The 72089-nt window shown below is 38.2% G+C and overlaps 3 protein-coding genes across 3 annotated transcripts; 2 read left to right on the top strand and 1 right to left on the bottom strand.

The window, feature by feature from the left end:
* The first annotated feature begins 13280 nt into the window (after positions 1-13280).
* On the top strand, positions 13281-14240 carry LOC122482521 (olfactory receptor 151). Its single transcript, XM_043578843.1, has one exon. It carries the CDS (start codon positions 13281-13283, stop codon positions 14238-14240), a length of 960 nt encoding a protein of 319 aa, XP_043434778.1.
* A 24586-nt stretch (positions 14241-38826) lies between these two features.
* Positions 38827-40022, bottom strand: LOC122482522 (olfactory receptor 8B12-like). Its single transcript, XM_043578844.1, has one exon. It carries the CDS (start codon positions 39982-39984, stop codon positions 39052-39054), a length of 933 nt encoding a protein of 310 aa, XP_043434779.1. The 5' UTR covers positions 39985-40022; the 3' UTR covers positions 38827-39051.
* Positions 40023-54479: 14457 nt separating this feature from the next.
* Positions 54480-55439, top strand: LOC122482523 (olfactory receptor 151-like). The gene has a single exon (XM_043578845.1). The coding sequence runs from the start codon at positions 54480-54482 to the stop codon at positions 55437-55439; it is 960 nt and encodes a 319-aa protein (XP_043434780.1).
* The last annotated feature ends 16650 nt before the right edge of the window (positions 55440-72089 follow it).

Below are 72089 nucleotides of genomic sequence, written 5' to 3' on the forward strand. Positions count from 1 at the left end.
TTCAATGCTCTCTTAAGGTCCCTTCCTGGGTACCCAATAGGATTTTTTTTTCTGGATATTTCAAGAGACTGTCCTGTGGTCATCTCTGAGCTCATCGACTACATAACCATATGTCCCTTCCTCCAAAAGTAGATGTTCTCTCAACCTCTTCATTACTTATCTGAGTATAACCAATGGTGAGAAAGTAGAGAATAGAATTGATAACGTTATTCTAAGTCCTGGTTGCTCTAAGACAGTCCCAGTTTATGTCTCTTATCCACCCCCCCAAATTATTAGTAATGTTCTCTGTCACTCTGAAATATATCCCAGTTAAATGAGAAGTTTTCAGAGCATAAACTTTGGAATCTGGTGGACTTCAGCATAAATCGTAGTTCTGCATCCAAGTAGCTGTGTGAGCTTGGAAATTCAACCTTCCTTAAGTTTCTAATTTTTAATCTTAAAATGAGGAAAAGAACCACAACTCAAAGTGTTATTTTCATGAGTGAAAGATGTACCTTCTGGCACAAAGAAGATACAAAAATCTGCTTATTATTATTATTATTATTATTATTATTATTTAAATGATACATATGTATATTATTTTTAGAGTTTCAGTACATAAATAAAATTTGTTATTTACTATGGTAATAGTAATAACTATATCCTTGGATGAAGGTAATTTCAGAATGGGCTAGAACAGAAAGAAACCAGCAGCAGGGAATCAACTTTAAAACTTTTACATAAGCTGTATAAACAGCAAAAGATAAACAGTGCCACATATTATGATATTATGGTGAAGCACCAAACAGGATTTCACATCTCAATGGTTTGAGAAAGAACAACAGAGAAGAGGCACACATCAAATGTGGTTAAATTTCCAATCCCTGCCCATGATAGAAATGGGAAAATAAGGAGGTGGAAGAGTAAAGAGCTGGATTTTAGACAAGATCATCAAATGCTGGCAGGACTTCCAAACAACGACCAGAAAGAAGAAGAAAATTGAAAATCAGAGATTTAACATAAGAGATTAAGATAAAAATTGAATAGAGGAAACATAGGAACACTGCTTCAGGGAGTACTGTTTAAAGACAGAATAGTTAAGGGCAAAGTGTGAACCTGGTGAAAATGCCAATAAATAAGGGGAGAAGGACACTGACCAACAGAAATGTCAAAAAAACAGCAAGCATAGCAATTAAGAGCAAGAAATGGAGAAAACAAACCTAGAATTAAACCCCAAGTGTATTCCTTATTTCCTGGATGAACTTGAGTACTTACCTAACCTAATTAATACTCAGTGTCTTGATCTAAAAATCATAATGATAATACCAAACTTGCAGATATTTGTGAAGATTGAATTATACTCCCATGAATATTCATTTAGTAAACATTAGTTGCCTTTATAAAATGTCACAGAGGTCAAGGTAGAGAAAATTTTAAGAGTAAGGGATAAATAATGTTACCAAGGGTGCAAGGAAAAAAGAAGTGAAAAACAATCTCGAATTAAGTCATTGTCTTGCAAGTCTATTCATTATTTTTCCATGTTACTCTGACTGTGCTTAGTCTAATACAGCCTTACACTATTCATTATTTCAAGATTATATTCCCAAAACCCCAACTAGATTAAAAGCTTCTTCAAGGAAAATCCTTAATCCTATAGCTTTTGGGTACACTAACACACTCATGATCTATCAGAGTGATGAATACATTACAGATGCTTTTCAAAAACTTGCTGAATGTAATGGGCTTGCATGTTAAGATAGTGCAATGAAAATCCAAATGGCAAACCCATAATTTCAGGGATAGTTTTTTACTATCTGAAATAATTGGTCAGAGATTCTGATAAGCAGACATTTTATCCCTACCAAAAAAAAGTCATTTAAACCACACATAGTTAGGTTTACTAAAAATAAGCTTGAAGCCTTTAATATGTTGATAACGCTGTCTACACAATAATGCCAGAAGATTTCTGCCTGTCAAGGCCATGGTGTTTGTAGAAGAAACTTCCCCCTTTCCTACAGACACTGGGAAAGGAAAGTTTGCTAAGTGGCCGAAGTTGCTGCAAAGACTAGTCTTGAGAGGTACCAAGCAACTTAAAACTCTCCAAAACAGAGTTCTTTTTCTTAAGGGGCTTAAATCCAGGAAATGTTGTGCTACTTAATAAAGTTGTATTAAATAATACACAAATACTGTAAAATCTATCATTTACAAGGAGTGTAAAGGGTACAAAAGAAATCAACGTGCTAGAAAGTACAATATAGGCAGAGTTAATAAGGATAAATCCAAAATAACCTTCAAGTGTAATTTTGTGGAAATAAGAAATGTAATTTGATGGGTAGAAACAGAGAGATTATTCTAAGGTAACAGAGCCTTCCTAATTTACTAATACTTATTAAATTACATTAAATTAAATGTCTTACATGTGCAAAAAAATCAAGCAATGTAAAGTAAGTAATATACCAAAGTTCTTGGGACACTGGGTTGGCTCAGTCGGTTAAGCATCTGACTTCAGCTCAGGTCATGATCTCATGGTTTTGTCAGTGCAGAGCCTGCTTCAGATCCTCTGTCCTCCTCTCTCTGCACCCCCTTCTCAAAAATAAACATTTAAAAAATATATATACCAAAGTTCTCTTGTTGCATGGACTCCTCTGTAATCTTGCAACATTAACAAGACTGTCTGCATTTTTGTTTTTATTTGAGAGAGAGAGAGAGAGAGAGAGAGAGAGCGCGCTGGAGTTGGGGAGAGGGGATGAGGGAGAGAGAGGCAGATTCCTAAGCAGGCTCACATGGGGCTCGAGCCCACAACCTGTCATGACCTGAGCCGAAATCAAGAGTCGGATGCTCCACTTACTGAGCCACCCAGGCACCCCAAGACTGTCTGCAATTTCTAAAGACCTCTCTGGAAAGGAAAGCCACATACTCATTCAGTGATGTGCCCCAATATTTTACAAACTTTTCTTTCAGGAATTTCATTCTGCTAGCTAGCTGAAATCAAGAGGCAATGTGGTATCCTGGGAGAAAGCCCTAGCTAGGCTTAGAAGTCTAAAGATCTGGCTCTGGTCATACACTCTTGGACAAGTCACTAAATTGTCTTTTCCTGGAAATGTCTCCTCTATAAAAGGACTAGATGAAACCAAATGTTGTTAAATTCAATGAATACTTTTTGAATCTTATTTTACTTAGCACAATGGCAGCTAATGTCTTGAAATATTCATTTTCCTTTCTGTAATGGAAAAACTCAGTGTTTTCCTTCCCATGCAGGGAAAAACCCAGTTCTTCCCTACTGTGTGTTTTTCTCCTATGAGTCTCCTTTACTATTCACACAGAACACTTCACTTCTGACATTTCTGGTCACCAAATGTGTGTGGGGGGTGGTGGTGGTTTCCCCATAAGAACAGGCAAGTCTCCACAACACCAGCTGGGTGCCCCACAATTTTAACTCAATTCTGACACTATCTACCGGGAGATAGTGTCAAATCCCACAGGTTAGCGGCTCTGTCCCACAAGAACTGCTCCAGACCCTGCCCCGACCCCCCCCCCCCCAACACACATTCTTCAGATGCCAGTCACAAGCCCAGGTTATCACCTATACTTCTGAGCAACTGACTATAGATCAGAGGATCCAAAGATCCTCTTTGATTAATTTGCCACAGTGGCTCACAGAGCTCAGGGAAACACTGACTTAGTTTACGTGTTTATTAAAGGACACAGATGAACATCCAGATGGAAGAGATTCAGGGCAAGGTGTGTGGGAAGGGCCCCCAAGCTTCCATGCTCTGTTCAGGCACAGCGCTCTTTTACTACCTCGTGTTTACTACCCTAAAACCTCTCCAAACCCTGTACTTTGGGGGGACCTTCTGGAGGTTCCATCACATGTTTGATCATTATATCCATTTTCAGCCCTTTTCCCTTCTCAAGAGAATGGAGGACAGGGCTGAAGATTCCAAGTTTCTAATCATAGCTTAGTCTTTCCGGTGACCAGCCCACATCCAGGAACTATTCAGGAGCCCACCCAGAGATACCTCATTGGAACAAAGGACACTCCTATCACAGAGGAAATTACAAGGGTGTCAGGAGTTCTGTGCCAGGAACTGGGGGCAGAGAGCAGTATATATATTTTCTATTATATCACACTTCCCTTTTGAAACACATCACCTGTCTAATTTTCCTTCAACTTCTGGCCACTTCTCAGTTTTCCTTCTAGAGCTAAATACTGATATTCCACACAGTTCTATCCTCAATCTCCTCTTGGCATTCTATTTATGCTCTCCAAAAGACCTTGTCCACTCCCATGACTGAAATCACCCTCTGCTGTTGACTTCCAAATTTGTATTTCTATTCATATCTGAACACCCAACAGACACCAAAAATTCAACACATTCAAAAGTTATATCACTACCTTTCCTCAAAAACTTTCTCTTCCTATATTCCCTATCTTAATAAATGACACTTTTGGGCTTTTGGGCACCCAGTTAAAAAAAATGACCCAACTAACTCATAAAGGAAAAAGAAATCATACTGTCGTCAAACATTGCTTTACAGAAGAAAATAGAGTAATAGATTTCAGATATTCAAAAAATTAAAATGTGAACCATGGATGGTTTAATGTATAGCCAAACTAACTTCAAATATAAAAGCTGTAGACACATTGCCATTAACTGATAAAAACTTAGGGATCTTGTTGCCATGAGCTCTTCCTAAGAAATCTGGTAGACAAAAAGGTCTAAATAACCAAAATATTGGACAGACATCAGTAGCATTTAATATTTATTTGCTTGTACATCTAAAAATAGTGGTTTCCAGGAGCTGAAGGGTGAGGGAAATGAGGAGACATTGGTCAAAGAGCCAATTATAAGATGAATAAGTTCTGGGGATCTAATGTACAGCATGGTGGCTATTGTTAATAATAATATATTGTATATGTGAAATCCACTAAGAGAATAAATCTTAACTGTTATCACCACTAAAACAAAAGTGGTAACTATGTGAGGTAATGGATATGTGAATCAGCTTGATTGTAGTGATCACAATATAAACATATATCAACTTATATTGTACACCTAAAATATATTGTACAACATAAATATGTATAATTACTTGTCAATCATACTTCAGTAAATTTGGGGAAAAAATAAAATATAATAATCAAAATAAGTTTAATTATTTTTAAAAAATGAAACCTTCTGTTTCAATTTATAAAAAAAAAAGTTAACTAAAATTAAAGAGGTTTCTTTTTTAGCATATCCAGTGAATTTGGTTTTGGAGAAATGTTCAGTGTAGAAAGATGTGAAATAAAGCCTTTTATAATAAAAATGTAAATACAGTTCATGGTACACAATGACAAAAAACTAGTGATAAATACTGACCATGTTGGTGGTGACAGGGACAAAAGTGATGATGTTAGTGAAGATGAGGATAATATTGATGGTAATGATCAGTGTGGTCATGGTGATAACGATGATGATGATGATGAAACTAAAAATGTTCCAGTGCTGACAGTTGGCACCAAGCTTCCCAGGCTGCAGGATAAGTCCCTCAACAGAAGAAAAATTAACACACGTGGGAGATGTCATTCATAGTACAAAGTGTAAACCCAAAGACTAATTGCCTTCAATGAGGACCAAGTCTCTGGAGCGGCCATATCCCAGGAGAGGTTCTGCCTATATAAAAATATACCCAACACTCCCCAACTCAGTGACCCATTTTTATGAATATGTTGGCCCCTTTGACTGGAAATAGATTTAAATCTGGTGCCTTTCTGTTTTCTGATACTTCTTAATTGCTGAAAACAAAGTACCACCTAAGATTTCCACCCAACAGTGTTGCAGTTTTCATCAAGCCAGGTATTCAATTATTTTTTTTAATTTTTTTTACATGTATTTATTTCTGAGAGACAGAGACAGAACACAAGTGAGGGAGGGCAGAGAGAGAATGAGACACATAATCCAAAGCAGGCTCCACGCTCTGAGCTGTCAGCACCAAGCCCGATGTGGAGCTCATCTGTGAGATCATGACCTGAGCCGAAGTCAGACACTTAACCGACTCAGCCACCCAGGCACCCCAAGGCATTCAATTATAATTTTAAAGCAATTATGTAAGATGTGAACAAAATATCTTCCATTAATTTGCATTTGTAATGCAGAGCTTTTTATATATATATACTATTTCCAATCATATATCCCCCTTCTCAAAGTGCTTTTTCCCCACTTGTAAAGGAAATAGAGTTGTCTAGGTAATTCTCAGTGTTGTCATTAGCAACAAGTCTGCGCTTCTGATAAAACTGGTCACCTGATAAAACTACTGGTAAGATTTTAACATCAAGAAATTCGTGGATCATGTATATGTTAGCTAGAAGATAACAGGAATAAAACTTAGATTTCTGTTGCCCACAGTTTTCTATATAATTGGAAGGTGTTCTCATCAAGAGGCAAAAACAAACACTGCCTCATAGCAACATTCTGTTTTATACCCAACTTTGATTCCTGGTATTGATATATTTAAAGTGGATTTTCTGTTTCTTATCATTTTAGGAGAGTCATATTCGATGGATGGGGATATGTTAGATAGCTTAGCTATGTTAGCTATATTGTCATTATCTAAGTGAAATTTATCTCTTTTTAAAAAATTAAAACACAGTTCAAAATTCTTGCTGTTATTAGTGACAAAGAAGTTATCTCACTGCCAGTAATTTAAAATATAAAGTTTATGATAATGCAGACTTCCTTATCTTCAATATCACAACAAGCACAATATTATTACTATTGCTGATCAAGTGGGTTAAAGTCTTTTAATGTTCTATGAGAAAACAGGTTATAAAACAACATATACTCTACTTGCTAGAAGGGATGCTACCTGATTCATGAACCATTTAATAAAGCCAATTAGATCTTTTAAAAAATGTATGGTATGCTAACTTTGAGTTTAAAAATGCATGTATATTTATACCTATGTATATAAATGCGTACATGCATAAAAAAGATCTGGTAGAATACGCATTACAATTTTAGATTCTTGGTAGTTGGAATATAATTATTTTTGCCTGTCTGTATGTTTACTTTCTTATAATGCAAATATATTTTGTAATTTAAAAAGAGATTCTGGTAATATAGCAATAATATCCCTTCTTGGCCTTAATGTATTAAATTAAGTTTACTTAAATATAAAAGTAAAGTGAAGTGCCACAGAAAGACAGCATGGCATGGTGGAGGACAACAGACGGATGGTCACAAATCCTGGGTTCTAGACCAGTTCTACTTTCTACCATTGTATAACCTTGGGTAAATTGTGCAACTTCTTGAGTATCAGTTTCCTAGAGCAGGGATTGGCAAACGTTTCCAGAAAGGACCAGATAGTATAGATATTAGGCGGTGCAGTGCACAGGATCTCTGTTGCCACTACTCTGCTGTGCCACTTGAACAGGAAGACAGCATCAACAAGGCATAGAGGAATGGGCGTGGCTTTGTTCCAATGAAACTTTCCAACAAATACAGTCAGTGGGCTGGATCTGGCTGAACTTGCGGACCCCTGTCCTGGCAAACAGATAATATAATGTAGCATCCCTCTTTTCTTTTCCTGTGTTCTCCTCATACTAAGAAATGAAGAGTGAACCCCAATACTGTGAGGCCAAAATATTGCCTAGAGCCATAGCTTCACAGACTTATAAGACGACAAAGCAGAGGAGAAGGAAAAGCACAGATTTAGAGATAGCAGAATGCATTTTTAATTTCAAGTCACCACTAGTAAGTTCTGTGAACTTTGAGGAAGTCTTAAAATCTCAGCCCTTCAGTTCCCTATTACTAAAGTGGGAATAATAATTCCTCTTCTAAATACATTCCCAATCCTCCTAAGGATTTTTAGGAATAGTATCTGAGACTAGTCTCTGAAAGAAATGTGTACACAATAAAAGGTTTACAACAATGTCAGTAACTATTTGAGGAGGAAATTAAATTAGCAAGGATATAATTTTTTTTCAGCTTAGAAATGCATGTCAGAGATAAAATGTCTATAAATATCATACCCTATATACATTCTGGGTCATGCCACTTGGATAGCACCTTCATTATTTGTGTATTTCATCTTTATGAGGACAATAGGGCCATGGTTTGATATTATAATCTGATGCTTTAATGAATACTAAGAGATATTAACCACCTATTATAGGCAATGCTACAATGCTAGGGACTGTGCACTGTGAGGCACATATTATTATTATTCCCAGTCTACAGACAAGAATGCTTACAAGTAACACGGTTACATAACTTGCTTAAGATCACATGGTCAAAGTCAGAGTTGGAATTTAACCCAGTCCTGTTTGACTTCTGAGTCTACACCTTTAACTACCACATTAAATGTCAAATATAACATTTTAACATTCAGGGCACCTGGGTGGCTCAGTCTGTTGAGCTTAAGACTCTTGATTTCGGACTCTGGTCATGATCCCTGGGTCGTGGGATGGAGCCCCACGTTGAGCCCCGCATCAGGCTCTGTGCAGAGCATGGAGCCTGCTTGAGATTCTCTCTCTCTCTCTCTCTCTCTCTCTCTCTCTCTCTCTCTCTCCCCCATCTCTCTTCCCCCCAGCAACATGCTCTCTCTCTTTCTCTCCCTCTCTACCCCTCTCCACCATTCACGCTTTCTCTTTCTCTCAAAATAATATATATATGAGCACAGTTGTGCTTCTTGACATAAAAATATGATCTGTCTTAAGACCACCAATAAAAATATGTAAGAGAACACAGTACCTTAATCAGTTTTTATCTTTAAAAATAATGCACGCTACTCAAAGGTCAATAATAAAAACTAACACTTATTGCCCCAAGCATCCCTGAGCCCAGCTCTGCTGTCCAGAGGAAACAGCTTTCAAATCTTGTATCTGTTTCCTTGGGTATTTACCTGTGTGTTTGTTTATTATGCTTGCAGTTCTCTTTGAGGATTTCATGATATTTTAGACATTCTTAATAGTCTATAATAGGACCTAACTCAATAGTTATTGATAAGTATTTGTTGAATGCATAACTTCTATTTAGATGCAGATTTGTCTTACACTCCCCCACCCCAATTCCTTTCCATATTCTCCCAGTTATAATACAATTATTTATCCTCGGTGCTTAATGTCAACAGTATTAGAACTCTGGCAGTGCAGACTTTATTATCATGCAGAATGAACCATCACTGCAGAATCAAATATTGTACTTTTCATTGTTCCTTTATTTGTACTACTTGTAATTTTTCCAGGAATTGTAATCATTGACCAATTCTAGGTATCTCTCCTTTGTATTTTCAGATGCTCCAGGGGCACCTGGGTGGCTCAGTCAGTTAAGTGTCTGACTTCAGCTCAGGTCATGATCTCAAGGTTCGTGAGTTCAAGCCCTATATCGGGCTGTGTGCTGACAGCTCAGAGGCTGGAGCCTGCTTCAGCTTCTGTGTCTCCCTCTCTCTCTGCCCCTCCCCCACTCATGCTCTGTCTTGCTCTCTTCAAAAATAAATAAACATCTAAAAAAATGTATATTTTCAGATGCTCCATAGTATGTGTCAAGTACTCCCTAATATAATATTCCAAATGTCCAAATATTTGAGACAGTCTACCAATTTCATTTCTCTCCTGGAGGCCTCTATCCTCTGTCCTTTCTGGACTCACTCCCCAGACCTGACGTATGGCTGTCAACCTAGAGTTTCCTTTGCTTCTCTCCTGTGTCTTGTCCCCTCTATCTTAGAGACAGTAAGATCTTATCTTCTAGTATTTTCACTGAGAGTCCAATAATAGTATCCTCATCTCATTTCTGCTCCTTTATAGGCTGTGTGATTCCATCTCTCTGTCTCTTGCCTATTTTCAAAGACCAGCTTTAGTTTCACTGATTTCTTTTTACTGTTTGTCTGTTTCCTTATTGCATTGAATTCCATGCTTATCTACATGGTTTTCTTCATTCTGAATCATTTTAGTAGTTTATTAAGGTGGGAGCATAGATTACTGATGTTAGAATTTCCTTTTGTTCTAAAATAATCATTTAATGCCAAGTTTCCTTATTAACATTTTTTTTGGCAGAATTTAAAAATTTTGATTACTGTGTCTTCATGTTCATTCAGTTCACATGTAACTTAGAGTGTGACTTCTTTTTGGCCTGTGTGTTATTTAGAAGTAGGCTTTTTAATTTTTGAATATTCAAAGATTTTCCAGATATCTTACTGTAGATTATTTATAGTTTGTATTTGTTGTGGTGAAGGGTACATACTCATTATGATTTCAACCTTTTAAAGGTATGATGGTTTGTTTTATTCCCCGGAATAGTTTTTATCTCAAAATATGTTCCATGTGCACCTAAAAGATTAGATATTCTGCTACTTCTTGGTGGAGTGTTCTAAAAATGTCAATTTGTGGATATTTCCTATGTCCTTATTAATTTTTCTACTACTTTTATCAATTAATGAAAGAGGAATATTGCAGTCTCCAACTAATAGTGGACTTGTCTATTTTTCCTTCCAGTTCTGTCAGTTTTGGTTCATGTATTTTGAAACTATTAATACATGAATTTATTTAGGAGTATTATGAATTGATTCCTTTATCATTGTGAAATATTCCTCCTTATTTTTAGTAACAATCCTTCCTTTGAAGTCTACTTTGCTTAATGCTGATATAGTCACTCCAACTTCCTTTTGATCGATGTTTTCACAGTACATCTTTTCCCATCCTTCTAGTTTTAGCTGTTTTTGTCTTTATATTTTAAGTGGATTTCTTGGGAAAGCATACAATTGAGTAATGCCCTTTATCCAATCTGACAATCTCTGCACTTTAATTGGTATATTTAAACCATTAACATTTATTTCAATCACTAGGTCGAGTTTTTTTTCTTATGTTGTATTTATTTTTGAGACAGAGAGAGACAGAGCATGAGCAGGGGAGGGGCAGAGAGAGAGCAAGACACAGAATCTGAAGCAGGCTTCAGACTCTGAGCTGTCAGCACAGAGCCCAATGCGGGGCTCGAACTCACGAACCGTGAGATCATGACCTGAGCCAAAGTCGGATGCTCAACCGACTGAGCCACCCAGGCGCCCCTCACTAGGTTGAGTTTAAATCTTTCATCCTTGCTATAGGTTTTCTACTTCTTTCAGTTGTCATTTATTCCATTTGTTTTTCTTCTTGCCTTCTTTTGGAATAATTGAAGTTTTGTTGATGATTTGATTTTATCTCCACTATTGGCTTGTTAGCTATAGCTCTTTTTTTATTATTTAGTTTCTGTCCTAGATTTTACAATATTTGGGCACTCTGGTGGCTCAGTTGGTTAAGCGTCCAACTCTTAATTTTGACTCAGGTCATGATCTCACAGTTGTGAGATCAAGCCCCACGTCAGACTCTGTGCTGAGCATGGAGCCTGATGGAGATTCTCCCTCTCCCTTTGCCCCCCCCCCCCCACATTCACTGTCTTACTATCTCACTCTTACTAAATAAATAAATAAATAAATATTTTTAAAATACAATATTTATCCTTTCTGGATTTTCCCCACCTGGAGTATAGAATGGAAAATTCCTACAGGAGATAAGCTGGTACAATCATTGGCTCATGCTGTTTATTTCCCTCCTTTCAGGAATCAATTTAGTGCTCCCTGTTGTCAGCTATCTGGAAAATATAGTTTCATATCCCTTGTCTGGTTTTCTAATTGTTTATGGTGAAACACAAAGTAGAAGTTTTTCCTTCATGTATGGAAATACAAGTCCACTTGCTAACTTTTAACTATTTGTTATGACTATGTTGTGAAATTCTTCAGATTTAAAACATAGATAAATAGACAGATATACAAATAGATATCTTCTTCAATCACATAGAACTTTTTTTTACTCACCCATAAGTTGAAATCATAAAAACTAAGGATTAGAGTTGTTTTAAGATCATTTCATCTATTGATCAATCTTGTTTAGAACTTGGGAAATTTTAGCCAGTGTGAGGCAAGTGATTTTCCAGGGGCTTACACTTACCACTTGATAATTACTCAACAGAGCCAACCAAATTACTTCTGGCAAACAAGTTATCAGAAGAAGAATACTATCTTCTCTTATAAATTATGTTTTCCTCTGCTTTTTCTTATTGGATATAAAGGAGAAATGAAGAAAACTCATCACAAGATGATGCAACACCCCATGACAGGAGTTGCTTCTCCAGACCGGCTTTAAACTGCCATTTTGACTTGGAAGGAATACCAAGATTCCTTCCAAGAAACCTCTTGGACATCTACATATAATTGCCATCAGCTAAAAATTTTCTCAGCATTAATCATAGGTTGACTCTAAAAACAAACAATAAGTAGTAATTTGGAAATCAACAACATAGAAATAGAAACATGGTGAAGCAATAAGACACATTATTTTAGAGGATACACGAAGTGGCCAAGGATGGGCTGACCACCAAGGATAAAGGATTTAGGGCTATGCAAAACGGGGGAGAAGGGAAAGTGTCCGTCTTACACACAAATTGTTTTGCTCTCTACCGTTAAGAGTCCCAAATTATTCTAGTTTCAATAAACACAAAACTTTAAAAAAAACTTTTTTTTTTTTACTTTCTGTAGTTGAACTTTGCTGCCTTCCCAGAAATGTAGAGCTCAATGATAAAAAATGCATTCTGATCAATAAATCAGAACTAGTATAGGTAGGAACCTGACATCATTATTTTTTAAAGCTCCCAAAGTGATTATTGTGTGTAGCCAGAACTAAGTACCCTAAGACCTCAAGTTCAATGACAAATTAGGACAAATTCCAGCTGCTTAACAAAAATCTACACTTATACAGCAACTAAATATTTGGAAAATATTTCCACATGTATTCTATTATTTTTTAAACTACAGGAATTGATAAAATAACTCTATTTATTTCTCAAATGTGGAGATTGAATTTCATCACTCAGTAATTGGTAGAGCTTTACCATCTCATATTACCTGGATTTGAGATAAATTAGCAACATGTTTTCATTTTATGGGTAATATTTTGTGATCTCATCAATGACAAGCGAAATTCTCTTTCTGGGGCAAAACTCACCTCAAAACCCATAAATAAAACATACTTCTAATTATTACCACGGTACTTGAGGAACATAAAAGTGGTAAAAACTCTAGGGGTAACCCCTTTTTTGCCATTTTCGTGTCCTCTAAAGCATGGCAAAATTGTTTGAATCCTAGAAAACATTGAGTAAGGAGACAACCCAGAAAGCGTTAAGACCATTACTCAGGATGGATGCTGGTGACTAGCCTCATCAGAAAAACTCATGTATAGTCTTTCATGGGCTCTTCTCTCCCATCCCCACAGGGCTCCCAATCACAGGGGAATGGCTGCTGAAAATCACTCTACAGTGACCGAGTTTATTCTCAGGGGATTGACAAATCGGCCAGAGCTCCAGCTCCCCCTCTTCCTCCTCTTCCTTGGGATCTACTTGGTCACCATCATAGGGAACCTGGGCATGTTCACGCTGATTTGTCTGAATGCTCAGCTTCACACCCCCATGTACTACTTCCTCAGCAATCTGTCCCTTGTGGATCTCTGCTACTCCTCTGTCATTACCCCGAAAATGCTGGTGAACTTTGTGTCAGAGAAGAACATCATCTCCTATGCGGGGTGCATGTCACAGCTCTACTTCTTCCTTGTGTTTGTCATTGGTGAGTGTTACATGTTGACAGTGATGGCCTATGACCGCTATGTCGCCATCTGCAGCCCGTTGCTCTACCATGTCATCATGTCTCCTCAAGTGTGTTCCCTGCTGGTGTCTGTGGTCTATGCCATGGGATTTATTGGTGCAACAATAGAGACTGGCCTGATGTTAAAACTGTCCTACTGTGAGCTCCTCATCAGCCATTACTTCTGTGACATCCTCCCTCTCATAAAGCTCTCCTGCTCTAGCACCTATCATATTGAGATGACAGTGTTCTTTTTGGCTGGATTCAACATCATAGCCACCAGCTTAACAGTCCTTGTTTCCTACGTCTTCATCCTCTCCAGCATCCTCCACATCAGCACCACACAGGGAAGATCCAAAGCTTTCAGCACCTGCAGCTCCCACCTTGCAGCTGTGGGAATGTTCTATGGATCTACTGCATTCATGTACTTAAAACCCTCCACGGCCAGTTCTGTGGCCAAGGAGAATGTGGCCTCCGTGTTCTACACCACGGTGATCCCCATGCTGAACCCCCTGATCTATAGCTTGAGGAATAAGGAGGTAAAGGCTGCCGTGCAGAAAACACTGAGGAGAATACTCTTCAGATGCAAATGTCATCATTCTTCCTCAGGTTGAAAATTGGGAGAAATGTAGGGGAGAAACCCTCTAAAAATGTAAACATATGTGAATGGAGAACCACCACTTCTCAACATGATTCATTGGATTTATTCACTGATTTTTTTCCTCCTTCCTTTCTCCTTCTCACATCTCTCATGTCCTACTCTGCTTGATTATGATTTCAAGTTCATATTTTCTTCCATTTGGGATCATTTAAAAAAATTTTGTTTATCCTTCACCCTCTGGTAAACCTGTTCTTTATCTTGATTACAATATAACATAAATTTAAAACTTTCAGCAATGAATCTAAGAGAGAGCTGTTCATTGACTTATCACCTTCTATAGAAAAAAATATTACCCAAACTAATAGTAATTTGCACTTGGAAGTGCATAAGACAAATGGAGATGAATTTGAAAGTCATCAAGAAATAGCAAATAACCTCTTTTAGACCAGATTGTTCCCTCTATTCTCTCTCTCATTATGTGGGTTACCACTTACTTATTCCTGCCAAGATTGCTTACGTGGTCCCTTCACTCAGTTACCGCCATCATCATATCGTCATCACATCTAACATTTATGGAATGCTAGCCAATCTACTAAGTTTTACTTAATTATCTCATTTTCTCAGATGAAGAAACTGATGTAAAGACATTAAGTAACTCTCTCCAGATCACAAACCTGATACAGTTAACACCGAGATTCAAACCCACAACTCATTATCCCCTCTCTCTTGGCTGACAGTCTCCCTACACAATGTTTTGATATTAGCATAATTAAAACCTTTCCATTTCAAAATTCTGGAAAATAACTTCCCCTCCTTCAAGTATCATCACATAGCTCCCAAGTAGCCAAGGAATATTATACATTCCTGTAGTCCTTTCTCCTCCAGAAATACCTGACATTTCACATCACCTGCCAATTTCACTCAGTAAATCCTGTTGCCATGGAGCAAAATGTCTTCCCCCATTTTTTAAATAAATTGTTGAGAGAGAGACAGAGCGCAAGTGGGGGAGGGGCAGGGAGAGAAAGAGACATAGAATCCAAAGCAGGCTCCAGGCTCCAAGCTGTCAGCACAGAGCCCTACGTGGGGCTCGAACCCATGAATGGTAAGATCATTTGACCTGAGCCAAAGTTGGACATTGAATCTACTGAGCCACCAAGGCACCCCATCTTCCCCCACTTCATTGAAGTTATCAGTGATTCATGTTAAAGAATTGGTAACATTAAGCAATTAGTTTGACATGGCAAAAGATTTATGGACATTCTGTTTTTAAATTTTTTTTATTGAAGTATAAATAACATTCAATGTTAAATTTCAGGTGCACGACGTACTGATTCAACAATTCTATACATTACTCAGTGATCACCATGATTGTCTTTATAATTATTTTAGGCAAATATTATACCAGTCTTTTGTCATTTTTAATTATTTTTGTGCAAGACCTCATCTATCCTTCAGACATAGAAAATTGTAAAATTCTAAGTTTCTCAAACAGAAAGGATTTTAATACAAGAAAGTAAATGCTCACAGGTTTTTTTCCCTATTTTTAATAGACTTTATTTTTTAGAGCAGTTTTATGTGCACAGCAGAGCTGAGCAGATGGTACAGAAATTTTCCATATACTGTCTGCTCCACACGCATACATAGCCTCCTTCCTTAACAACATCCCCTATGAAAGTGATACATTTTTTACAACTGATGAACCTACATTGACACATCATTACCACCCAAAGTCCCTAGTTTACATTACAACTCTAGGTGTTGTCATTTTATGAGTTTGGACAAATGTATAATGACATGTATCCATTATATGTATGACCATTACAGTCTTATACAGAGCAGATTCTCTGCCCTAAAACCATCTGTGTTCCACTTGTCCATCCCTCCTTCTCCTAGAAGCCCTGAAACCATTAATCTACTGTCTCCATAGTTCTGTCTCTTCCAGATTGTCATAGGGTTGGCTTCTTTCAACTATTAATATGCATTTAAAGCTCTTTCATGCCTTTTTTTTTAAGTAGGCTTCATGCCCAGTGCAGAGCCCAATGCGGGGTCTGAACCCATGACTCTGAGATAAGAGCTGAGCTGAGTCAAGAGTTGGATGCTTAACTGACTGAGCCACCCAGGTGCCCTTCTTCCATGTCTTTTCATGATTTGATAGCTCATTTCTTTTAGCACAGAATAATAATCCACTGTGCGGATGTACCATAGCTTATTCATCCATTCACCAACTGAAGGACATTTTATTTGCTTCCATGTGTTGGCAGTTATGAACATAACTCCTTTGGGGAAGTACCAAGGAGCACAGTTGCTGGATTGTATGATAAGAATATGTTTACTTTTGTAAGAAACCACCACACTGTGTTTGAACCATGTTCCATTCTTACCAACAATGAATTAAGATTTCCTATTCTTCACCATCACATGCTGTTTGTTGTCACTGTTTATTATTTTGCTTATAGGTGTGTAGTGGTATTTCATTGTTGTTTTAGTTGCATTTCCCTGATGACATATTATGTATGATATATATTTTATATGCTTATATGCCATTTGTATATCTTCTTTGGTGAAGTGTCTGGTAAGGTCTTTGGTCCATTTTCTAATCAGATGATTTCTTTCCTTTTTTTGTTGTTTGTTTTTTTTGTTTTTGTTTTTCCTTTTTTTTCTTTTTTTTCCTTTTTTAATAAAAAACATATTTGACATGTAACTTTAAGTAAACTTAAGGTGTATAACATGTTATTTTGATACATCGATGTATTATAATATGTAGTATGATTGCCACTGTAGGGATAATTAGCACCACCATCATGTTACATAATTATCATTTCTATTTAGCTTCTGAAATCATTGAGTTCTAGTCTCTTGGCATTCTGATGGTTGTAATCCAACATGGATGTCAGTATCCACTAGACCTAGTGCACAGGTCTCTAGGGCTTATTTACTTCACATCACAAGTTTGTACCCTTAACATCTGTCCTATCATCCCACTCCCATCCCTCAGTAATCACAGTTTACTATCTGTAGTTTGAAGTCTTTTTTAGATTCCATCTATAAATTATATCATATGGTGTTTATCTTTCTAATTTATCTTACTATGGATAATGCCCTCAAGGTCCATCCAAAGTTTGTATATTTTGGATAACAGTCCTTTATGAGATACATCTTTTGCAAATATTTTCTTATAGACTGGGGCTTGTCTTTTCACTCTCTTGACAGTGTCTTTCTACAGAGTAGAAAATTTAAATTTATTTAAATTGAATTTACTTATTTAAACTTAATTTTAATGAATTCCAGCTTTATCAATTCTTTCTGTCATACATTGTTCTTTTGGTATTATACCTAAAAAGTTATTCCCACATCATATATATTTACATTTGGGTTTCTGATCCATTTTGAGTTATTTTTGCATGCAATGTAAGTTCTACTTCATTTTTTGGCAGGTTGATGTCCAGCATCACTTTTTGATAAGACTATCGTTGCTCAGGGATGTGTGTGTGTGTGTGTGTGTGTAGGGTTTTTTTTTACCACTTTATCAAAGATCAGTTGACTACAATTATGTGGGTTTATTTCTGGGATCTCTATTGTGTTCCATTGATTTGTCTATTTTTCTGCCAGGATCATACTGTATTAATTACTACAGCTTTATACTAAGTCACAACATGAAGTAGTGTCAGTTCTCCAACTTTCAAGTCAGGCCTACTTCCTCTGTTCTGAGTAGGTCTTTTGCCTCTCCATATAAATTTTAGAATTATTTTATCAGTAAAATAATATTGTTTGCACAAAATAACCTGCTGCGATTTTGATTGGGATTCCATTGAATCTGTAGATCAAGTCCAGAAAAACTGAAATCTTGACAATATTGAGTCTTCTTGTCCATGAACATGGATTATCTCTTCATTTATTTAGTTCTGCTTTGATTAATTTAATCAGAGTTTTGTATATTCCTCGTATAGATCTCATTTTTAGAAGTGCAAAAGTAAATATCATTGTGTTTTTCATCCCAAATTCTACTTGGTCTTTGCTCATATACAGGAAAGCAATTAACTTTTACATGTTAACCTTATATCCTTCCACCTTGCCATAATTACTTAGTTCCAGGAGATTTTTGGTTGATTCTTTCAGATTTTCTGCGTAGGCAATTATGTCATCTATGATTAAAGACAGTTTTATTTCTTCCTTCTCAAACTACATAACTTTTTTCATGTTTTACTGCATGATCTAGGACTACCATTACTACCCTGAAAAGCACTCATAATGGGGACATCCTTGCCTTGTTTCTTATGTTAGTAGGAGAGACTAGACTTTCTTACCATCAAGTATGATATTACCTGTGGGTTTTGTGTACATGTTCTTTTTCAAGTACAGGAAGTTCTTGTTCTAGAGGAATAGAGAATAAATCTACTCTCAGTTTACTGACCGGTTTTTTTGTTTATTTTTTGGGAATGTGTGTTGGATTTTGTCAAGTGCTTTTTCTGCACCTGTTGATAGGATCAAGTGATTCTTATTCTTCAGTCTGCTTATGGATGAAATACTTTAACTGACTTCTGAACGTTGACATCCTTGCATAACTGGGATAAATCCCACCTAGTCATAGTGTATAATTCTTTACATATATTGTTGGATTCTATTTGTTAATATTTCATTGAGAATTTTTGCATTTATGTTCACGAGGGATATTGGTCTATAGTTTGTTTTTTTCTTGTACTGTCTTTGTCTGGTTTTACTATTGGAGTAATGATGACCTCACAGAATGCCTCTATCTTATAAAATAAATTATAGAGATTTGGTATAATTTTTCCTTAAATATGTCATTGAATTCATAGGTTGTCCAGAGTGGGCTGGAGTTGGGTATTTCCTTTTCTCCACAGGAGGCTGGTGCCAGCTAGCGCTTTGCCCCATGAGGACTGCCAAGAAAAGCCTAATAATTGCCTATGGTCAGGCTTGAAAGATCACACATAGACTTTGGCCTGGAGCAAGTTTCCTCAGCTTCCAGGACCTGGGTCCATCCTTCCAACAGCAGACCACACTGTTGGTATGTTCACTTCCAGGGGTGGTCAGGCAGGAGCTGTATGCAAGGGATGTGGATGACCATTGGGCATGTGAACTATAGGTGTTTACACCTGCACATGTGTAGGTGCCTCACATTGTAAAGTGAGAATGAGAGGGAGAGGGGGTGGTCCATGGGCAGGCACCTGGGAAACCAGCGTGGCCTTCCCTGTGCTACCACCTTTTGGCATGGAACCTTATAGGTTCTCAGGATTCTAAACTTGAATCTGGCCTTCCAGTGTTATGAAAGTAGTTTGTCAAGGTAAGATGTAGCAACGTATTTATTTAACACTTTATTAGGGCTATTCTTTGTTTACGTTTTATTGTGGCAAAAAGCATGTAACAAAAATTTGCCATCTTAACTGTTTTTAAGTGTTTAACTATTTCAGGAGTGTTAAGTATATTTGCATTGTGAAACAGATTTCTGGACTTTTTCAACTTGCAGATCTGAAACTATATCCATTAAATAACAATTCCCTTTTCTTCTTCCTTGCAACCCCTGGTAACTATGATTTTACTTTATGTTTCTATGAATTTGACTACTTTAGATTTTTATTTAAGTGGAATCATACATTATTTGTCTTCTTGCAACAGACTTCTTTCACTTAGCATAATATCCTCAAGGTTCATCCATTTTGTAGCATGTGATAGTATTTCTTTGCTTTTTAGGGAGGAATAATATTCCTATGTATGTACATACCACATTTTGTTCCCTCATGCATTGTCAATGGACATTTGGGTTGCGTCCATCTCTTAGCTATAGTAAATTAGTGCTGCAAATATCTCTTTAAGATCCTACTTTCAACTCCTTTAGAATAGAAATCCCAAATGGGATTGCTAGCTCATATGGTAGCTCTATTTTTAATTTTTTGAAGAACCTCCATACTATTTTCCATAGCAGTCTCACCATTTTACTAACTCACCAATAATGCACAAGGGTTGCCATTTTCAATATCCTTACCAACACTTGTTTTCTGTTTTCTTTCATAGTTGCCATCCTAATGGGTATGAGGTGATAGTTCATCATGGTTTTGACTTGCATTTCTGATAATTAGTGATATTGAGCATCTTTTCATTTGCTTGCAGGCCACTTATATATCATCTTTGGAGAAATATCTATACAAGTCTTAGTCCATTTGAGCGCCTATCACACAATACCACAGATTGGGTGTCTTATAAACAACAGAAGTTTATTTCTTACAATACTGGAAGCTGGAAAATCCAAGATGAAATCACTAGGAGATTTGGGGTCTGGTGGGAGCCTGCTTCCTTGTTTACAGATAGCCAACATCTCACTATAACCTCACATAGTGGAAGGGGCAAAGGAGCTTTCTGGGGTCTCTTGGGTTTCTAAGAGCAGTAATCCCATTTATGAGAGTTTCTTCATGACCTAATCACTTCCCCAAAGCTCCACCTGCAAATATAATCACACTTGATTAGGTTTTAACACGTGAATTTGGGGGACACACAAACATTCAGTCCACAGCAAAGTCTTTTGCCCATTTTTTAATCAGGTTATTTGTTTTTATTGTTGTTGAGTTGTAGGCGTTCTGCATATATTCTGAGACACTACCTGCTTATCAGATATCTAATTTGCAAATATTTTCTCCCATTCTATAGTTTGTTTTTTGACTCTATTGATTGTGTCCTTTCATTCACAACAATTTTCAAATTTCACATAGTCCCATTTGTCTATTTTTTGCTTTCATGGTCTCTACTCCCACATCTAGAGATATTGATTGTGTCACCTAGGTGAAATGCATAACAATACCTGTGTCATAAATGGATGCTGAATAATGGGCATTTCTATTCCCTATCCACCTCCCTTTGTTTCTCTCAAGAAACCCAAGCCACACAAACATAAATAAACATAAATTGATAATATATGAGGATGATGATAGATAGATAGATAGATAATCAGTATAGATTTTTTTATATTCAAGATAGATATTTTAGATTGTAACTTAGAAATTACACAACCCATATTAAAGAGAACATGGGGCATGTGGAAATTGAGATTTTTTTTATTCTCTTCCCTGTCTGTCCTGTTTGTTACTATGCTTCCCAAGGATGGTTCTTAATCTACCCACTACCTCTTTCTTCAACCACAAATGGGGAGAAGTTTTGCTTCTCTGTCCCTTTCTGGAAGATGACAGTGGAAAATCAGAAGCTCTCCTTCAAGACCCACTTCCTTCCTGCAACATCATTCCTCTGGACCATCTCTGTTTCAGAAATTCAGGCAGAAAAAATTCTAAAAATGTCAGCTGTCCTAGAAAGGAGGCCATACACACTCACTGATGCCAAAATGCAAGGGCAGCAGAGACAGCCTACTGTTAATCTGCCTGGGAGTCCAGGGGAACCTTTGAGAGGAAGGAGTTTTTCCCTTAATGTTTAGTTGTTAAATTTGAGAGAGAGCACAAACACGAGTGCAGGAAAGGGGACAGAGAGAGAGAGAGAGAGAGAGAGAGAATCCTGAGCAGGATCCATGTTATCAGCGAGAGCACAAGTGGGGCGCATTCCCATCAACATGAGATCATGACCTGAGCCGAAATCAAGAATCAGATGCTTAACTGACTGAACCACCCAAATGCCCCAGGAAGGAGCTTTTAGACCAGGAAACAGAGCTGGAACATTTAGCTGACCTAGGGCAAACAGCAAAGTGCTAGCTCCTGTCATGCTCTGTACAATTATGGCCCAGCAGTTTCCAACCATGAAAGCAATTTGTGAGAGAAGGACAGATGAAAAACTCAGGAAAGTAGATAAAGAGATAAAGAAATGGCTTCTAGAGACTTCAAGACAAATGCTCCTCAAGCTTTTCCTACTCCTCTGTTCTAATTCATGACTACCTGAACACTATATTCCTGTCTCACCACCTGTTTCTCCAAATCCCATGCCCAGAAGGCTGTTTCCTGTAGGAACTCCTTGCCCGCTGTAATTACCATGACTATGGCTACAAACATGGCACCTCTTTGGCTTCTCCATTAGAGCTGACATAGGCTACTTCACTGAACAAACTGAGAGGGCAACTGCCACATAACAGCCTGTTTCCCAATGATTTTTTCTCTTTGTTGTTTTGTTTTTTTTGTATATACAATCATCCCTCAAGTAGCAAGTGATTTTTAGTTGTCCTCATGTATTTAAGAAACAGTAACAAGTGGACTGAACAATCATCGGACCAGACTTGTCAACTAGTGGACTTCACTTTAGAGAAAGGGCAAACTGTGTGGGCCACTTTATTTGGTGCCAGCCATTCAACAGGATTCGTAGTTCATTATTCTTAGGTTCATTTCATCAGACAAGAGCCCAACAGTCCCCTAATCTCAGGGGGTCAAGTTGGACGTCCATAATAAGGCTGGCTGGAAACATTCTTAGACTCCAGCAATTGAAACAGTCTGTAGATCCCACCATTGAATACATAGTCCTAAACGTCCTTCTCCTTTTTTCAGTACAGAGCCATGCCCACCCTATTCTGAAGGTCTTGTTGACCCCACTCCAGATTTCTCTGGTTCAAACTCTCTAAACTCAACCTCTTTTCTTCTGATGGGTTGATTAGGGAAGAAGAATTGTGAAACCTCAATATCTAAAGAGAATGGTGAAAGGAATCAGTTAAGCTTTAAAGAAATTTTTCTACATTTATTATAAATTGAAACCTACTTAATATCTTAATATCTAATTGAGCCTCAGTTATCTCAGTTGTTAATAATATTCCTTACTTTGGCCTTGAGGGATTGAGAAATTCATGAAATGGGTTCTTTTCTGTACTTAATATGGGTAAAATCAAAAATCAGTATCATGGCACATGAGATAATATTCTTATATAATCGAGGGAAAAATTAAAAGGAGAAATAACAATAATCTTGTAGCCTAGCTCTATGTTTCAAGATTGCAATGTATTATGCAAATTATATTTGTAAAGGCATATGAGGCAGGTATTGTTTGCATTGTACAAATTAATACACAGAAGTTTACAAAGATGAACATACTTTGATCAAACCTGCATGGTTAGTAGCAGGTAGAAAAGTGATGCACACACATATTTAAACTGACTCAAAAAATCATGTTCTCTTTAACGTTAAATTATAACAATGACTAGAAATTTGTGGTCACAAATCTAGATGAGCTGCAGGTTAAAATGAAAACTGACTGTCAGAGAAATACAAATCTTGCAGCAGCAGCATGCAGTGAAAACCATATAGGCTCTGTAATCAGGCTGACTTTCATCCAAACTCTGATGTTTTCATTTACTGCAAAAACAAGGAGATGCTCCACTGGGTTCTTCTGAGAGTGAAATACTTGCCAGTGCGAATCACCGCAGGGACAAATGGATCCTGAAAAACAGCCTGTAAGAAGAGGGATATACATGGGGAAAAGGAGAGGATCTAGCTTTTCTTTCTCAGTCTAACCTTTGAGAGGTAGACAAGCCCAAATGTGATCTTGGACAGTGAGGGTAAAGGATGACGTCCTAAATTGAGGTTTTATTAATATTTATTAATATTTATTAATAGTTAGGTTAGCCAACAGGTCAGGGAATGACCGACTTTGAAAAGATAACTTGTGTTCCGACTTCAGCCAGGTCACGATCTCGCGGTCCGTGAGTTCGAGCCCCGCGTCAGGCTCTGGGCTGATGGCTCAGAGCCTGGAGCCTGTTTCCGATTCTGTGTCTCTCTCTCTCTCTGCCCCTCCCCCGTTCATGCTCTGTCTCTCTCTGTCCCAAAAATAAATAAACGTTGAAAAGATAACTTGTGAGAAAATATTTGTAAAAGATAAATCTGATAAAGGACTATTGTCCAAACACAAACTCTTAAAGCTACACAATAAGAAAAAGAACTACCTTATTTAAAAATGGGCCAAAGACCTGAACAGACACCTCACCAAAGAAGATATAGAGATGGCAAATAAGCATATGAAAAGATGCCCCACATCATATGTCATCAGGGAAACGCAAGTTAAAACACTGAGATACTACTACATACCTATTAGAGTGACGTAAATCAAGAACACTGACAATAGCACACGGTGGGGTAGATGTAGAGTAAAGGAACTCTTATTCATTGCTAGTGGGAACGGAAAATGGTGTAGACACTTTGGAAGAAGTTTAGCAGTTTCTCACAAAACTAAACACACGTTTACCATACAATCCAGCGATTGTGCTCCTTGGTGCTTAACCAAAGGAGCTAAAAAACCTACAGATGGATGTTCATTGCAGCTGTATTCATAATTGCCAAAACTTAGAGGCAACCAAGATGTCCTTCAGTTTGTGAATGGATGAATACGCTGTGGTACATCCAGACAGTGGAATATTTCAGTGCTAAAAAGTAATGAGCTATCAAATCATGAAAAGACCTGGAAGATGGGGCACCTGGGTGGCTCAGTCAGTTAAGCGTCTGACTAGCTCAGGTCATGATCTCACAGTTCGTGAGTTCAAGCCCTGAATTGGGCTCTCTACTGCCAGCGTGGATCCTCTCACTATCTTCCCCTCACCCGCTCATTCTCTGTCTCTCTGTCTCTCTGTCTCTCTGTCTCTCTCTCTCCTCTCAAAATTAAATAAACTTAAGGGGCTCCTGGGTGGCTCAGTCGGTTAAGCATCAGACTTCAGCTCAGGTCATGATCTCATGGCTCATTAGTTCAAGCCGCATTTGGACTCTGTGCACACAACCCAGAGCCTAGAGCCTGCTTCAGATTCTGTGTGTCTCTCTCTCTCTCTGCCCTCCCCTGATTGCTCTCTCTCTCTCTCTCTCTCTCTCTCTCTCTCTCTCTCTCTCAAAAATAAGTAAACATTTAAAAATTTTTTTTCAAATAAATAAACTTTAAAAAAAGACTTGGAAGAAACTTAAATGCATAATACTAAGTAAAAGAAGCCAACTCTATGACAACCTGGAAAAGGCAAAACTATGCATACAGTAGAGAGATTAATGGTTGTCAGAGCCTCTGGTGGAGAGAGGGATTGACAAGTGACACACAGGATTTTTAGGGCAGAGAAACTATTCTGTGTGACACTATAATCATTATACATATAACAGATACATGGCATTATACATTTGTCCAAACCCATCAAATGACAACTCTCTTGTAACCTATGGACTTTGGGTGATGATGATGAACTGTATGTTCATCAATTATATCAAATGTACAACTCTAATGGAGAATGCTGTTAATGGGAGAGGCTGTACATGTGGGAAGGTAAGAGACATGTGGGAAATCTCTGTACTTCTGCTCAATTTGCTGTGAGCCTAAAACTGCTCTAAAGAAAACTGTCTTTAAAAAAAAAAAGACAGTGTTTTATATTCATCATTCCCAAGAGAAGGGAGCATGCCACATACCATTGGGGCCACACAGGAAAGCACCAGGATTGGTCATGAAGCAGAAAGACTGGGGGAAATTAGACAAAAGATTTTCTATTTTCTACAAGAAGGAATGGGCAAGGCAGAGAAAGCAGGTTTAGGGCTGGCTAGTTTAAATAATTTCAGCTGATTCTGGGGCATAGGAGCTCTGGGATGGATACAGTAGATGGGTAGTATCCCAGAGTTTTGTAGCTTGATAAAGACAGTTACAGAAGTATGGGTCCTGAATTGGGCCACAGTTATGAGCTGAAGGAGTTAATCACCACCCAATGTACCTTCATGAAATATTAAAAGTTTTTCAAGCTTATGAAAGGACACAAATTGATAACATGAAAATATACGAGGTATTTGTAAAGGTAAGCTGTAATCAAATTCAGAGTACTATAATCTGGTGGTATCTTAACCACTTAATTACAGTATAAAGTACAAAAGGATTAAAATAGCTATACCTACAATAATTTGTTAATGGATACACAATATATAAAAAGGTAAATTATGACATCAGAATATAAAAGGAGAAGAATAAAATGGTAGAGTTTCTGTATGCAATTAACGTTATATTGCTATCAGTGTAAAATAGACTGCTATCTCTATAAGTTGTTTTATGTACCAACATCAGTAAGTTTTTAACCGCCTAAGCTCTTAAAAAAAAAGTAATATTAAAGACAAGAAAGTATCAGAGAAAATGTTCAGAGACAACCATAAAACAATGAATAATATGGCAACAAATACATATCTATCAATAATTACTTTGAATGTAAATGGACTAAATGCTCCAATCAAAAAATGTAGGGTAAGAGAATGGATTAAAAAAGAAAAAAAAAAAAACAAAACAAGACTCATCTATATGCTGTCTACAAAAGACCCATTTTAAACCTAAAGACAACTGCAGATTGAAAGTCAGAGAATGGAGAAACATTTATCATGCAAATGGATGTCAAAAGAAAGCTAGAGTAGCAATATATTGGGCAAAACAGACTTGAAAACAAAGATGGTAGCAAGAAACAAAGAAGGACACTACATAATAATAATAATAATAATAATATGGGGAACAATCTAACAAAATATATAACAATTGTAAATATTCATGTACCCAACACAGGAGTACCTAAATACATACAATGGTTAGTAACAATCATAAAGGAACTAACTGATAATAATACAATAACAATAGGGGACTTTAACACCATACTTGCATCAGTGGACAGATCAACTAAACAGACATCAAACAAGGAAGCAATGCCTTTGCATGACACACTGGACCAGATGGATTTAACACATATATTCAAAACATTCCATCCTAAAACAGCAGAATACACATTCTGTTCAAGTGAACATGGGACATTCTCCAGAATAGATCACATATTAGTCCACAAAACAAGCTTCAACAATTCAAGAAGATTGAAATTGTATCATGCACCTTTTCTGACCACAACACTATGAAACTAGAAGTTCGCCAGAAGAAGAAACCTAGAAAGACCACAAATACATGAAGTTTAATAACATGCTACTAAACAATGAATGTTTCAACCAGGAAATCTAAGAAGAAATTAAAAAGTACATAGAAACAAGTTAAAATGAGAACACGATGGTTCAAAACTTCTGGGAAGCAAGAAAAAGCTCAAATAAACAACCTAACCTTGCACCTAAAGGAGCTAAAAAAAAAAAAAGGAAACAAACCCTAAAACCAGCAGAAAGAAGGAAATAATAAAGAATAGAGCAGAAATAAATGACATAGATACTAAAAAATATAATAGAACAGATCAATGAAACCAGGAGCTGTTTCTTTGAAAAGATCAACAAAATTGGTAAACCATTGATAAACCTCTAGCTAGGCTTATCAAGAAAAAAAGAGAAAGGATTCAAGTAAATAAAACCACAAACTAGAGGGGAGAGGTAACACGAGAAATGCAAACCATCATAAGAGAATGTAATGAAAAACTGTATGCTAACAGATTGGACAAGCTAGAAAACATGGATAAATTCCTAGAAACGTATCTACCAAAGCTCAAACAATAGGAAATAGAAAATTTGAACTGACCCATAACCAGCAAAGAAATTGAACCAATAATCAAAAACCTCCCAAAAAACAAGTCCAGGACCAGATGGCTTCACAGGAGAATTCTCCCAAACATTTAAAGAAGAGTTAAGTCCGCGTAGGAGGACGCTGGGCTCACCACGTCCTGCTGATCGCTTAGATTTCACCCACATCTGCCTAAATAACCCAGAAAACTGCCAGAAGACTAGCAGAATAGACTCTCTGGAACCAAGCGTAAACAAGAGGCCCACGAAAGAGGGTAGGAAGGGGGAAGAGGCAGTGCACGCTACACGGACTGGTGGGAGGGAGCCAGGGCAGTGGAGGGACAGTCCGCCTGGCAAGGCAGAGCCCCTGAGTCTGGCTTGCAAAAGCGGAGGGGCTGGACTGCGTGAGTTCTGACAGCCAGTGGGACTTAACATCTGGAATGTTATAAGTCAACAGCTCTCCTCTCGGAGAGTGGGGAGGGGAAGAGGACACTGGGAGGGAGAGTTGTTGAACTCCAGAAGACAGAGCTCAGCTCAGTGGGGAACAAAGCCACTGGCAAGCACCATTTCCTCTCCCATCCCCCAGCCAAAATTCCAAAGGGAACCAGTTCCTGTCACCGAACTTGCTTGCACCGTGCAAACACCCAATGCTGTGCTTCTGTGGATCTATCCCTCCAATGGGTCTGCCTCCCTCCAGGTGCTGCAGAGCCCCTCCCACAGGGGACCACCTATGGCAAAGTGAGCTAAGCCCACCCCTCCTGCCCTGTGCACCTTGCAGATCCACCCCGGCTAATATGCCAGATCCCATCAAAGCAGCACCACAAGCCTGGCAGTGTGCAAGTAGCCCAGACAGGAACAACACCACTCCACAGTGAGTTCTGCCCCTGGGAGAGGGGAAGATAAGGTACACACCAGTCTGACTGTGGCCCTAGCGGTGGGCTAGGGGCAGACATAGTGTCTGACTGCGGCCCTGCCCACCAACACAAGTTACTCAGGACAGTACAGGGGAAGTGCCCTGCAGTTGGGAGCTACCACAGGGACTACCCAAAATGATGAAACGGAAGAACTCTCCTCAAGGGAAACTCCAGGAAATAGCAACAGCTAACAAATTAATCAAAAACGATTTAAACAATATAACTGAACAAGAATTTAGAATAATAGTCATAAAATTAATCACTGAGCTTGAAAAAAGTATAGAGGACAGCAGAGAATCTGTTGCTACACAGATCAAGGGACTAAGAAATACTCATGAGGACCTTAAAAAAATGCTATAAATGAGGTGCGAAATAAAATGGAGGCGACCACAGCTCGGATTGAACAGGCAAGAGAGAATAGGTGAATTAGAAGATAAAATTATGGGAAAAGAGGAAGCTGAGAAAAAGGGAGATAAAAAAAAATCCAGGAGTATGAGGGGAGGATTAGAAAACTAAGTGATGCAGTCAAACGGAACAATATCCATATAATAGGAGTTCCAGAAGAGGAAAAGAGAGAGAAAGGGGCTGAAGGTGTACTTGAACAAATCATAGCTGAGAACTTCCCTGATCTGGGGGAGGAAAAAGGCATTGAAATCCAAGAGGCACAGAGAACTCCCTTCAGACGTAACTTGAATCGATCTTCTGCACGACATATCATAGTGAAACTGGCAAAATACAAGGATAAAGAGAAAATTCTGAAAGAAGCTAGGGATAAACACTCTCTAACATATAAAGGAAGACCAATAAGACTTGTGATGGATCTATCTACTGAAATTTGGCAGGCCAGAAAGGAATGGCAGCAAATCTTCAATGTGATGAACAGAAAAAATATGCAGGCGAGAATCCTTTATCCTGCAAGACTGTCAGTCAGAATAGAAAGAGAGATAAAGGTCTTCCCAAACAAACAAAACCTGAAGGAATTCATCACCACTAAACCAGCCCTACAAGAGATCCTAAGGGAGACTCTGTAAGTGAAATGTTGCAAGAACCACAAAATACCAGAGACATCACTACAAGCATGAAACCTACAGACATCACAATGACTCTAACCCCATATCTTTCTATAATAACACTGAATGTAAATGGCCTAAATGCTCCAAACAAAAGACATAGGGTATCAGAATGGGTAAAAAAAAAAAAAAAAAACAAGACCCATCTATTTGCAGTCTACAAGAGATTCATTTTAGACCTGAGGACACCTTCAGATTGAAAGTGAGGGGATGGAGAACTATCTATCATGCTACTGGAAGTCAAAAGAAAGCTGGAGTTGCCCTAGTTATATCAGACAAACTGGACTTTAAATCAAAGGCTGTAACAAGAGATGAAGAAGGGCATTATATAATAATTACAGGGTCTATCCATCAGGAAGAGCTAACAATTATAAATATCTATGCACTGAATATCGGACCCCAAATATATAAAACAATTAATAACAAACATAAGCAACGTTATTGATAAGAATGTGGTAATTGCAGGGGACTTTAATACTCCACTTACAACAATGGATAGATCATCTAGACACAGGATCAATAAAGAAACAAGGGCCCTGAATGATACATTGGATCAGATAGACTTCACAGAGATATTTAGAACTCTGCATTGCAAAGCAACAGAATATACTTTCTTCTCGAGTGCACATGGAACATTCTCCAAGATAGATCACATACTGAGTCACAAAACACTATACAAGAATTGTATACAATTTCATAAGTATACAAGAATTGAGATCATACCACGCACACTTTCAGACCACAATGCTATGAAACTTGAAATCAACCACAGGAAAAAGTCTGGAAAATCTCCAAAAACATGGAGGTTAAAAACATCCTACTAAAGAATGAATGGGTCAACCAGGTATTAGAGAAGAAATTAAAAAATATATGGAAACAAATGAAAATGAAAATACAACACTCCAAACGCTTTGGGATGCAGCGAAGGCAGTCCTGAGAGGAAAATACATTGCAATCCAGGCCTATCTCAAGAAACAAGAAAAATCCCAAATACAAAATCTAACAGCACACCTAAAGGAAATAGAAGCAGAACAGCAGAGACACCCCAAACCCAGCAGAAGAAGAGAAATAATAAAGATCAGAGCAGAAATAAACAATATAGAATCTAAAAAAAAAAAAAAACTGTAGGGCAGATCAATGAAACCAAGAGTTGGTTTTTTGAAAAAATAAACAAAATTGATAAACCTCTAGCCAGGCTTCTCAAAAAGAAAAGGGGGATGACACAAATAGATAAAATCATGAATGAAATGGAATTATTATCACCTCACTGGAATACAATGGTCTTAACTCTAAAGCAAGATGAATGTGGACAAGACAACTCCTAAAGCCCACAGAGGAAAAGTTCTCTTATCTCACCTCCACCTAGCAGACCACCTGGAATGCTGATATCTCACATTCCCAGTGGCTAATCCCCGGGGCATGCTGTTTCCTTACCAGGCTGGATGCTGTGAGGTGATGGATGACAACTTCCTTTCTGAGAGTCAGTAGAGTTTAATCAAGCTCATTGTGCTTATTACAGAAACAATGTGTTTTATTTCATTTTATATAAATATTCAAAGAGGGTGATGAAAAGAAAGAAAATGGTTGTTTCTAGGAGAATGATCTATATAAAGGTGATTTCACAAAGGAGAGTCACTATAAATTTTGATGTTGAGGACTATAAAACATTAAGGCGAAAAAGTAAAATTCTAGATGGATTCTGCCCTCAAATTATATCAGAGACCTCTTGAAATATATACCTCTCTTGAAATAAACTAAAATTTGGACAATGAAAAAAAATGGAATTATTACAACCAATCCCTCAGAAATATAAGCAATTATCAGGGAATACTACCTAAAATTATATGCCAACAAACTGGACAACCTGGAAGAAATGGACAAATTCCTAAGCACCCACACACTTCCAAAACTCAAACAGGAAGAAATAGAAAACTTGAACAGACCCATAACCAGAAAAGAAATTGAATCAGTTATCAAAAATCTCCCAACAAATAAGAGTCCAGGACCAGATGGCTTCCCTGAGGAATTCTACCAGATATTTAGAGCAGAGATAATACCTATCCTTCTCAAGCTGTTCCAAAAAATAGAAAGGGAAGAAAAACTTCCAGACTCATTCTATGAAGCCAGCATTACTTTGGTTCCTAAACCAGACAGAGACACAGCAAAAAACGAGAACTGCAGGCCAATATCCCTGATGAATATGGATGCAAAAATTCTCAATAAGATACTAGCAAATCAGATTCAACAGCATATAAAAAGAATTATTCGTTATGATCAAGTGGGATTCATTCCTGGGCTGCAGGGCTGGTTCAACATTTGCAAATCAATCAATGTGATACATCACATTAACAAAAGAAAAGAAAGAACCATATGATCCTGTCAATCGATGCAGAAAAAGCATTTGAAAAAATTCAGCATCCATTCTTAATAAAAACCCTCAAGAAAGTCGGGATAGAAGGAACATACTTAAACATCATAAAAGCCATTTATGAAAAGCCCACAGCTAATATCATCCTCAACCAGGAAAAACTGAGAGCTTTCTCCCTGAGGTCAGGAACACGAAAGGGATGTCCATTCTCACCACTGTTGTTTAACAGCGTGTTGGAAGTGCTAGCATCAGCAATCAGACAACAAAAGGAAATCAAAGGCATCAGAATTGGCAAAGATGAAGTCAAACTTTCACTTTCTGCATATGACATGATATTATACATGGAAAACCTGAAAGACTCCACCAAAAGTCTGCTAGAACTGGTACATGAATTCAGCAAAGTTGCAGGATACAAATCAATGTACAGAAATCAGTTGCATTCTTATACACTAATAATGAAGCAACAGAAAGACAAATAAAGAAACTGATACCATTGACAACTGCACCAAGAAGCATAAAATACCTAGGAATAAACCTAACCAAAGATGTAAAAGATCTGTGTGCTGAAAACTATAGAAAGCTTATGAAGGAAATTGATGAAGATATAAAGAAATGGAAAAACATTCCATGCTCATGGATTGGAAGAATAAATATTGTTAAGATGTCAATACTACCCAAAGCTATCTACACATTCAATGCAATCCCAATCAAAATTGCACCAGGATTCTTCTCAAAGCTAGAACAAGCAATCCTAAAATTTGTATGGAACCACAAAAGACCCCAAATAGCCAAAGGAATATTGAAGAAGACGACCAAAGCGGGAGGCATCACAATCCCAGACTTTAGCCTCTACTACAAATCTGTAATCATCAAGACAGCATGGTATTGGCACAAAAAAAGACACATGGACCAATGGAATAGAATAGAGACTCCAGAATTAGACCCACAAAAGTATGGCCAACTAATCTTTGATAAAGCAGGAAAGAATATCCAATGGAAAAAAAGTCTCTTTAACAACTGGTGCTGGGAGAACTTGGACAGCAACATGCAGAAGAATGAAACTAGACCACTTTCTTACACCATTCACAAAAATAAACTCAAAATGGATAAAGGACCTGAATGTGAGACAGGAAACCATCAAAACCCTAGAGGAGAAAGCAGGGAAAAACCTCTCTGACCTCAGCCACAGCAATTTCTTACTTGACACATCTCCAAAGGCAAGGGAATTAAAAGAAAAAATGAACTATTGGGACCTCATGAAGACAAAAAGCTTCTGCACAGCAAAGGAAACAATCAACAAAACTAAAAGGCAACCAACAGAATGGGAAAAGATATTTGGCATATCGGACAAAGGGCTAGTATCCAAAATCTATAAAGAAGTCACCAAACTCCACACCCAAAAAACAAGTAATCCAGTGAAGAAATGGGCAGAAAACATGAATAGACACTTCTCTAAAGAAGACATCCAGATGGCCAACAGGCACATGAAGAGTTGCTCAACGTTGCTCCTCCTCAGGTAAATACAAATCAAAACCACACTCAGATACCACCTCACGCCAGTCAGAGTGGCTCAAATGAACAAATCAGGAGACTATAGATGCTGGAGAGGATGTGGAGAAACGGGAACCCTCTTGCACTGTTGGTGGGAATGCAAACTGGTGCAGCCGCTCTGGAAAACAGCGTGGAGGTTCCTCAAAAAATTAAAACTAGATCTACTCTATGACCCAGCAATAGCACTGCTAGGAACTTACCCAAGGGATACAGGAGTGCTGGTGCATAGGGGCACTTGTGCCCCATTGTTTATAGCAGCACTCTCGACAATAGCCAAATTATGGAAAGAGCCTAAATGTCCATCAACTGATGAATGGATAAAGAAATTGTGGTTTATATACACAATGGAATACTACGTGGCAATGAGAAAGAATGAAATATGGTCTTTTGTAGCAACGTGGATGGAACTGGAGAGTGTGATGCTAAGTGAAATAAGTCATACAGAGAAAGAGAGATACCATATGTTTTCACTCTTATGTGGATCCTGAGAAACTTAACAGAAGACCATGGGTGAGGGGAAGGAAAAAAAAAAGTTATAGAGGGAAAGAGCCAAAGCATAAGAAACTCTTAAAAACTGAGAACAATCTTAGGGTTGGTGGGAGTATGAGGGTGGGGAGGGTGGGTGATGGGTATTGAGGAGGGCACCTGTTGGGATGACCACTGGGTGATGTATGGAAACCAATTTGACAATAAATTTCATATTAAAAAAATAAAATAAAATAAAAAATAATAAAAAATCAAAAATAAAGAAGAGTTAATACCTATTTTGTTAAACTATTCCAAAAAATAGGAGAGTAAGGAAAACTTCCAAATTCCTGATTCTATGAGGCCAACATACTCTCATACCAACAACAGATAAAGATACCACTAAAAAAGAGAGTTACAGGCCAATATCCCTGATAAACATAGATGCAAAAACTCTCAATAAAATAATAGCAAACCAAATTCAATGATACATTTTAAAAAATTCACCATGATCAAGTGGGATTTATCCCTATGCTGCAAAGGTGGTTTACTATTCACAAATCAATCAGTGTGATACATCACATCAATGAGAGAAAGGGTAAGAACCATAAGATCATTATAGTAGATTCAAAAAAAAAAAAAAAAACATTTGACAAAGTTCAACATCCATTCCTGACAAAACCTTCAACCAAATGGGTTTATGGTGTATGAACATACCTCAACATAATAAAGGCCATCTATGTAAAACCCACAGCTAATATCATCTTTAATGGAGGAAAAGTGAAATCTTTACTCCTAAAGTCAGAAACACAACAGAGATGTCCACTGACACCATTTTTATTCAACTTAGTACTGAAAGTCCTAGCCACAGCAATCAGACAACAAAAAGAAATAAAAGGACTCCAAATTGTTAAGGAAAAAGTAAAACTTCCACTATTTGCAGATGACATAATACAGTATGTAGAAAACACCTAAGCCTCCTCCAAAGAAGACTGCTAGCACTGATAAATTCAGTACAGTCGCATGATACAAAATCAAAGTAATGAAATCTGTTGCATTTCTATACACCAATAACCAAGCAGCAGAAAGAGAAATCAAGGAATTGACCCCATTTATAAGTGCACCAAAAAACACAAGATACCTAGGAATAAGTCTAACCAAAGAGGTAAAAGATCTGTACTCTGAAAACTATAGAACACTTATGAAAGAAATCCAAGACAACATAAAGAAATGGAAAGACATTCCATACTCATGGATTGAGGAACAAATATTGTTAAAATGTCTATATTACCCACAGCAATCTACACCTTTAATGCAATCTCCATCAAAATTCAAGCAGCATTTTTCACAGAACTAAAAGAAACAATCTTAAAATATGTATGGAACCACAAAAGATCCTGAATAGCCAAAGCAATATTGAAAAAGAAAAGTGAACCTGGAGGCATCACAATTCTGGACTTCAAGTTATATTACAAAACTATAGTAAACAAAACAGTATGGTACTGGCACAAAAGTAGACATATATGTCAATGGAACAGGATAGAAAATCCAGAAATAAACCCACAATTATAAGGTCAATTCATCATTGGCAAAGTAGTAACGAATATCCAATGAGAATAAGACAGTCTTTTCAACCAATGATATGGGGAAAACTGGATGGCAACATTCACTGAAATAGACTAAAATAAAATGATGGAAGTAAAATAGAATTTGAAAAAATTTACACAAAAGTAAAAAATATAGTAAAAAAATTAAAAATATTTTAATAAAAATTGAAAATAAAAATGATTTTTTTCTCTTTCTGCTGACTTCTGTGGTTCAGGTTGTGCAGATTGTTGTGCTAATCTTCAGATGAGTTTTCTAGGTGTGCAAGATGGTTTAGTGTTGGTCTGGCTGTATTTCATGGATGCGAGACACACAAAAAACTTCCATGCTGTTCCGCCATCTTGGCTCCCTCTTCACAACATGCCATTGTTTTTAAAATTTCTGTTCTTGCACTCTCAACAATAGCCAAATTGTGGAAAAAAGCCTAAATGTCCATCAACTGATGAATGGGTAAAGAAATTGTGGTTTATATACACAATGGAGTACTACGCAGCAATGAGAAAGGATGAAATATGGCCCTTTGTAGCAATGTGGATGGAACTGGAGAGTGTTATGCTAAATGAAATAAGTCATACAGAGAAAGACAGATACCATATGTTTTCATTCTTATGTGGATCCTGAGAAACTTAACATAAATCCATGGGGGAGGGGAAGGAAAAACAAATGAAGTTAGAGAGGGAGAGAGCCAAAGCATAAGAGACTCTTAAAAACTGAGAACAAACTGAGGGTTGATGGGGGCGGTGGGAGGGAGGGAAGGGTAGGTGATGGGCATTGAAGAGGGCATCTTTTGCAATGAGCACTGGGTGTTGTATGGAAACCAATTTGACAATAAATTTCATATATTCAAAATAATAAAATAAATAAAATAAAATAAAATAAAATAAAATAAAATAAAATAAAATAAAATAAATAAAATAGCTGTTCTTGGGGCACCTGGGTGGCTCAGTTGGTCAAGCCTCCAACTTCGGCTCAGGTCATGATCTCGCAGTTTTTTAGTTCAAGCCCTGCATTGGGCTGTGCTGATAGCTCAGAGCCTGGAGCCTGCTTCAGATTCTGTATCTCCCTCTCCCTCTGCCCCTCCCCTTCTCATGTTCTGGTTCTGTCTTTCAATAATGAATAAAACGTTTAAAAAAATTGCTGTTCTTGATGTGATGGTGTCCTTGTCTTCTCGAGGCTGAAAATAAAATTAACCTTTCTGGAGGAAGGAAAATGCTCGCAGTAAGATCTGGATGGCAATATTCAAAAGAATGAAACTAGACCACTTTCTTACACCATACAAAAAGAGAGGGTGGGGGGAGAATTCAAAATGTATGAAAGAACTAAATGTGAGATCTAAAACCACCAAAATCCTAGAAGAGAACACAGACAGTAACTTCTTTGACATTGACAGTAGCAACTTCTTTTTAGATATGTCTCCTGAGGCAAGAAAAACAAAAGCAAAAATAAACTATTGGGACTACACCAAAATAAAAAGCTTCTGCACAGGAAAGGAAACAACCAGCAAAACTGAAAGGCAACCTATGAAATGGGAGAAGACACTTGCAAATGACATCTAATAATGGAGTCATATCCAAAATATATAAAGAGAGGCATCTGGGTGGCTCAGTTGGTTAAGTCTGTCTCTTGATTTCAGCTCAGGTCATGATCTCACGGTTCATGAGATCGATCCCCACTTCTGGCTGTGTTGACAGCACAGAGCCTGCTTGGGATTCTCTCTCACTGGCCTTCCCCTGCTCACACTTTATCTCTCTCTCTCTCTACATAAATAACTTATCAAATTCAACACCGAAAAAACAAATAATTCAACTACAAAACGGACAGAAGACATGAACAGACAGTTCTCCAAAGAGGACATACAGATGGCCAGCAGACACAAAAATGCTCATCATCACTTCTCATTAGGGAAATGCAATGAGAGGGGTGCCTGAGTGGCTCAGTCGCTTGAATGTCTGACTCTTGATTTTGGCTCAGGTCATGATCTTGTGAGATTGAACACCACATCGGACACTGCACTGAGAGTGCAGAACCTGCTTGGGATTTTCTCTCTGCCCCTCCCCCCCTACCCCTCTGTATCCTCTCTCTTTCTCTTTCAAAATAAACTTTAAAAAATACGGTGAGATATCACCTCACACCTTTCAGAATGGTTAAAATCAACAACACAACAAACAACAGGTGTTGGCAAGGATGCAGAGAAAGGGGAACACTCTTAGACTATTGGTGGAAATGCAAACTGGTGCAGCCACTCTGGGAAACAGTGTGGCTGTTTGAGGTTCCTCAAAAAGTCAAAAATAGAACTACCTTATAATACAGCAATTGCACTACTAGGTATTTATCCAAAGAATACAAGAACACTAATTCAAAGGGATACATGTATCCTAAGTGTTTATAGCAGCATTGTTTGCATTAGGCCAAGTGTCCATCAATTGATGAATGGATAAAGAAGATGTGGTGTGTGTACACACACACACACACACACACACACACACACACACACACAAGGGAATACTATTTAGCCATAAAAAGAATGAAATGTTGCCATTTGCCATGACAATGATGGAGCTAGAGAGTATAATGCTAAGTGAAATAAGTCAGTCAGAAAAAGACAAATACCATATGATTTCACTCATATGTGGAATTTAAGAAACAAAACAAACAAGCAAAGGGGAAAAATAAGAGAAAGAGTGACAAGGCAAGAGACAGACTCTTAACTGTAGAGAACAAAGTGATGGTTACCGGGGGGGGGGGGGGGGGGGAGTATGAGTTAAATAGGTGATGGGGATTAAGGAGTACACTTGCCATAATGAACACAGGGTGATGTATGAACTGTTGAATTACTATATTGTACACTGGAAACTAATATAACACTGTGTGTTAATTATGTGGAATTAAAATAATAACTTTTTAAAAGGGAAAATATGGAATATCAACAAGTTATTTCTAAAACATTATTTATTGAGAAGTTACATTAAATTACTATATAGAATCAGTTTATACTATGCTAAAATATCATACTTTCAAAATGAAATCTGTAAGACAGGCAATAAAGAAAAAAAAACATGGCAGAAAGGAAAGGAAAGCAAAGTAGATTAGAATTCAAGAGCCTGGATTCCAGTCCCACTTATGGGAACCACTTAGTTGTATGGCCTTGGAAAACGTATATAAAATGTCTAAGTCTCCAGTGCCTGTTAAATAAGCTCAGGAAAAATGGTTTATAAGCCCCATTTCAGATTAAATGATTTATGATTGTAGAAAAAAATGCATAAAAGAGTTGTGGAATAGTCGAGGTGGGTCACAGGATACAGAAAATAGATATGTAGTAAACATCCATGAAACATAAAGACTTAAAATTCTCTTTTTTACAGAAGAGAAAAAACTAGAACTTGGATCTGTCTTGGAAAACACACACACCAATAAACAAAGCATTGTATCTTCTTCAAATGCTACTTTTTCAAGAAGATATTTTTCTTTCCAAGGTTTTCCTCAGGGAAACTTTGACATCCTTGTTCCTCAAACTGTAGATCAGTGGGTTTAACATGGGCACCACAATGGTATAGAACAGAGAGGACACTTTCTCTTGGTCAAGGGGCAAAATAGAAGGTGGTTTGAGATACATGAAAGCCCCAGAACCAAAGAAAAGAGAAACCACAATTATATGAGAGCTACATGTACTGAAAGCTTTGGACCTGCCCTCAGTGGAGTGAATGTGCAGAATGCTGGACAGAATCAGAGCATAAGAGATGAAGATGGTGATAATGGGCATTCCAATGTCAATGGCCACAAGGATGAAGACCACCAGTTCATTTACATAAGTGCTGTTGCAGGACAGCTCGAGGAGAGGAAGGATGTCACACATGAAATGATTGAGAAGGTTGTCAGCACAGAAGGTCAGACTTGCTATGCTTCCCGTATGGACCATAGCCCCTGAAAGCCCCATCACGTAGACACCCAACAAAAGGAATAGACATACCTGAGGAGACATGGTGACCATGTACACCAATGGTTTACAGATGGCCACATAGCGGTCATATGCCATCACTGACAGGAGGAAGGACTCAGAAATGACAAAGAAGCAGAAGAAAAAGAGTTGAGTCATACACTCTGCATGCAAGATGATGTTCTTCTTTGAGACAAAACTCTTCAGCATTTTGGGGGTGATGGTAGTGGAGTAGCAGAAATCTATTAAGGAGAGGTTGAAGAGGAAAAAGTACATGGGGGTGTGTAGGCAAGAATTCAACCGAATCAGGGCTATCAAGGCCAGGTTTCCCAGCACAGTGACCATGTAGAAACCTAGAAACAGGAAGAAGAGAGGGATCTGGAGTTCCAGCTGGTCTGTTAAACCTGTAAGGATAAACTCTGTCACAGAAGAGTTCTTAGCTGCCATTCTCCTCTTGGGGATGAGTGGAGCAAGGACAGTCTGGAGAAAAGAAAAGAGAACCAGTTAGACAGAAAGAAATACCACCACTCACCCAGGATCCATCCCCCATTCTGAAGAACGGAATCCACAGAGAGATTTGAACGTTAAGACAGATGGTAGGAAGGCTTTTACTGTTTGTTATGGATCTGTCCTACAGCCCAAGTGACTTTATCTTCCAGAGAGAACAGTTAGAGTCTAAACTTTGCCTCCAGAGAGAAAACAGTAATTTATTCATATCCCAATTCATTAAAAAATAAGACAGATATCTTTTAGATCTTTAAGTTAGTCCATTTTCTATGTCCTTCTATCTCCTTCCTGTGCTTCCATTGCTAAACCCTGGGCCTCTTCCCAGAAGAGAGTCCTGTCAAAAGACACTGCGACCCCTCGAACCCCCACCACTGGGTCACTGCTGTCAAATCAAGAAGGTGCGGCCACATTTTTACAATCTCTCCTAGCTCAAGTGGGTTTAGGTTTCATGATAATTTTTTAAAGCTAGCACCTACTTAAGTGGTTCCTATGAGATGCTAGGCACTAAGAGCTGTATGACAATATTATTATCCCTATTTTGCAGATGAGACAACAAAGTCCTCAAAATACTGGGGTGCGGCCAGAAGGTGGACTTTAGCAGTCTGACTCTCAGGTGTACCCTCATAACCACTATGGTACATGACTGACAGGGTTAGGAAGTCACTCACCTTCCTTCAGTTTAGAGCTGTAATGCTATACTCTACTGTTTCTTGTCCACAATTGTCCTGCGATAGAAAATTACCATAATGAATAGAAAATGGTAGGTTGAGCTAAGAACCCTCCCCTTCCAATCTGATCTAAAGGATCAGAAGCCCTAATTTATCTTGTAGCCATTTCTACACTGAAGAACATGATTTCCAGTTGTTAATTTGGAAGCTATAACTATAAGGAAGGAGATGCGCCTTTTCCAGACCAGAGAATAACAGGAAATAAGAAGTTTTATTCGGATTACAGATCTCAGTGGCCTAATTATTAAGACAAAGACTCCCTCAAAACCATTTCCTCAGAGATTATTTTCCCAAAGGAATAAGAAGTGTTTATTTATACCCTTAATATTGGTTGATTTGGCTTTTAGAGACAATTATTTCCACAGACATTTATCCAGTACTATTAAAAGAAAATTCATTGTGGAAAAAAAATTATCATCATTACTATTTTTGAATGCCCAGTAATATACCTGACACTGAACCCTTCTACTGACTTCTGGCTGCCAATATCCAATACAAATATGGAATCCAGGCACCTATTTTGTAACCACTAGCCTAAACTTCCTCCTGACGAGAGCTACTGAAATCCATGAAGCTAAGGTCCTCATTTTCTTGGATCTGGCAAACTCTTGGAAAGAAACAAGTAAATATGCTGCGACTTTAATAAAAAGAAGTGCTTAGAATTTGGAAAGATTAACACAAAAGGCTATCATAAATTAGGGTAGAACATTCAGTCATTTCTTCATATTCTGATTCATTCTAGGAATGAATTGCAGTATGTCTAGCTCAAACAAGAAGCTAGATTTCTCTGATCCCCTTACTCTGTCTTCCCATGGAATATAAGATTAATTGTAACAAAATAATTTCTATCAAGTAAATGCTCCTAACCTCTGCCAAGAACAGCCTTTTCCTAAGTTACTAACTGGTCAAAAGTGCCTTTGACTATCCCTGCCTTCCACCCACTTTTCTTGAAGCGCTATTGGCTTTCTAGCTTCTTGGTGCTCTCAAATTGAATCCTACAGGCTAAGATTCTCAACATAGGCAAACATGCAAATTTGTTCTAACTCTTTGGTTTGCTTTTGTCTTTTTCTGTCTTCTACTCTCCACACAAGCTTCTACCTTGACAAAAGTTGTCTATCATTTGACTTGATCTCTCAGAGCTCTAGGTACCATTCTTTAATAGCAAGCATACACACTAACAGGATTTTAGACCTGAAGACACTTGGGAAATTATCAATTCAGTATTTCCCGAATGTGGATGAACACCACAATTACCTGGGGTGTTTATTAGAAAGAAATTCTGGGCTCGCCACCCAGACCTTCTGAATCAGAATCTCTATGGGTATGAGTATAGTAATTATATTTTTTAATCTTTCCAGGTTATTACAAATCAGCAATTTATGGATGGACAAAGCCAATATTTACCCCCATCTTATATACAGTGACACTAAGAAGATCCCGAGAAGTAAAGCCATTTGCCCAAGGTCACAGATCTAATTTAAGTCTCCAGGTTTCCAGTCTCTCCTGGTCCTTGGGGTCTATATGACCTCCTGCTGGGCTGGAATGCAGAAAACAAGTCCTTTAAAAGTAAGCTATCAGACTTCAGATTTTAGATGTAAAGTAGTAGCTAATACCACACTACCACCCTCTAACCATAAACAAGTATATGACTGGAAAAAATATATAAAGCATCTATTTGAAAGCTTTGAGAAGCAGACAGCTCAGGGAGGAAATTCTTAAGAAAAGGCAAGAAAATGAACTACCATTTTCACCCTTTCTCTCTAAGGGCAGTTTCCAAATCAAACCTAGTGCAATGGAGCCCAAGCGAACAGGAGCAGCCTCTACTAGTGGAATAAAGATCAGTGTTCAGGAATGCTAGGACAGCTGGAATCTGTGGGGCAAGACATGAAAAAGAAAAAGCCAAAGAAAAGGACCCTCAGGCATATGCGTAGAGGACTCCCTTGAGTTCTTAGCTGAATTCTAAATTTTGTATGTTCATGGCAAGACTCTATATGTCTAGAATACAGCAGCTCTTGGAAGACTAGGACCTGAAGAGATGTCACAGAGGATCCACAGCACTGGGGAGCTGTTAGGATTCTGGCCTAGTGAGAGTGGAGACGCTTTGATGAACAAAGCAGACGTTAAGATGACAGCTCTGAAATCCATACCCTAAGAATAAGGACTAGGCCATCAGGTTAAGGGCAAAGCTGAACTAGACCTATCATAACAAAGGCTAAATCCAAGTCTCAGCAGGATCAGGGTGATCTACTAGGAACTGCATCCCAGAACAAAAGGCAACAATCTATAGAGAAGAGTAACATAATCCACTGTCTCTATAATATATTCATAATTCCAGCATCATAAAACAAAAAAAAAATCCCTAGAAATACAAAGAAGCAAGAAAATATGACCCAACACCATTTGTTGAAAAGACTTGTCTTTTTTTTCCATTGGATTTTCTCTCCTGGTTTGTCGAAGATGAGTTGACCATATAGTTGTGGGTCCATTTCTGGGTTTTCTACTCTGTTCTACTGATCTATGTGTGTGTGTTTGTGCCAGTACCATACTGTCTTAATGACTACAGCTTTGTAACATAGCTTGAAGTCTGGAATCTTGATGCCTCCAACTTTGCTTTTCTTTTTCAGGATTGCTTTGGCTATTTAAGGTATTTTGTGATTGCACACAAATTTTAGAATTATTTGTTCTAGCTCTGTGAAAAAGGCTGATGTTGTTTTGATAGTGATTGCATTGAATGTGTAGATTGCTTTGGGTAGTATACACGTTTTAACAATGTTTATTCTTCCAATCCATGAGCATAGGAATGTTTTCTTTTTCTCCATTTCTTTGTGTCCTCTTCAATTTCTTTCATAAGTGTTCTATAATTTTCAGAATACAGATCTTTTACCTCTTTGGTTAGGCTTATTCCTAGGAATCTTATGGGTTTGGGTGCAATATTAAATGGGATTGATTCCTTGATTTCTCTTCCTGCTGCTTCATTATCAGTGTATTGAAATGCAACAGATTACTGTACATTAATTTTACATCCTGAGACTTTGCTGGATTCATGTATTAGTTCTAGCACGGTGAAGTCTTTCAGGTTTTTTACATAGCGTTTCATGTCGTCTGCAAATAGTGAAAGCTTAATTTCCTCATTGCTGATTTGAATGCCTTTTATTTCTTTTTGTTCTCTGATTGCTGAGGCTAAGACTTCCAGTTCTATGTTAAATAGTAATGGTGAGAGTGGACATCCCTGTCTTCTTCCTGAACATAGAGGAAACCCTCTCAGTTTTTCTCCGTTGAGGATGGTATTAGGTATGGGTCTTTAGTATATGGCCTTTATGATGTTGAGGTACGTTCCATCTATCCCTACCTTGTTGAGCTCTTTTATGGAGAATGGATGCTGTATTTTGTCAAATGCCTTTTCTGATCTATTGAGTGTATCATATGGTTCTTACCCTGTCTTTTATTAATGTGGTGTATCATGTTGATTGGTGAATATTGTAGCACTGCTGCAGTCCAGGAATAAATAAATCCCACTTGATCGTGGTAAATAATTCTTTTAATGTACTGTTGGATTCAATTTGCTAGTATTTTGTGGAGAATTGACTTTTTAAAATAATAGATGAAATAATCATATTGTTTTTATCTTTCTTTTGTTGATGTGATGTACCACATTGTTTGATTTACAAATATTGGACCACCCCTTGCATCCCTGAAATAAATCCCATTTGATTGTGGTGAGTGCTTTTTTAACGTACTGTTGGATTTGGTTTGCTAATATTTTGTTTAGGATTTTTGGATCCATGTTCATCAGAGATACTGCCTGTAGTTTTCTTCTCCTTCTCCTTCTCCTTCCCCTTCCCCTTCCCTTTACCCTTCTCTCCTTCTTCTTCTTCTTCTTCTTCTTCTTCTTCTTCTTCTTCTTCTTCTTCTTTCTGTAGTATCTCTGTCTGGGTTTGGTATCAGGGTAATGCTGACCTCATAGACTCAATTTGGAAGTCTTCTTTAGTCTTCTACTTTTTTGGCATAGTTTAAGAAGAATAGGTATTAATTCTTAATTGAATGTTTGGTAGAATTCACCTGTGGAGCCATCTGGCCCTGCACTTTTATTTGTTGGAAGGTTTGATTACTGATTCAATTTTATTGCTACTAATCAGCCTGTTCAAATTTTCTATTTCCTCCTGACTCAGTTTTGGAAGGTTGTATGTTTCTAGAAATTTTCTTCTAAGTTGTCCCATTTGTTGGCATATACCTTTTCATAATTACCTCTTATAGTCTTGTGTTTGTCTGTGGCATCAGTTGTTTTTTCTTTTCCCTCATTTCTGATTTTGTGTCCTCTTTCTCTTTCTTGATGAATCTGGTTAAAGAGTTATCAATTTTTTGTTGATCTTTTCAAAGAACCTGCTCCTGGTTTCATTTATCTTTTCTGGTTTTTTTGTTGTTGTTTTTGGTCTGTAGTGGTAATTTATTTCTACTCTAATGTTTATCATCTCCTTCCTTCTCCTAGCTTTGGGCTTTGTTCCTCTTTTCCTAACTCCTTTAGGTCTAAGTTGGGTTGTGTATTTGAGATTTTTCTTGTGCCTTGGGTAGGCCTATATTACTATACATGCTCCTCTTAGAACCAGTTTTGCTACATCCCAAAGATTTTGGAATGTTGTGTTTTCATTTTCCTTTTTCTTCATGTGTTTTTTTATTTCCTTTTCAGTTTCTTGGTTGACCCATTCATTGGTTGGTAGCATGGTGTTCAGCCTTCATGTATTTGTGTTCTTTCTAGATTTTTTTCTTTTGATCAATTTCTAGTTTCACATTGTTTTGGTTGGAAAAGGTGCATGATATGATTTCAATCTTTTTTAATTTACTGAAACTTGTTTTCTGCCCTAACATGTGATATATCCTGAAAGATGTTCCAGGTGTCCTTGAAAAGAATGTGTATTCTGCTGTTTAGGGATGGAATGTCCTGTATAGTTCTATTAGGTCCATCTAGTCTAATGTGTCATTCAAAGCCAATATTCCTTTGTTGATTTTCTGTGGATGATCTATCCACTGGTGGAAGTGAGGTGCTAAAGTTACCTACTGTAATTACATTACTTTAAAAAATTACTTCATATATTTTGTCTAGTTTTTTAATTGCTTTGGTAATATGGCCAATCCAATATAAGTTATCTGTCATAGCCAAAACCAGAATTCGTAATTGTTTACCTTCACTTGACTGGCTTTTCATGATTTCCAAAGCCTAAAAGGAAGAGAGAGGGAAAGACCAAGAGAAAAAAAAGAAGAATATATTCATAAGAATATATGCCTGGGATATAATAAGCACTCAGTAAATACTATGTACTAATATTTTTAATGCTCTGTGTTCAAGAATACTTTAAGCATATTGAGGTTCCTCAAAAAATTAAAAATAGATCTACCCTATGACCCAGCAATAGCACTGCTAGGAATTTACCCAAGGCATACAGGAGTGCTGATGCATAGGGGCGCTTGTACCCCAATGTTTATAGCAGCACTTTCAACAATAGCCAAATTATGAAAAGGGCCTAAATGTCCATCAACTGACAAATGGATAAAGAAGATGTGGTTTATATATACGATGGAATACTACTTGGCAATTAGAAAGATTGAAATCTGGCCATTTGTAGCAATGTGGATGGAACCGGAGAGTGTTTTGCCAAGTGAAATAAGTCAGGCAGAGAAAGACAGATACCATATGTTTTCACTCATATGTGGATCCTGAGAAACTTAACAAAAGACCAGGGGGGAGGGGAAGGGGGGGAACGTTACAGAGAGGAAAGGAGGCAAATCATAAGAAACACTTAAATACTGAGAACAAACTGAGGGTGTGGGGGAGACGGGAAAGAGGGTGATGGGCATTGAGGAGGGCACCTGTTGGGATGAGCACTGGGTGTTGTATGGAAACCAATTTGACAATAAATTACATATGTGTGTGTGTGTGTGTGTGTGTGTGTGTGTGTGTGTGTGTATAAAGAATACTTGCAGAATATTCAGAACATTAAAGAATGTACTTTTATGAATGTTCCTATTGAGTATGTCATCTTTGACATATACCAAGAATATATTTTTCTCATAGATATATTCAATGAATATACCCTATTTATGTAGTAAATATTCTTCAAGTGATTAGTCTTCTTAATATAAATAAGGAAAAAACATGTGAAGAGTCTTAGAAAATTTGAGGAAGACTGTGTCATGTTTTTTTTAGTATTCCTGGATACCCCCATAAAAAAACAGCACAACTAAACATCAAAGCTTAGTTCCATTAACAACATCTATGACAAAAATAAGTGATATGTTATCCCCTTTACCTCCAAACACAAGCAGATGGGCACAAACCACCAAGAGGTTAAAATCTGCTTAGTATCAGCATCTGTGCAGGAAGAAACAGAAGGAAACAACAGGACATCTGACAAACCTGAAACTCCAAAACAACTAATCAGTATTCCAAATAACTCTCAAAAGGCCAGTTTGAAAATAACATGTAAAACTGGAAGGGATTTTTATTCTCCAGTAGTGGATGAATTTTAATTACTCTATAGTAAGATCAGAAGGGGCTTCCACAGTCTGTGCACTATGAACTCTCAAAATAAAGCAACCAAAGCTCCCTACAGGAATAGGAGTAAAACCCAAATTAAACAGAACAAGGTAAATAAAGACAAAAGAAAGATCCAGATAAAGGTAGAAAGGGGACAGAGCCAGGAGATTTCAGACAGTAAGTCATCATATTTTTTAACACTTCACAAAAGCAACAGAATAAGGAGTTCTACAGGCATTAAGTTAGAAAAAAACTAATTTAATATAAAGATGAACAGTAGAAAAGAATCAAGATGAAACTCCATATAAAATTATAAGTAAAAAGAATAATTTTTTGACAGAAAATGTGGAGCAAACCAGAAAGACTTACTGTATTAGTTTGCTTGGGAAACCATAACAAAATACCACAGAATGGGTCATTTAAGCAATGGAAGTTTTTTTTCCCACAGTCTGGAATTCAGGGAGCCTACAAACATGATCTCTGATGAGGACTCTCTTCCTGTATTAGACTGCCCCCTTTCAGTGGGTCCTCACACGGAAGAAAGAATGGGCTCTGGTGCCTCTTCCTTATCTTATGAATGGCACCAGCCCTATCAGATTAGGACCTTTTGGCCTCATGTAACCTTTATCCCCTACTTTTAGGGCCTTTCTCAGAATACAGTCACATTGAGGGTTAAGGCTTCAACATATGAATGGGCGGGGGGGGGGGGTGGTAAGGGAACACAGTCCATTGCCCATTACTATAAGTAAATGAACACTATTACATTATTTCAAAATGAACTAAAACACATACAGGTATGAAAGAACAACAAAAGGCAGAATTAGAAAAGCTTATAAATTAGGCAATTGAACTTGGGAAATTATTAGAAATAAAGGAAAAATAATTTAAGAAATATGACTGATTAGAAGTAACTGAAGAGCAAATGAACACAACAGATAATACCTTAGGAGAAATAGAAGGTGAAAAAGTTGGTGGCAAAAAAGAGACAGAGAGAAAAGAAATTAAGAGGATTTATGGGAAAGCAACAAATACAGACACCAGCCAAAGAAGATCAAATCTACATAGAGTAGGAGCTCCAAAGGAGAAAACCAAACTGTGGGACAGAACAGAAAATAAAGAATACAATTCATGGTCCTTTTCCTAGTGTCAGGAAAAAGAAGAAGGAGAAGAAAAGGAAGGAGAGGTAGGAGAGGAAGAAGAAGAGGAAGGAGGAGGAGGAGAAGGGGAAGAAGGAGAAGGGGGAGAAGGAGAAGGAGGAGAAAAGATTTGAAGTGACCTATTGAAAAGAATCGTCGTACTTAAGGAAACTCCCAAAAATATTAATATCAAAACATATCCCACTGAAATCATTGGCCATTTTTAGAAATGTCCTACTTCTTTCTGAAAAGACCTAGAAACAATTATCAACCCAGAAGCAATGAGCCTCTCTAGCATCTAATTACTCGTCTTGAAATACATTTTCACCACTAAAAGAAAGCACATTTCCTGGAGAGAGGGTTGATTTTTGGACTGAAGAATGAAATGTATGAGATGAGTTCAGAACATCTTGTCATATCGGATAATTCTTTCGTTGTATTCAATTTCTTTCATAAGTGTTCTACAGTTTTCAGAGTACAGAACTTTCACCTGTTTGGTTAGGCTTATGCCTAGGTATCTTATTGTTTGTAAATGGGATCAATTCCTTGATTTCTCTTTCTGCTGCTTCATTATTGGCATATAGAAATGCAACAGATTTCTGTACCTTGATTTTATATCATGAGACTTTGTTGAATTCATGCATCATTTCTATCAGTTTTTTTGGTGGAGTCTTTTGGGTTTTCCACATAGAGTATCCTATCATCAGGAAAGAGCAAACGTTTGACTGCTTCCCTGACGATTTGCATGCCTTTTATTTATTTTTGTTGTCCGTTTGCTGAGGCTATAACTTGCAGTACAATGTTGAACAACAGTGGTAAGAGTGGACATCACTGTCCTGTTCCTGATCTTAGAGGAAAAGCTCGCAGTTTTTTTTCTCCCATTGAGGATGATATTAGCTATGATTCTTTCGTATATGGACTATATGGTGTTGAGGTATGTTCTTTCTATCCCTACTGTCTTGAGGGCTTTTATCAAGAAAGGATGCTGTATTTTGTCAAATGTTTTTCCTGTGTTTGTTGAGACAATCATATGATTCTTATCCTTTCTTTTATTAATGTGGTGTAACACGTAGATTGATTTGCAGATATTGAACCAGCCCTGCAGCCTGGGAATAAATCCCGCTTGGTCATAGTGAATAATTCTTTTAATGTACTGTTGAATTAAATTTCCTAGGATCTTGTTGAGAATTTTTGCATCAATGTTCATCAGGGATATTGGTCTATAATTCTCCTTTTTTCTTGGAATTTTTGTCTGGTTTTGGAATCAAGCTAATGCTGGACTCATAGAATGAGTTTTGAAGTCTTCCATCCCTTTCTATTTTTTGGAACAGTTTAATCTTTCTTTAATGTTTGATAGAATTCCCCTGGGAAGCCATCCAGCCCTGGACTCTTGTTTGTTCAGAGATTTTTGATTACTGAGTCAATGTCTATAGGTTATGTGTCTGCTCAAATTTTCTTTTTCTTCAGGTTGTCATCTCATGGTTGTGGAATGGAGCCCAACATTGGGCTCCACCCTGAGCATGGAGCCTGCTTGGGATTCTCTCTCTCCCTCTCTTTCTGCCCCTCCTCTAATCATTCTCTCTCTCTCTCTCTCCAAAAATAAGTAAATAAAATAAACATTTTAAGCCACGTTGAGTATGCCTAATGAAGAATAATGATGAGTAGTAGCCATAATGGTAGTAACTGAGGATGTTGATGGTAATGACTGACATGGTGGTGGTGGTGGTGGTGGTGGTAGTGATTATGGGGTGTTTAGCTATACAAATTTGAATGCTTAGACTCCAAGTTTCCCAAGCTGAATATGACTCCAAATAAAAGGAAAATTAACACACCTGGGAGACAAACCATGATTCCCAGCACAGGCATAAGCCGGACTCTAATTGCTCCTTCAGCAAAGACTCCAGGGCCTGAAATGACTGCATCCCAGGAGCTTCTGCCCATGTGTTGTATAAACAGACCCCCAGTGACCCATTTTTCATAACCCTGCTGGCCTCTTGGAATATATTTAGGAATAGATACAAATCTGGACAGCTCCCTCATTTCTTGATGTTTAGTTCCTAACTATTGGAACCAAGGCATCCCCTAAAATTTCCAGGAGACTGTGTTGTTTTTTTTCTCAACACAGGTATTTAATTACAAATTTAAAGCAATTATATGAAAAAAAATATTTCTTCCATGAATTCCTGTTTCTAATTCAGGCTTTATTTCTAAGCATTTGTTTACCTTCATCTCTAAGCGTTTTCTTCTTTATGTGCTGAGTTCTCATAGGCTGCAAGCCGAAGCCTCTTATGGTCCAGTAGAACTAGAGGTAATCATTGTAGTAACTGATATCAAATATATGGATCATGTTTGCTCATTTCATATCATTAGATGATTATGGGAGTAAAAAATTAAATTTAAATCAGTTCTATCTAGGATTTTTCAGTCCACACCACACTGAGTGGTATTTACTCTACACTGCTTTGTAGAACACATTGATTTCTGGTAATGGTATATTCAAGGTGGATTTTCTATGTTTCTTATTGTTTTAAGAGGTGAAAATTGTGTACAAGGGGAAAAGATAAGATTTTTTAAATCTATTGTTGTTATCTAGAAGAAATTTGTTTTCTCCTTAGTAATAAATGGAAAAAACTTAGCTACTTCTGAGACTAGTTATTGTGAAGTTAAATGCCATACCACCAATAACATAACATGTGAAGTTTACAATGCAAATCTGATTTTTGTGTCTTCACATCCTAAGGATTTAAAGACTCTTATATCTAAGAAAAGGAAATACGGTTAGTGCCAGAGTCATTATTATTATAGGAATCAAATGACACAATGCATTATAAAGTACATTTAATAAGGTGGTTACAAAATGGTTTTTTAATACATTTAAGGGTGCCTGGGTGGCTCAGTCCATTAAGCATCCAACTCTTGATTTCAGTTCAGATCATGATCTCAAGGATCATGAGTTCAAGCCCTGCATCAGGCTCCACACCATCAGCAAGGAGCCTGCTTGGGATTCTCTCTCTCCACTCCTCGCACCTTCTCTCTCTCTTTGCCCCTTCTCTGTATCTCTGTATGCACCTCTGTATGCACAGGTGTACTCTCTTCACAGTCTCTCAAAATAAATAAACTTAAATATATATATATATATATATATATATATATATATATATGTGTGTGTGTGTGTGTGTGTGTGTATACCCAATGTAAATATATATATGCATAGAAAAATCTAGAAAGATAGTCACTGCCAATATTAGTCTCTAAATAGTGGGGGAATATGATGTTTATACTTTTCCTTATTTGTATTTCTGATTTTCTAAAATGCATATGTATTGCCTTTGTAATTTTTTAAGTGCACGTGAAATTACCAATGAAATCCATCCTGCACCTCCAAAGATTCAATAAATTAAGTTTACTAAATAATAATAAAGTGCTACCTAAAGATAAGCTACAGAAATCAGAAGACGGTTTAGTGGAAACAAAACAGATGGTAGTCAGAAGTCCTGGGTTTTAGGCCCAGTTCTGTATCTACTAACTATATGATTTGGGGTAACATTTACAGTTTGAATTTAAGAGAGAATGAAAAAATAATATAACATTCCTCTTTTTTCATAGGCTATGCACCAGCTAAGCCATCAAGTGTAAAGCACTTTCAACCACGACATTGCTTAGAACTGTAGGTGTGTGGATGTAAAAGCCTGCACATCTGGGCTAAAGGAAATGAGCTCATGATCAGGAGAGAAGAGTTTGAGTTCTAAGTCACTGATAATTTTTAGTAAGCTTCAAGAAACTCACTGAGTGTCTGGCACTTCTGTTTTCTCAGTAGGAAAATAGAAACAAAAATCCTACTCGGAACACATTTCTCCTCATACCCCAAATTTGAGGAGTTAATGAGATTGACCTTCAAAGAGCATTATACAAAAGTTAGTAATTATATGAGGAAGTAATAAAAAGGATGAAAATGTAAGGTTTTTAGCCTAAGAGAAGTATCTTAGAGATGGGATGGCTATAAGTATCATATCCAGCAATGATGATCCATGCTTCTTAGGGAAATGTTGGCAATTTGAGTACCTTGCCACTAGGGAAATAATGGGGCCTGGTTTGATATTACAATCTGAACATCATCATCATAATAGCTACTGAGCACTTACTCTGTCCTATATTATGTGCCAATGCCCACCCTGCACCGCAGATCAATTAAATCTGAACATCTGTGGGTGGAGGAATCAATACTTTGTAAATGCTCCAAGGGATTACAGAACACAGTCAATGTTGAGAACCACTGTCTTATAGCCTCACGTCCAGTGAAAACCTAAGAACAAATTGCAGACACCTAATGACAACTCACTTTTATGGGAACCGAGTGCTTGAAAACATTTTCTAAATATGCATTATCCCATGTTATTTTTACAACCGACTTGGAAATTGGTTTCTTTTTTTTTTTTTTTTTTGGTTTTTTTAATGTGTATTTATTTTTTAGAGACAGAATGTGAGTGGGGGAGGGGCAGAAAGAGAGGAAGACACAGAATCCAAAGCAGGCTCCAGGCTCCAGCTCCAAGCTGTCAGCACAGAGCCCAAGGCAGGGCTCGAACCCATGAATGGGAGATCATGACCTGAGCTGAAGTCCGACACTTAACCTACTGAACCACCCAAGCACCCTGGAAATTGATTTCTTTGTCAACAAAAAGCATCCTGCAAGGATTTCATCAGAAGACAAGCTTCATTGCTGTGCAGTTTGCAAACCGAGGAGACACAGCATTCGGCTACAAACCAAAGTAGCTCCATCAGGGAAGGATCAGGCTTGGGGTTAAATAGGCAAAAAACGGCAAGTTCTGTGTCCTCTACAGAGATTGGTCAGACTGAGGTCCCAAATTGCAAGTTTCAGGAGCAAAGTGACAAGCAGGATACAGCTCACTATTTCTGATAGTTTCACAATATGACAGCTGCTGGAGAGCATGGCAGGATATGTTGTGAGGATTTCTTGGGGGAGTTTGGGGGGTGTGGGGTTTTTTTTGCAAATTTTGCAGAATTTTCGGGGCGCCTGGGTGGCGCAGTCGGTTAAGCATCCGACTTCAGCCAGGTCACGATCTCGCGGTCCGTGAGTTCAAGCCCCGCGTCGGGCTCTGGGCTGATGGCTCAGAGCCTGGAGCCTGTTTCCGATTCTGTGTCTCCCTCTCTCTCTGCCCCTCGCCCGTTCATGCTCTGTCTCTCTCTGTCCCAAAAATAAATAAACGTTGAAAAAAAATTTAAAAAAAAATGAAATTTTGCAGAATTTTCTGCAAGCTTGTCATCCCAGGCTGACATGGTCATTCTGCCTGATTAAAATTTTAGTTTTTCTCCCTTGACATGAAGGAACTCATCTTGCCTGGCAGCAGTTGCTAATTATTGGGGTCTTTTGTTCTCATTTTCATCTTTCAGATACAGAAATTGACTTGTCACTCAATGATATGGCTGTAACTACCATACTACCCTGACACTGTGTCAATTTGAGAAGGATATCATGCATTCACATTCAGAAACTATCTGGGAGTTGCACAGATGAGAAGGAAATTTTATTTCTGAAGCATGTCCAAGCACAAAATATGAAGTATGCTGCTTGTTACCTATAGGACAGAGGTTCTCAGACCTAAGCAGGCATCAGCATCATCTGGAGAGAGTGTTCAACCCAGACTGCTAGCCCCAATCCCAGAGTTTCTGATTTGGTAGGTCCCGGGTGGAGGCTGAGAGTTTGCATCTCTAACATGGTGCTGATGCTGCTGGTCCAACAAATGTACCCTAAGAACCATTGCTGTAGGATATTTGAGAAACATAAAAGTAGTAAAAGCCCCAGATCTTGTCCCCTTTTTCCTCCCAACCTCATGGTCTTTGAAATACCCAGAGCCTGGTCTTTCTCCCAACCAACAGCCAAAGGAAGGGAGGATTCATCGGGAAAGAGCCCAGGATCACCCAACTGAACCCAAGTGCTCAAAACCAGCTTTGCCAAGAAGTCTAAGATGTAGGCTCTCATGGGCTCTTCTTTCCCATCCCCACAGGGCTCCCAATCACAGGGGAATGGCTGCCGAAAATCACTCTACAGTGACCGAGTTTATTCTCAAGGGATTGACAAATCGGCCAGAGCTCCAGCTCCCTCTCTTGCTCCTCTTCCTTGGGATCTACTTGGTCACCATCATAGGGAACCTGGGCATGTTCACACTGATTTGTCTGAATGCTCAGCTTCACACCCCCATGTACTACTTCCTCAGCAATCTGTCCCTTGTGGATCTCTGCTACTCCTCTGTCATTACCCCGAAAATGCTGGTGAACTTTGTGTCAGAGAAGAACATCATCTCCTATGCGGGGTGCATGTCACAGCTCTACTTCTTCGTTGTGTTTGTCGTTGCAGAGTGTTACATGCTGACAGTGATGGCCTATGACCGCTATGTCGCCATCTATACCCCTTTGCTCTACAATGTCATCATGTCTCCTCAAGTGTGTTCCCTGCTGATAGCTGCGGCCTATGCCATGGCTTTCATTGGCGCAACAATAGACACTGGTCTGATGTTAAAACTGTCCTACTGTGAGTTCCTCGTCAGTCATTACTTCTGTGACATCGTGCCCCTCATGAAGCTCTCCTGCTCTAGCACCTATCATATTGAGATGACAGTGTTCTTTTTGGCTGGATTCAACATCATAGCCACCAGCTTAACAGTCCTTGTTTCCTACGTCTTCATCCTCTCCAGCATCCTCCACATCAGCACCACACAGGGAAGGTCCAAAGCCTTCAGCACCTGCAGCTCTCACCTTGCAGCTGTGGGAATGTTCTATGGATCTACAGCGTTCATGTACTTGAAACCCTCCACGGCCAGTTCTGTGGCCAAGGAGAATGTGGCCTCCGTGTTCTACACCACGGTGATCCCCATGCTGAACCCCCTGATCTATAGCTTGAGGAATAAGGAGGTAAAGGCTGCCGTGCAGAAAACACTGAGGAGAAACTTCTTCAGATGCAAATGTCATCATTCTTCCTCAGGTTGAAAATTGGGAGAAGTGTAGGGGAGAAGCCCTCTAAAAATGTAAACACACATGAAGGGAGAACCACCACTTCTCAGCATGACTCATTGTATATATTCACTGATTTTTTCGTCCTTCCTTTCTCCTTCTCACATCTCTCATGTCCTACTCTGCTTGAATATGATTTCAAGTTTATATTGAACTTAGCGGTACATAAGACAAATGGAGACAAATTTGAAAGTCATCAAGAAATAACAAATACCCTTTTTCCACCCAGATTTCTCCCTCTGTTCACTCTCTCATTATGTGGTTACCACTTCCTTATTCCTGCCAGGATTGCTTACGTGGTCCCTTCACTCAGTTACTGACATCATCATATCATCATCACATCTAACATTTATGGAATGCTAGCCAATCTACTAAGTGTTTTACTTAATTATCTCATTTTCTCAGATGAAGAAACTGATGTAAAGAGGTTAAGTAACTTTCCCCAGATCACAGACCTGCTAAACAATTAACACCAAGATTCAAACCCACAACTCATTATCCCCTCTCTCGGCTGACAGTCTCCCTACACAATGTTTTGATATTAGCATAATTAAAACCTTTCCATTTCAAAATTCTGGAAAATAACTTCCCCTCCTTCAAGTATCATCACACAGCTCCCAAGTAGCCAAGGAATATTATACATTCCTGTAGTCCTTTAACCTCCAGAAAGACTTGACATTTCACATCACCAGCCAATTTCACTCAGTAAATCCTATTGCCATGGAGCAAAATGTCTTCCCCTATTTTTAAAAAATATTTATTTATTTTTGAGAGAGAGACAGAGCACAAGTTGGGGGAAGGGCAGGGAGAGAAGGAGACTCAGAATCCAAAGCAGGCTTCAGGCTCCAAGCTGTCAGCACAGAGCAAGCAGGCAACAGACTCCGAGCTGTCAGCACAAAGCCCTATGCAGGCTTTGTATTTTCCTTGTATAGATCTCACTTTTAGGAGTGCTAATGTAAATGTCATTGTGTTCTTAATTTCAAATTCTACTTGGTCTTTGCTCCCATAGAGGAAAGCAATTGACTTTTTATATGTTAACCTTGTATCCTTCCACCTTGCCATGATTACTTAGTTCCAGGAGTTTTTTGGTTGATTCTTTCAGATTTTCTGCATAGGCAATTATGTCATCTGTGAATAAAGACAGATTTATTTCTTCCTTCTCAATCTGTACAACTTTTTTTTTCATGTTTTACTGTGTTAGCTAGGACTACCATTACTACACCGAAAAACAGTCATTAGGGGGACATCTTTACCTTGTTTCTGATTTTAGTAAGAAAGATTTGAAGTTCTTACCATTAAGTATGATGTTAGGTGTAGGTTTTGTGTAGGTTTTCTTTCTCAAGTAGAGGAAGTTCTTGTTCTAGAGGAATAGAGAATAAATCTACTCTCAGTTTACTCAGTTGTTTCTCTTTTTTTTTCTTTTTCGGGAATGGGTGTTGGATTTTGTCAAATGCTTTTTCTGCACCTATTGATAGGATGATGTGATTTTTATTCTTCAGTCTGCTTATGGATGAAATACTTTAACTGACTTTTGAATGTTGAATCATCCTTACATAACTGGGATAAATCCCACCTAGTCATAGTGTATAATTCTTTACATATATTGTTGGATTCTATGGTTAATATTTCATTGAAACTTTTTTGTATCTATGTTCATGAAAGATATTGGTCTGTAGTACTGTTTTGTTTTGTTTTCTTGCACAGTCTTTGTCTGGTTTTACTATTGGAGTAATGATGGCCTCACAGAATGCCGCTATCTTATAAAATAAACTGTAGAGATTTGGTATAATTTTTCCTTAAATATTTCATTGAATTCATAGGTTGTCCAGAGTGGGCTGGAGTTGGGTATTTCCTTTCCTCCATAAGGAGGCTGGTGCCAGCTAGCACTTTCCCCCATGAGGACTGCCAAGAAAAGCCTAATAATTGCCTATGGTCAGGCTTGAAAGATCACACATAGACTTTGGCCTGGAGCAAGTTTCCTCAGCTTCCAGGACCTGGGTCCATCCTTCCAACAGCAGACCACACTGTTGGTATGTTCACTTCCAGGGATGGTCAGGCAGAAGCTGTATTCAAGGGATGTGGATGACCATTGGGCATGTGAACTATAGGTGTTTATACCTGCGCATGTGTAGGTGCCTCACATTGTAAAGTAAGTGAGAATGAGAGGGAGAGGGGGTAAGGTGTGGTCCATGGGCAGGCACCTGGGAAACCAGGGTGGCCCTCCCTGTGCTACCACCTTTTGGCATGGAACCTTATAGATTCTCAGGATTCTAAACTTGAATCTGGCCTTCCAGTGTTATGAAAGGTAAGTTTGTCAAGGTAAGAGGTAGAAACGTGTTTTATTTAACACTTTATTAGGGCTATTCTTTGTTTACTTTTTATTGTGGCAAAAAGCATGTAACAAAAATTTGCCATCTTAACTGTTTTTAAGTGTTTAACTATTTCAGGAGTGTTAAGTATATTTGCATTGTGAAACAGATTTCTGGACTTTTTCAACTTGCAGATCTGAAACTCTATATCCATTAAATAACAATTCCACTTTTCTTCTTCCTTGCAACCCCTGGTAACTATGATTTTACTTTATGTTTCTATGAATTTGACTACTTTAGATTTTTATTTAAGTGAAATCATACATTATTTGTCTTTTTGCAACAGACTTCTTTCACTTAGCATAATATCCTCAAGGTTCATCCATTTTGTAGCATGTGATAGTATTTCTTTGCTTTTTAGGGAGGAATAATATTCCTATGTATGTACCACATTTTGTTCCCTCATGCATTGTCAATGGACATTTGCCTTGCGTCCATCTCTTGGCTATAGTAAATTAGTGCTGCAAATATCTCTTTAAGATCCTACTTTCAACTCTTTTAGAATAGAAATCCCAAATGGGACAAAGTTCAACATCCATTCCTGATAAAAAACCTTCAACAAAATGGGGTTAGAGGGAACATACCTCAACATAATAAAAGCCATCTGTGTAAAACCCAGAGCTAACATCATTTTTAATGGGGGAAAACTGATATTTTTACTCCTAAAGTCAGAAACACGACATGGATGTCCACTCTCACCATTTTTATTCAACTTAGTACTGAAGGTCCTAGCCACAGCAATCAGACAACAGAAAGAAATAAAAGGACTCGAAATTGTGAAGGAAAAAGCAAAACTTTCACTATTTGCAGATGATATAATACTGTATGTAGAAAACCCTAAAGACGAGGCGCCTGGGTGGCTCAGTCGGTTAAGCGTCCGACTTCGGCTCAGGTCATGATCTCGCGGTCTGTTAGTTCAAGCCCTGCGTCGGGCTCTGGGCTGACAGCTCAGAGTCTGGAGCCTGTTTCAGATTCTGTGTCTTCCTCTGTCTCTGGCCCTCCCCCATTCATGCTCTGTCTCTCCCTGTCTCAAAAATAAATAAACATTAAAAAAATTTTTTTTTGAAAAAAAAAAAAGAAAACCCTAAAGACTCCACCAAAGAAGATTGCTAGCACTAACAAATTCAGTACAGTTGCATGATACAAAATTAATGTAAATAAATCTGTTGCATTTCTATACACCAATAATCAAGGAGCAGAAAGAGAAATCAAGGAATTGATCCCATTTACACTTGCACCAAAAACCATAAGATACCTAGGAATAAGCCTAACCAAAGAGGTAAAAGATCTGTACTCTGAAAACTATAGAACATTTATGAAAGAAATTAAAGACAACACAAAGAAATGGAAAGGCATTCCCTGCTCATGGATTGAAGAACAAATATCTTTAAAATGTCTATATTACCCACAGCAATTATACCTTTAATGCAATCTCCATCAAAATTCAAACAGCATTTTTCACAGAAGTAGAGCCAACAATCTTAAAATTTGTATGAAACTACAAAAGACCCCTAATAGCCAAAGCAATCGAAACGAAAAGCAAAGCTGGAGGCATCACAATTCTGGACTTTGAATTATATTACAAAGCTATAGTAATCAAAACAGTATGGTACTGGCACAAAAATAGACACCTAGATCAATGGAACAGGATGGAATTTCCAGAAATAAACTGACAATTATATGGTCAATTAATCTTTGACAAAACAGTAAAGGATATCCAATGGGCAAAAGACAATGTTTTCAACAAATGGTATTGGGAAAACTGGATGGCAACATTCAAAAGAATGAAATGGCCTACTTTCCTACACTATAAACAAAAAGAAATTCAAAATGGGTGAAAGACCTAAATGTGAGACCTGAAACCATCAAAATCCTAGAAGAGAACACAGAAAGTAACTTCTTTGACATTGCCAGTAGCAACTTCTTTTTACATATATCTCCTGAGACAAGGGAGACAAAAGGAAAAATAAACTATTGGGACTACGTCAAAATAAAAAGATTCTGCACAGCAAAGGAAACTAGCAAAACTAAAAGGCAACCTATGAAATGGGAGAAGACGCTTGCAAATGACATATCTGGTAAAGGATTAGTATCCAAAATATATAAAGAGGTGCGTCTGGGTGGCTCAGTTGGTTAAGTGTCTGACTCTTGATTTTGGCTCAGGTCATGATCTCATGGTTCATGAGATTGAGCCCTGCATCAGGCTGTGTGTTGATAGCATGGAGCTTGCTTGGGATTCTCTCTTTATGTCCCTCTCCTGCTCTTGCTTTCTCTTTCTATCTCCCCCTCAAAATAAATAAACTTAAAAATGTGTATGTAAAGAATTTATCAAGCTCAATACCCCAAAAAACAAAAATTCAATTAAAAAATGGACAGAAGACATGAGCAGACATTTCTCCAAAGAAAACATACAGATGGCCAAAGACACAAAGATGCTCATCATCACTTCTCATCAGGGAAATGCACATCAAAACTACAACAAGAGGGGCGCCTGGGTGGCTCAGTTGGTTAAGTGTCTCACTCTTGATTTTGGCTCAGGTCATGTGAGATCAAGTCCCACATCAGCCCTGCACTGAGAGTGCAGAGCCTGCTTGGGATTCTCTCTGTCCCTCTCTCTCCCTTGCTCTCTTTTTCAAAATAAATAACCTTTTAAAAATACAATGACCTCACACCTTTCAGAATGGCTAAAATCAACAACACAACAAACAACAGGTGTTGGCAAGAATGCAGAGAAAGGGGAACACTCAGACTATTGGTGGAAATGCAAACTGGTGCCAACATTCTGGGAAACAGTATGGAGGTTCCTCAAAATGTTAAAAATAGAACTACCTTATGATACATCAGTTGCACTACTTGGTATTTATCCAAAGAATACAAGAACACTAATTCAAAGGTATACACTAATTCAAAGGGATGCAGCATTGTTTGCATTAGGCCAAGTGCCCATCAATTGATGAATAGATAAAGAAGATGTGGTGTATATATATATATATATATATATATATATATATATATATATACATACATACAAGGAAATACTATTCAACCATAAAAAGAATGAAATCTTGCCATTTGCCATGACAATGATGGAGCTAGAGAGTATAATGCTAAGTGAAATCAGTCAGAAAAAGACAAATGCCATATGATTTCATTCATGTGGAATTTATGAAACAAAATGAACAAGCAAAGGAGAAAAAATAAGAGAGAGAGAGACAAAGCAAGAAATAGACTCTTAACTATAGAGAACAAACTAATGGTTACCAGAGGGGAGCCGGTGGGGGATGGGTTAAATAGGTGATAGGGATTAAGGAGTACACATGCCATAATGAACACAGAGTGATGTATGAACTGCTGAATGACTGTATTGTACACTGGAAACTAATATAACACTGTATGTTAATTAAGTGGAATTAAAATAATAACTTTTTAAAAAGGAAAATATGAAATATTGACAAGTTATTTCTAAAAAGTTATTGAGAAGTTCCATTAAATTACTATAAATAGAATCAGTTTATAATAAGCTAAAATATCATACTTTCAAAATGAAATCTGTAAGACAGGCAATAAAGAAAAAAAAAACATGGCAGAAAGGAAAGGAAAACAAAGTAAATTAGAATTCAAGAGCCTGGATTCCAGTCCCACTTATGGGAACCACTTAGTTGTATGGCCTTGGAAAACATATATAAAATGTCTAAGTCTCCAATGTCTGTTAAATAAGCTCAGAAAAAATGGTTTATAAGCCCCATTTCAGATTAAATGATTTATGATTGTAGAAAAAAATGCATAAAAGAGTCGTGGAATAGTCGAGGTGGGTCACGGGAACAGAAAATAGATATGTAGTAAACATCCATGAAACATAAAGACTTAAAATTCTCTTTTTTACAGAAGAGAAAAAAACTAGAACTTGGATCTGTCTTGGAAAACACACACACCAATAAACAAAGCATTGTATCTTCTTCAAATGCTACTTTTTCAAGAAGATATTTTTCTTTCCAAGGTGTTCCTCAGGGAAACTTTGACATCCTTGTTCCTCAAACTATAGATCAGTGGGTTTAACATGGGCACCACAATGGTATAGAACAGAGAGGACTGTTCTATTAATTTCCTCAGAGATTAATTCTCCCAAGGGAATAAGAAATGTTTGTTTATATCCTTGATATTGGTTGGTTTGGCTGTTAGAGACAATTATTTCAACAAACATTTATCCAGTATGATTAAAAGAAAATTCAATGCAAGTAAAGGAAAATTTCAAAAAAATTTCAAATCTGAAAAATATAATATTGGAAATAAAGTATCCATTAGGTTGGTTTAGTAGCAGACTGGGTGCAGCCAAAGAAAGGATCATTGAAAGCAAAACAGATCAACAGAAATAGTCCATACTAAAATGCAGATAGAAAAAAAAAATAATAATATAAATAATAATGATAAAATAATAATATTTAAGACAATGCTAAATAGTCCAACATATGTGTAATTACAGTTTCAAAAGGTGAGTTGAGTGAGAACTGGGGGAAAGAAATTTTTTTTCTTTTCAAATTTTCATTTAAATTATATTTAGTTAACGTATAGTTCAATATTGGTTTCAGGAGCAGAATTCAGTGATTCATCACTTATATACAATAGACAGTGATGATCATAGCAAGTACCTTCCTTAATACTCATCACCCATTTGGCCCATCCCACACCCACCTCCCTCCATCAACCAGCAGTTTGTTCTCTATCACTAAGAGTCTCTTATGTTTTGTTTCCCTCTCTCTTTCCCCCCTTCCCATATGTTCTGTTTTGTATCTTAAATTCCACCTATGGGTGAAATCATATGTAATTTGTCTTTGACTGATTTATTTCACTTAGCATAATACACTCTAGTTCCATCCATGTTGTTGCAAATGGCAAGATTTCATTCTTTTGATGACTAATATTCCATTTTCTATCTATGTATCCAACTATATATAATATGCCATATCTTTTTTTTAATTGTTTTATGTTTGTTTTTGAGAGAGAGAGAGAGAGAGAGAGAGAGAGAGAGAGAAAGCATGAGTGGGGGAGGGGCAGAGAGAGAGGGATACACAGAAGGAGGCTCCAGGCTCTAAGCTGCCAGCACAGAGCTCAACGCAGGGCTTGAACCCACAAACTGTGAGATCATGACCTGAGCCAAAGTCGGATGCTTAACCGTCTGAGCCACCCAGGCACCCCTATGTCATACCTTTTTTATCCATTTATCAGTCAATGGACATTTGGGCTCTTTCTATATTTGGCTTTGCTGATAAGGCTGCAATAAACATCAAGGAGTATGTACCCCTTCAAATCAGTATGTTTGTATCCTTTGGGTGAATACCTAGCAGTGCAATTCCTGGGTCATAAGGTAGTCTATTTTTAGTTTCTTGAGGAACTACTGTTCTCCAGAGTGACTGCACAAGTTTGCATCACCACCACCAACAGTGCAAAAATGTTCCCTTTTCTCCACATCCTCACCAACATCTATTGTTTCCTGTGTTGTTAATTTGAGTCATTCTGACAGCTGTGAAGTGCTATCTCATTATGGTTTTGATTTGTATTTCCCTCATGATGAGTGATGTTGAGCATCTTGTCATGTGTCTCTTAGCCATCTGGATGCCTTCTTTGAAAAAATGTCTTTTCATGTGTTCTGCCCATTTCATTTTTTTAATTAATTAATTAACTAATTCTTTAATTTACATCCAAGTTAGTTAGCATATAGTGCAACAATGATTTCAGGAATAGATTCCAGTGTTTCATCCCCTATATATAACACCCAGTGCTCCCAACAAGTATCATCCTTAATGCCCCTTACCCATTTAGCCCATCCCCCCTCCCACAACCCTTCCAGCAACCCTCTGTTTGTTCTCTATATTTAATAGTCTCTTATGTTTTGTCCCCCTCCCGGTTTTTATATTCTTTTTGCTTCCCTTCCCTTATGTTCATCTGTTTTGTATCTTAAAGTCCTCATATGAGTGAAGTCATATGATATTTGTCTTTCTCTGACTAATTTCACTTAGCATAATACCCTCTAGTTCCATCCACATAGTAGCAAATGGCAAGATTTCATTCTTTTTGACTTCCGAGTAATACTCCATTGTATATATATCACATCTTCTTTATACATTCATCCATCAGTGGACATTTGGGCTCTTTCCATAATTTGGCTATTGTTGATAGTGCTGCTATAAACATTAGGGTGCATGTGGCCCTTCAAAACAGCACACCTGTGTCCCTTGGATAAATACCTAGTAGTTCAATTGCTGGGTTGTAGGGTAGTTCTATTTTTAATTTTTTTGAGGAACCTCCATACTATTTTCCAGAGTGGCTGCACCAGTTTGCATTCCCACCAGCAGTGCAAAAGAGATCCTCTTTCTCCACATCCTCACCAACATCTGTTGTTGCCTGAGTTGTTAATGTTAGCCATTCTGCCTGGTGTGAGGTGGTATCTCATTGTGGTTTTAATTTGTATTTCCCTGATGATGAGTGATGTGGAGCATTTTTTCATGTGTCTGTTAGCCATCTGGATGTCTTCTTTGGAGAAGTGTCTATTCATGTCTTTTGCCCATCTCTTCACTGGATTATTTATACTTTTGGGGGGTGTTGAGTTTGATAATTTCTTTATAGATTTTGAATACTAACCCTTTATCTGATATGCCATTTGCAAATATCTTCTCCATTCCATCGGTTGCCTTTTAGTTTTGCTGATGTTTCCTTCAATGTGCAGAAGCTTTTTATTTTGATGACGTCCCAGTAGTTCATTTTTGCTTTGGTTTCCCTTACCTCTGGAGACGTGTTGAGTAAGAAGTTGCTGTGGCCAAGGTCGAAGAGGTTTTCACCTGCTTTCTCTTAGAGGATTTTGATGGCTTCCTGTCTTACATTGAGGTCTTTCATCCATTTTGAGTTTATTTTTGTGTATGGTGTAAGAAAGTGGTCCAGCTTCATTTTTATGCATGTCGCTGTCCAGTTTTCCCAGCACCATTTGCCGAAAAGACTGTCTTTATTCCATTGGATATTCTTTCCTGCTTTGTCAAAGATTAGTTTGCCATACGTTTGTGCGTCTGTTTCTGGGTTCTCTATTCTGTTCCTTTGATCTGAGTGTCTGGTTTGTGCCAGTACCATACTGTCTTGATGACTACAGCTTTGTTATATCCTGAAGCCCAAGATTTTGATGCCTTCAGCTTTGGTTTTCTTTGTCAGCATTGCTTTGGCTATTTGGGGTCTTTTCTGGTTCCACACAAATTTTAGAATTGTTTGTTCTAGCTCTGTGAAGAATGCTGGTGTTATTTTGATAGGGATTGCATTGAATATATAGATTTCTTTGGGTAGTATTGACATTTTAACAATATTTGTTCTTCCAATCCAGGAACATGGAATATTTTTTCCATTTTTTGTGTGTCTTCTTTAATTTCTTTCACAGACTTTCTATGGTTTTCAGTGTATAGATTTTTCACCTCTTTGGTTAGATTTATTCCTAGGTATTTTATGGATTTTGGTGCAGTTATAAATGGGATCAATTCCTTGATTTCTCTTCTGTTGCTTCATTATTGTTAGAGGAATGCAACCGATTTCTGTACATTGATTTTATATCCTGCGACTTTGCTGAATTCATGAATCAGTTCTAGCAGTTTTTTGGTGGAATCTTTGGGTTTTCCACGTAGAGTATCATGTCATCTATGAAGAGCGAAAGGTTGACTTCTTCTTTGCCATTTTGGATGCCTTTTATTTCTTTGTGTTGTCTGATTACTGAGGCTAAGGATTCCAAAACTATGTTGAATAACAGTGGCGAGATTGGACATCCCTGTCGTGTTCCTGACCTTAGGGGAAAAGCTCTCAGTTTTTCCCCATTGAGGATGATATTAGCAGTGGATCTTTCATATATGGCTTTTATGATCTTGAGGTATGATCCTCTATCCCTACTTTCTTGAGGGTTTTTATCAAGAAAGGATGCTGGGGGAAGAAGATGGCGGCGTAGGAGGACACTGGGCTCACCGCGCGTCCTGCTGATCACTTAGATTCCACCTACACCTGCCTAAATAACCCAGAAAACCGCCAGAGGATTAGCAGAACAGAGTCGCGGAGCCAAGCGCAGACTAGAGGCCCACGGAAGAGGGTAGGAGGAGCGGCGAGGCGGTGCGCGCTCCACGGACTGGCGGGAGGGAGCCGGGGTGGAGGGGCGGCTCACCGGCCAAGCAGAGCCCCCGAGTCTGGCTTGCAAAAGCAGAGGGGCCGGATGGTCGGAGTGTGTTCCAACAGCAAGTGCGACTTAGTGTCTGGGAGGTCATAAGTTAACAGCTCTGCTCAGAAAGCGGGGAGGCTGGAGGACAAAGGGAGGGAGAGCTGCTGAGCCCCCGGAGGACAGAGCTCAGTTTGGTGGGGAACAAAGGCGCTCGCCAGCGCCATCTCCTTCGCCCATCCCCCAGCCAAAATCCCAAAGGGAACCAGTTCCTGCCAGGGAACTTGCTCGCTCCACGCAAACACCCAACTCTGTGCTTTTGCGGAGCCAAACCTCCGGCAGCGGATCTGACTCCCTCCCGCTGCCACAGGGCCCCTCCTGAAGTGGATCACCTAAGGAGAAGCGAGCTAAGCCTGCCCCTCCTGCCCCCGTGCACCTTGCCTACCCACACCAGCTAATACACCAGATCCCCAGCACCAAAAGCCTGGCAGTGTGCAAGTAGCCCAGACGGGCCACGCCACCCCACAATGAATCCCGCCCCTTGGAGAGGGGAAGAGAAGGCACACACCAGTCTGACTGTGGCCCCAGTGGTGGGCTGGGGGCAGACATCAGGTCTGACTGCGGCCCCGCCCACCAACTCCAGTTATACACCACAGCACAGGGGAAGTGCCCTGCAGGTCCTCACCACTCCAGGGACTATCCAAAATGACCAAACGGAAGAATTCCCCTCAGAAGAATCTCCAGGAAATAACAACAGCTAATGAACTGATCAAAAAGGATTTAAATAATATAACAGAAAGTGAATTTAGAATAATAGTCATAAAATTAATCGCTGGGCTTGAAAACAGTATACAGGACAGCAGAGAATCTCTTGCTACAGAGATCAAGGGACTAAGGAACAGTCACGAGGAGCTGAAACGCTTTAAATGAAATGCAAAACAAAATGGAAACGACGACAGCTCGGATTGAAGAGGCAGAGGAGAGAATAGGTGAACTAGAAGATAAAGTTATGGAAAAAGAGGAAGCTGAGAGAAAGAGAGATAAAAAAATCCAGGAGTATGAGGGGAAAATTAGAGAACTAAGTGATACACTAGAAAGAAATAATATACGCATAATTGGTATCCCAGAGGAGGAAGAGAGAGGGAAAGGTGCTGAAGGGGTACTTGAAGAAATTATAGCTGAGAACTTCCCTGAACTGGGGAAGGAAAAAGGCATTGAAATCCAAGAGGCACAGAGAACTCCCTTCAGACATAACTTGAATCGATCTTCTGCACGACATATCATAGTGAAACTGGCAAAATACAAGGATAAAGAGAAAATTCTGAAAGCAGCAAGGGATAAACGTGCCCTCACATATAAAGGGAGACCTATAAGACTCGTGACTGATCTCTCTTTTGAAACTTGGCAGGCCAGAAAGGATTGGCACGATATTTTCAGTGTGCTAAACAAGAAAAATATGCAGCCGAGAATCCTTTATCCAGCAAGTCTGTCATTTAGAATTGAAGGAGAGATAAAGGTCTTCCCAAACAAACAAAAACTGAAGGAATTTATCACCACTAAACCAGCCCTACAAGAGATCCTAAGGGGGATCCTGTGAGACAAAGTACAAGAGACATCACTACAAGCATAAAAGATACAGACATCACAATGACTCTAAACCCTTATCTTTCTATAATAACACTGAATGTAAATGGATTAAATGCACCAACCAAAAGATATAGGGTATCAGAATGGATAAAAAAACAATACCCATCTATTTGCTGTCTACAAGAGACTCATTGTAGATCTGAGGACACCTTTAGATTGAGAGTGAGGGGATGGAGAACTATTTATCATGCTACTGGAAGCCAAAAGAAAGCTGGAGTAGCCATACTTATATCAGACAAACTAGACTTTAAATTAAAGGCTGTAACAAGAGATGAAGAAGGACATTATATAATAATTACAGGGTCTATCCATCAGGAAGAGCTAACAATTGTAAATGTCTATGCGCTGAATACCAGAGCCCCCAAATATATAAAACAATTACTCATAAACATAAGCAACCTTATTGATAAGAATGTGGTAATTGCAGGGGACTTTAACACCCCACTTACAGAAATGGATAGATCATCTAGACACACGGTCAATAAAGAAACAAGGGCCCTGAATGAGACATTGGATCAGATGGACTTGACAGATATATTTAGAACTCTGCATCCCAAAGCAACAGAATATACTTTCTTCTCGAGTGCACATGGAACATTCTCCAAAATAGATCATATACTGGGTCACAAAACAGCCCTTCATAAGTTTACAAGAATTGAAATTATACCATGCATACTTTCAGACCACAATGCTATGAAGCTTGAAATCAACCACAGGAAAAAGTCTGGAAAACCTCCAAAAGCATGGAGGTTAAAGAACACCCTACTAACGAATGAGTGGGTCAACCAGGCAATTAGAGAAGAAATTAAAAAATATATGGAAACAAACGAAAATGAAAATACAACAATCCAAACGCTTTGGGACGCAGTGAAGGCAGTCCTGAGAGGAAAATACATTGCAATCCAGGCCTATCTCAAGAAACAAGAAAAATCCCAAATACAAAATCTAACAGCACACCTAAAGGAAATAGAAGCAGAACAGCAAAGGCAGCATAAACCCAGCAGAAAATAGAAATAATAAAGATCAGAGCAGAAATAAACAATATAGAATCTAAAAAAACTGTAGAGCAGATCAACGAAACCAAGAGTTGGTTTTTTGAAAAAATAAACAAAATTGACAAACCTCTAGCCAGGCTTCTCAAAAAGAAAAGGGAGATGACCCAAATAGATAAAATCATGAATGAAAATGGAATTATTACAACCAATCCCTCAGAGATACAAACAATTATCAGGGAATACTATGAAAAATTATATGCCAACAAATTGGACAACCTGGAAGAAATGGACAAATTCCTGAACACCCACACTCTTCCAAAACTCAATCAGGAGGAAATAGAAAGCTTGAACAGACCCATAACCAGCGAAGAAATTGAATCAGTTATCAAAAATCTCCCAACAAATAAGAGTCCAGGACCAGATGGCTTCCCAGGGGAGTTCTACCAGACGTTTAAAGCAGAGATAATACCTATCCTTCTCAAGCTATTCCAAGAAATAGAAAGGGAAGGAAAACTTCCAGACTCATTCTATGAAGCCAGTATTACTTTGATTCCTAAACCAGACAGAGACCCAGTAAAAAAAGACAACTACAGGCCAATATCCCTGATGAATATGGATGCAAAAATTCTCAATAAGATACTAGCAAATCGAATTCAACGGCATATAAAAAGAATTATTCACCATGATCAAGTGGGATTCATTCCTGGGATGCAGGGCTGGTTCAACATTCGCAAATCAATCAACGTGATACATCACATTAACCAAAAAAAAGAGAAGAACCATATGATCCTGTCAATCGATGCAGAAAAGGCCTTTGACAAAATCCAGCACCCTTTCTTAATAAAAACCCTTGAGAAAGTCGGGATAGAAGGAACATACTTAAAGATCATAAAAGCCATTTATGAAAAGCCCACAGCTAACATCATCCTCAACGGGGAAAAACTGAGAGCTTTTTCCCTGAGATCAGGAACATGACAGGGATGCCCACTCTCACTGCTGTTGTTTAACATAGTGCTGGAAGTTCTAGCATCAGCAATCAGACAACAAAAGGAAATCAAAGGCATCAAAATTGGCAAAGATGAAGTCAAGCTTTTGCTTTTTGCAGATGACATGATATTATACATGGAAAATCTGATAGACTCCACCAAAAGTCTGCTAGAACTGATACAGGAATTCAGCAAAGTTGCAGGATACAAAATCAATGTACAGAAATCAGTTGCATTCTTATACACTAACAATGAAGCAACAGAAAGACAAATAAAGAAACTGATCCCATTCACAATTGCACCAAGAAGCATAAAATGCCTAGGAATAAATCTAACCAAAGATGTAAAAGATCTGTATGCTGAAAACTATAGAAAGCTTATGAAGGTAATTGAAGAAGATATAAAGAAATGGAAAGACATTCCCTGCTCATGGATTGGAAAAATAAATATTGTCAAAATGTCAATACTACCCAAAGCTATCTACACATTCAATGCAATCCCAATCAAAATTGCACCAGCATTCTTCTCGAAACTAGAACAAGCAATCCTAAAATTCATATGGAACCACAAAAGGCCCCGAATAGCCAAAGGAATTTTGAAGAAGAAGACCAAAGCAGGAGGCATCACAATCCCAGACTTTAGCCTCTACTACAAAGCTGTCATCATCAAGACAGCATGGTATTGGCACAAAAACAGACACATAGACCAATGGAATAGAATAGAAACCCCAGAACTAGACCCACAAACGTATGGCCAACTCATCTTTGACAAAGCGGGAAAGAACATCCAATGGAAAAGACAGTCTCTTTAACAAATGGTGCTGGGAGAACTGGACAGCAACATGCAGAAGGTTGAAACTAGACCACTTTCTCACACCATTCACAAAACTAAACTCAAAATGGATAAAGGACCTGAATGTGAGACAGGAAACCATCAAAACCCTAGAGGAGAAAGCAGGAAAAGACCTCTCTGACCTCAGCCGTAGCAATCTCTTACTCGACACATCCCCAAAGGCAAGGGAATTAAAAGCAAAAGTGAATTACTGGGACCTTATGAAGATAAAAAACTTCTGCACAGCAAAGGAAACAACCAACAAAACTAAAAGGCAACCAACGGAATGGGAAAAGATATTCGCAAATGACATATCGGACAAAGGACTCGTATCCAAAATCTATAAAGAGCTCACCAAACTCCACACCCGAAAAACAAATAACCCAGTGAAGAAATGGGCAGAAAACATGAAAAGACACTTCTCTAAAGAAGACATCCGGATGGCCAACAGGCACATGAAATGTTCAACGTCACTCCTCATCAGGGAAATACAAATCAAAACCACACTCAGATATCACCTCACGCCAGTCAGAGTGGCCAAAATGAACAAATCAGGAGACTATAGATGCTGGAGAGGATGTGGAGAAACGGGAACCCTCTTGCACTGTTGGTGGGAATGCAAGTTGGTGCAGCCGCTCTGGAAAGCAGTGTGGAGGTTCCTCAGAAAGTTAAAAATAGACCTACCCTATGACCCAGCAATAGCACTGCTAGGAATTTATCCAAGGGATACAGGAGTACTGATGCATAGGGGCACTTGTACCCCAATGTTCATAGCAGCACTCTCAACAATAGCCAAATGATGGAAAGAGCCTAAATGTCCATCAACTGATGAATGGATAAAGAAATTGTGGTTTATATACACAATGGAATACTACAGGGCAATGAGAAAGAACGAAATATGGCCCTTTGTAGCAACGTGGATGGAACTGGAGAGTGTGATGCTAAGTGAAATAAGCCATACAGAGAAACTCAGATACCATATGGTTTCACTCTTATGTGGATCCTAAGAAACTTAATAGAAACCCATGGGGGAAGGGAAGGAAAAAAAAAAAAAAGGTTAGAGTGGGAGAGAGCCAAAACATAAGAGACTGTTAAAAACTGAGAACAAACTGAGGGTTGATGGGGGGTGGGAGGGAGGGGAGGGTGGGTGATGGGTATTGAGGAGGGCACCTTTTGGGATGAGCACTGGGTGTTGTATGGAAACCAATTTGACAATAAATTTCATATATTAAAAAAAAAAGAAAGGATGCTCTATTTTGTCAAATGTTTTCTCTGCATCTATTGAGAGGATCATTTGGCTGTTGTCCTTTCTTTTATTGATGTGATGTATCACGTTGATTATTTTGCAGATATTGAACCAGCCCTGAATCCCAGATATAAATCCCCCTTGGTCATGGTGAATAATTCTTTTAATGTGTTGTTGGATCCGGTTGGCTAGTATCTTGTTGAGGATTTTTGCATCCATTTTCATCAGGGGAATTGGTCTGTAGTTCTCCTTTCTAGTGGGGTCTTTGTCTGGTTTTGGAATCAAGGTACTGCTGGCTTCATAGAATGAGTTTGTAAGTTTTCCTTCCATTTCTATTTTTTGGGACATCTTCAAAAGAATAGGTGTTAACTCTTCTTTAAAT

This window comes from Prionailurus bengalensis, chromosome D1 (genome assembly GCF_016509475.1).
Source record: "Prionailurus bengalensis isolate Pbe53 chromosome D1, Fcat_Pben_1.1_paternal_pri, whole genome shotgun sequence".
Lineage (NCBI taxonomy): Eukaryota > Metazoa > Chordata > Mammalia > Carnivora > Felidae > Prionailurus > Prionailurus bengalensis.

What these genes read in the sequence shown, in the direction of transcription:
- LOC122482521 (XM_043578843.1), top strand. Translation starts at nt 13,281, where the DNA reads ATGGCTGCTGAAAATCACTCTACAGTGACCGAGTTTATTCTCAGGGGA.
- LOC122482522 (XM_043578844.1), bottom strand. Translation starts at nt 39,984, where the DNA reads ATGGCAGCTAAGAACTCTTCTGTGACAGAGTTTATCCTTACAGGTTTA.
- LOC122482523 (XM_043578845.1), top strand. Translation starts at nt 54,480, where the DNA reads ATGGCTGCCGAAAATCACTCTACAGTGACCGAGTTTATTCTCAAGGGA.